The sequence below is a fragment of the Pogona vitticeps genome, chromosome 13 (genome assembly GCF_051106095.1).
Source record: "Pogona vitticeps strain Pit_001003342236 chromosome 13, PviZW2.1, whole genome shotgun sequence".
In the NCBI taxonomy this organism is placed as follows: domain Eukaryota; kingdom Metazoa; phylum Chordata; class Lepidosauria; order Squamata; family Agamidae; genus Pogona; species Pogona vitticeps.
Window position 1 is genome coordinate 11,992,890 of NC_135795.1, and position 56,593 is coordinate 12,049,482.

General features: G+C 43.9%; 1 protein-coding gene across 1 annotated transcript; it reads right to left on the reverse strand.

The window, feature by feature from the left end:
• Positions 1-732: 732 nt before the first annotated feature.
• On the reverse strand, positions 733-55,998 carry VWA3A (von Willebrand factor A domain containing 3A). The gene is made up of 33 exons (XM_072982898.2): positions 55,765-55,998; positions 54,519-54,645; positions 53,315-53,439; positions 53,167-53,241; positions 50,930-50,984; positions 48,687-48,785; positions 46,052-46,158; positions 43,127-43,252; positions 42,463-42,571; positions 40,437-40,502; positions 38,964-39,089; positions 35,858-35,996; positions 35,653-35,756; positions 33,662-33,742; positions 31,210-31,304; positions 30,502-30,621; positions 28,125-28,199; positions 26,124-26,268; positions 24,819-25,014; positions 24,287-24,357; positions 23,200-23,358; positions 21,777-21,867; positions 19,007-19,117; positions 17,348-17,445; positions 17,075-17,227; positions 16,796-16,904; positions 14,665-14,809; positions 13,282-13,426; positions 11,321-11,472; positions 10,726-10,852; positions 9,179-9,276; positions 1,602-1,672; positions 733-1,104 (listed from the first exon to the last, which is right to left on the reverse strand). Coding segments are annotated over exons 1-33 (3,528 nt in total). The 5' UTR covers positions 55,791-55,998; the 3' UTR covers positions 733-1,102.
• Positions 55,999-56,593: the final 595 nt, after the last annotated feature.

Here is a 56,593-nt window from a genome sequence, read left to right on the forward strand (position 1 = left end):
TATCTACTCGCATTCACATGCTTTTGAACTGCTAGGTTGGCAGGAGCTGGAACAAGCAACAGGAGCTCACTCCGTCACATGGATTCGATCTTATGACGGCTGGTCTTCCGACCTTGCAGCACAGAGACTTCTGCGGTTTAACCCGCAGCGCCACCATGTCCCTATACAGACAGTGGCAGTCACCAACACTACGGATTGCAAACCTCTGCCAGAAGCCTTTCTGTTCCCACCATATAGGTCGAATGTGCCCCTAGAGAAGACGAACTAAAGTCACACTTGCTCTAATTCACGGAGGGCAACCCGTCACCCGTTTTGGGTTGCCCCAGCTCCCTTCTCCAAAAAAAAAAAAGGGGGGGTTCCTTAGGAGAAGCTGCTGCTCTTGGAGGGTCCCAGGAGCAGCCTGGCTCCTCTAAAGATGCCTTTTTCTGCACGAGGAACGGACTTTGTCCTATTTAGCCCTGATCACTTTCAATTTTGAAACTGTCCCTTGAAACAGAATGTGTTCTGGTTTGGGTCCACACTACGGGCAGATGACTTCAGATCTTGGTAGAATTCCCTCCGTCAAGGACCTCCGCTAGCCTCTCGTGTCACCCAGCACTTGTGGGGGAGGCACTGATTTCAGCAAAATATCAAAACTCAGTAGTCCCAAGAGTTTTAAAAGTGAATTTCTTTTCATTCTAGGAAATGGAAGAAAGAAGGAATTATTACTGACGACTCAAAAAAAATCTGAAATCCATATTAAGGGCAGTACCTTTATTAAGTCAACTCAAACATCCTTTTTGGTAAACGATTTGTCTAATAATGGTATAGTCCCGACATGGAACATGGCTGTATGTATGACTACCCATTTCTGCTAGTCACTGTAAAGTAACCGATAGAATCTTGGGTTTTCCAGATGACTGCATCATCTCTGATTTGGAGGACTGAATAATCCCAAAGCAGTTACTTCCCCATGTGTATGTATAGGCCAGATATTGAAAGTTTCATCAGCCTGAGCGGTTCTCTTCTCTTGGCAACAGTCACATCTTCCATTCATGTGCTTGCCAAAAAATACTGGCTATTCGTCTAACATTCCACGCAAATCTCTTTTGCCATCCCATTGTTCTGCAAAAAATAAGAGAAGACCACTTATTAGAAAATACTATTTTTCTTTTCAAAGTATATATCTATTTCAGGAGACATGTGGTGCAATGGTTAAACTGCAGCACTGCAGTGAAGACTCTGCTCATGACTTGAATTTGATCCTGGTCTCAGATAGCCGGCTCAAGGTTCACTCAGCCTTCCTTCTTCCGAGGGCAGTAAAAACTGAGCACTCAGCTTGCCGGGTGGCCATGTGAAGCCTGCATAATGAAACTGTAAACTCCCCATAGAGAGCTTTAAGTGCTATGGGGCGGTATATAAGCAGCACACTTTGCTTTATCTAGTCTTTCCAAAGGCGGAGTCCGAGATGGGTTAAAAATCTGAAACCAAACACAAAGATCAGTGCAGGATCAGGTCAATATTTTGATGAAAGAGAAACTGGCCCCTTGCAAGAGAGCTTTGAAAAGTTACTCTTTTCTATATCAGCATTTAGTTTCACAACTAAAACCAAACATACATACATCTTCCGAGGAGGCAGCTGTTTTGGGAGGAATTGTCCTTTTTATCTGAATTCCAGTTTTCCAATAACGATCTAGAATAAGAAAGAAAAACATGGTGCAAAGAATATTGCTAGGGACTGTTTTCCAATCCTGCCACGTTCGTCCGAAGTTCACTGGGTAGACCCATTTTCGTTGTTTCTCTATTTGCATTTAGAAGCATAATAAACAATGATTCTGTTGGTTTGTTTTTGACATCATTAATAGAAGAGACTTATTTCTCAGCCCTCTGTTTTTTCTCTCTCTCTCTCTTTTCAGATTGTTCATGCTACAGTACATTTATTTATTTTTAGTTCTGTTTGGGACAGGGTTGTGGTTTTCTTGTCAGCCACTATAGTTTATTGGTAAAAAAAAAAGAGATTTGCTTCAGAGGACCTCCTTTCCTTGTGTTGAAGGAGGACACAAGAGAGGTTTATAGGTTAGGAAAAAAATGGAAATAAAAATTAATACAAATAAAAGAACACCGCAACAAGTTATTGCCACAGGGTACAACATCAATTGACTTTTTTTTATCAACCCACCATGAACTCTGTATTTTGATCTCTGTATTTTGATGCCCTGTATCAATATTTGCCACCTTATATCTCTTTCACTTATGTCTGAGAGAGTGGACTTCTCCATGAAATCTCACATTAAAAAATGTAACAGTCTTTTAAGGTACCACCATGTTTTTGTCTTTTTAATTTGTTCTTTTATTTTTATTATTTAGTTTTTACCTATAATGCTTGCACAGACTAACATGAGAGGTTGTGGGACTGACTTCAGTTCTTCCTGCTGATGTACCAAATAACTATGGCCCCTTACTGGTTTGGCTGGTATGTGAGGGGGCTTTTCAAGTGAGGGAGCGGCTGGACCAATCAACCCACCTTCATGTGGCATGCACAAACATGAGCACCTTCACACAACAGGTCTGTGTGTATGTCTGCCAAAGGGAGGTTAGTGTTACATACAGCACTGATGTTACCTGTCTGTCATGGGTTTGGAGGGAAAGTTCCATCCTATGGGGAGTGGAAGGCGGGACATCAGGAGGAGGGGCTGTACTGTATATATACGTGGAGCGTGTGTGGTGAAGTTCAGCAGACGCTGGGATGTGAAGAAGCAGCAGCTGGGAAGAAGAAGCTGGTGTGGGAGTCTGTGTGTCAGACAGGGTACTACTGTGTGTCAGAGTACCAACCTGATAGGTTCAGGTGTCTGTTGGTTAGCCAGAACTGATAGGTTCAGGGTCTGTGCTTCAAGTTAAGGGTTCTGTGTGAACCAAACTGTATGCATGTATGAATGAGACTAAGCCACGTTACTATATCTTATTCACCTGATCATTTTATTTTCCCTGTGTGTTGTATTAAATAAACCTTATTCTTTTATTTGTTGAAAATCCATCCCTGGTCTGTGTGACTTCTTATAGGGAATGGTTGGTGGCAGCTTAGTTAACGTGTGGCAGATCCCAGTAGGTCTGGGTTTGTCACATTGATTGGTGTCCAGCGTGTGGGATACGACTGGTCCAGTTGTCCAGTGGTCCAGCAAAGCCTTGGCAAGTGTGCCCAGAGCAAGGGGGGTCTAGTCAGGGACAATCTGAGAGCGCGTAGGTAATCTTCTAGGTGTGCCTCACGGGGGGGTGCACTAGTAGAAGAACGTGTAACCTCAGATTGGGGGCTAGATTAGGGAGCTCTGAGGCAACCTGGTTTTGGCGGGAAAAAAGCTGAGGCAAAACTGTGAAATAGCAGTGAGCTAGCTTGTCTGCTGAGAGGCCCAGCAGAGGGGGGTAGACTCTAGCTCGCAACTGTTGCAAATTAGTGCTGAAGGACAGCAGCAATCTATAGGGAAAGCTGGGTCTGAGGCAAAAAGAAAAAAAAAAGTGGTCGTTTTATTTTGAGGCTTGACTTTTTAAAGCAGCCTGTTCTGGGGGGGAGTATGCCTTTGACTCGAAGCCAAATGGCAGAAATGGGTGAAGTGAAAGACCCCCAGGTTGACCAAGGTTCTGAGGATGAATTTGGCTCAGTGCAGGGTGACAGCACGGGAGAACAGAACCCAGAACTCAAAAGAATGCTCATAGCCCAACAGCATGAACTGAGGATGAGGCAATTTGAAGTGGAGGAAAGGGAAAGGGAAAGGCAAAGACAATTTGAATTGGAATTGCAGAGAGAGAAAATGGCGTTTGAATTAAGAAAACTGGAACTGATGAATCAGAACAATAATAACAATAGGGATTCTGAGGGAGGCCAATTGTCTAAAGCTGACCTGAAGAAATTCCCTGTGTACCACAAGGGAGATTGTCCTGAGGTGTTCTTTTCCCTAGTGGAAAGAGCGTTTGTGGACTTCTCAGTGAGGGAAACTGAGAAGATGACCATCATGCGATCTTTAATCAGTGGTAGCCTGGCCGAAGTTTATTCAGAGATGCCAGAGGAACTGATGAGAGATTTTGCAGAGTTTAAAAAACTGGTGTTTGCAAGACATGGGATAAATGCGGAACAGCTGAGGCAAAGATTCAGGTCCCTCACAAAGAAACCAGAGCAGACTTTTACCCAAGTGGGGGCTCAATTGGTGAGGCTGCTAGAGAAATGGCTATCTCAGGAGGGGACAGAGACCTTTCAGCAGCTCAAAGACTTGATAGCGCTGGAACAGTTCTATTCAGTCCTGCATGGGGAACTGAAATTCCAGGTGAGGGAAAGGAAACCAAAATCTGTGGCAGAAGCAGCCGAGATCGCAGATTTTATTTACCAGATAAGAAAGCCCTTAGGTGAGGAGAAATCTGTGGGGAAACCTAAAGAAACCTACAGCAAGTACTCTCAGGGACCAGGGAAAAGCCAGCAAGGGGGAGGGGCCCATGGTGAAGGGAAGCCCTCAGACATGAAACCAAGACCTCAGATTTTGGAGGGAAAACCAAAACAAGATGAGAGAGAATCAAAATACACCAGAAAATGTTATTTCTGTCAGGGAAAGGGCCATCTAATCTCAGAGTGTGAGAAATTAAAGCAGCTAAAAGGAATTGTGCCTCAGGATTCGAGTGGGACCAAGCCAAAAGCTGTGTTCTGTGTCCAGAAAGAGCAAGGTTCATTGTCACTGAGGGAGCCTGTTGCCATGGCTACTCAATCTGGAACAGCTACATCTGCTGATCAGGCTGAGGAAAATGGTCCTCTTGTGGAGGTAAAGCGCTGCTTGCTCGTGAGAACAGATTCTCAGTTGTTTGAGACAGCAGGGGTGGACGTAGGAATACTTGGCCATCAGTATAGGGGGCTGCGGGACACTTGTTCCCAGGTGACCCTGTGCCATCCAGATATTATTCCTAGGGAGTATGTAATCCCAAATGAGAGCATGAAGGTGGCAGGGATTGAGGGGCAGGTGATCTCTCTGCCAGTCGCGGAGGTACCTGTGAACTTTCAAGGCTGGAGGGGAGTTTGGCGGCTAGCGATTTCATCGACTCTGCCAGCAGCCGTGCTCATGGGAAATGACCTGGCTGAACATGTGAAACGGGTGCTAGTGATTACACGTTCACAAGCCACCACGGGGACAGTTCAGGGGGGTAATGATGAGCCAGAGACGGAAGCAGAGGGGAGTTCAGAAGCTGTGGTGGAAACCTTAACCACAGACAGCAGATTTGGACAAGAGCAAAAGGCAGACGCCACTCTCCAAAAGTGTTTTGAACAGGTGACTGACGCCCAGCTAACACCTGAAACCCCAGTGAGATTTCTAGAGAAAAAGGGGATTTTATATAGAGAGACCCTGAGGAATATCTCAAAAGGGGGAGATGGGATCAGAAGTCAGCTGGTGGTACCTGAAAAGTATCGCCCCATGATCTTACAAAGGGGGCACTCTGACATGTTTGCTGCACACTTAGGGGTGAACAAAACACAGCAGAGAATCACACAGAATTTTTACTGGCCTGACATAGGGAAGCAGATCAGGAAGTTCTGTAAACAATGTGATGTGTGTCAAAGGCAGGGGAATAGCCGCGACAGGACCAAAGCAAAGTTGTGCCCTTTGCCTGTGATTGACACTCCGTTCAAATGCATAGGGGTGGATATTGTGGGACCTTTGCCCAAGGCCACAAAGAGGGGGAACAGGTTCATTCTCACCATTGTGGACCATGCCACAAGGTACCCTGAAGCCATACCCTTGACTAACATTGAAACTAACACAGTGGCAGATGCCTTGGTGGGGTATATGTCCAGGATGGGATTTGCCTCAGAAATAATCACAGATTTGGGCGCATCGTTCACATCAAAGCTCATGAAACGCTTATGGCAAATCTGTGGAATTAAGCACAAGGAAACCACTGCCTATCATCCTGAAAGTAATGGGTTAACTGAGAAGTTCAATGGGACTCTAATGCGCATGATTAGGGCTTACTTGGCAGAGAATCCAAACAATTGGGACCAGAAGCTGCAATCCCTTTTGTTTGCTTATCGATCAGTGCCACAAGCCAGTACCGGGTTCAGTCCATTTGAACTTTTATTTGGGAGAAGGGTGAAAGGGCCCCTTGATTTGATCAAACAAAATTGGGAGCAGATCACCCAGGATGACCCACAAGATGTTGTGACATATATAGACTCTTTAAGGAAAGACCTAAAGAGGAACCTAGAGCTAGCAGCAGAGACCCTGCAAGCTCAAAAGGTCAGAAAGAAAGCTTGGGATGACCAGGAAGGCAGGGAGAGGCACTTTAATCCAGGGGAGGGAGTGCTTTGGCCTAGGCTCTGCAAAGAAAACAAACTGCAGCTGGGTAGCCCAGAAGTAAAGTGCTTGGGTCACATAGTAGGGGGAGGAGTGATAAAACCCCTGGAGGCCAAGATAGAAGCAGTTCGTGATTGGCCTAGACCCAACACCAAGAAAAAAGTCAAATCATTTCTTGGGTTGGTGGGCTACTACAGAAAGTTCATCCCGAGGTTTAGCGAGATTGCGGCTCCGCTGACCGATCTGACGAGGAAGAAGGCTGATGACCGCATCCCGTGGACCAGCGACTGTGAGGAGGCGTTCCAGAGGTTGAAGCAGGCGCTCATCAACTATCCAGTGCTGCGTGCTCCAGACTTCGACCGGGAGTTCATCATCTACACCGATGCGTCTAACAGCGGGGTAGGAGCAGTTCTGTGCCAGGAGGATGAGAATGGTGACCAGCATCCAGTGTCCTACCTGAGTAGGAAACTTCAAAAAGGTGAGAGACATTTGGCAACCGTGGAGAAGGAGTGTTTGGCCATAGTCTACGCGATCCAGAAGGCCAAGCCTTACATCTGGGGGAGACATTTTGTTCTGTGCACTGACCATTCACCACTGCAATGGTTAAAGACAATGAAAACCGACAATAGCAAACTTATGAGGTGGGCTTTAAACCTACAGGACTATGACTTTGAAGTGAAGGTGGTCAGAGGGTCAGTGAACTATGTTGCTGACGCCTTGTCAAGAAGACCTGAAGAATGAAGACGGCGAAAGAACATGGACTATGTATATATATTGATGACAAAAAGTTAAATGTACCTGGGTTTTTTTGAATTTGGTTTGTATGAATAAAGGTAAATTGATGTAATGTATATGGTAAATGTTTAAATGCCTAATTGATATGGTTAACTTAGAATGTAAGTATAAGTAAGTATGATATTGAATGTATAACTGTTTTTGTGTGTTTTATCCAGGTTGTTTTTTGGGAAAAAGCACCTTAGCTTTTCCCCTACAAAACAACTTATAAAGAGGGGAGGTGTTACATACAGCACTGATGTTACCTGTCTGTCATGGGTTTGGAGGGAAAGTTCCATCCTATGGGGAGTGGAAGGCGGGACATCAGGAGGAGGGGCTGTACTGTATATATATGTGGAGCGTGTGTGGTGAAGTTCAGCAGACGCTGGGATGTGAAGAAGCAGCAGCTGGGAAGAAGAAGCTGGTGTGGGAGTCTGTGTGTCAGACAGGGTACTACTGTGTGTCAGAGTACCAACCTGATAGGTTCAGGTGTCTGTTGGTTAGCCAGAACTGATAGGTTCAGGGTCTGTGCTTCAAGTTAAGGGTTCTGTGTGAACCAAACTGTATGCATGTATGAATGAGACTAAGCCACGTTACTATATCTTATTCACCTGATCATTTTATTTTCCCTGTGTGTTGTATTAAATAAACCTTATTCTTTTATTTGTTGAAAATCCATCCCTGGTCTGTGTGACTTCTTATAGGGAATGGTTGGTGGCAGCTTAGTTAACGTGTGGCAGATCCCAGTAGGTCTGGGTTTGTCACAGTTAGAACCAGCCTTGTGGCCCCCTGTGTACATTCTCTCTCTCTCTCTCAGTGTGTGTGTGTGTATGACAGAAGGACTGACTTGATCGTGTGGCCTTGTGGTGCAGAGGTTAAAGCGCAGTATTGCAGTGAAGACTCTACTTATGACCTGAGTTAAATCCTGATTGGGCTAAGGTAGCTGCTTCAAATTTGACTCAGCCTTCCATCTTTCCAAGGTTGGTAACTTGAATACCCAGTTCGGGGTGGGGTGGGGGAGTGTAGCCTGCATAATGAAATCGCAAACCACACAGAAAATGCTTTAAGTGCTACGGGGCAGTATATAAGCAGCATACTTTGCTTTGCTTTAGTTTAGATCCCTTTTGTGCCAGGAAGTGACCTGTGTTCAGGTACCTGCCTACTCAGCCATAAAGGTAATGAAGTAACCTTGGGCCAGTCATTATTGTTTAGGATTTGTCAGGAGGAAATAATGTATTTATTTATGTATTTAAAGTATTTATTTAAAATATTTAGATGCCATCTTTCTCCTAACAGATCCAAGGCGGCTAACAGTATTAAAAAAACCAAAGTTAAAATTGAAGCAATAAATCATTACAATATTTAAAAAGCATTAAAGAGATATCACGTTAAAAACTCACAAATAAGAACACTATTAAAACACAGGTAAAACAACAGAATGAAATGCTCCCTTTAAAAAATTCCCTTGGTCAACCAGTCTGCCTGAAGAGAAAAGTCTTTGTCAGCTACAGAGAGAAGACCCATTATGCCATTTTGAGCTCTTTGGAGGAACGGTGGGATAAACCAGACACTTTCAATCTTTTGCCGACTACGACCATAAATATGAAAAAAATATAGGCTTAATCAGGATTATAAAAGTCAAACAACCAACTTTATAAGGTGGTGTGTGAAGAATTGTTTCAAGTCTCTGGCCCCCTTGAAATGTGCCAGGGGGACCCCATGGGGCCATCTGGCCCCCACTGAGAATGGCTGACCCAAATCAATCATTTGATTGTTTAAAAAAATGATTAAAACTAATGGGTAGTAAAGCTGCGTGGAAATAGTAGTATATAAATCTGAAGGTGAAAAAAAACCACACGCTTTATAGACACTAAACATCCCTTCGTGTCTGTTGCTTTCTGTGACAAAAGGCGGGGACTTTTTGGAGAAAAAAGAAATAGAATAGTAGTTGGTTTGTTTACAAAATGTTAGCCCATGAGATGGCCAGTTGACTTCCCCCTAAGGCCGTGATTCGGGCCAATGAGATATCTAAATGGCATACATTTCAGAATGTCCATGGCATACCTAAACAGAACATTCCTACCAATAGGGAACACACTCACTTGAAGGACCTGGCCTGCACCAAATAGCTTCTGCCTTTTGTGATTTCTTCTGCAAGTTTCCTTAGATCGTCTCCTTCAAATAAAGGAAAAACGGGATCCTGGGGAACAAAAGAAGAAGTTACACAGTTAGATTCACAGTGATTTTTCTTTAAATGCCCCTAAAGAAAATAAACCTGAATCATCTATGTTATTGCCACATTTACAACAGCCTAGGAATCTGAGATGCAGGATGCTTTCCTTGCCCAGTGCTTTTTTTTTTTTTTGGCTCTTACCACTTGGTCTGCTGTCTGCTCATGGCTGATGTGGAGGAAAACCAGAGTTTCATTCAAGGGGAGGAGAGGAGAGCTGGAGGAAGAGGAGGAGAGAGGGAGGGAGGGAGGAACACAAAGGCCCAGGCCCTCAAGAAAAGAGGGTGGGAGATGGAGGGGCAACGGCCAACTGGCAAGAAGGGAAGCAAGCTTGGGTTTGCACCCAACCAGACAATCATAGCCCGCCTTGTTGGCTGAGTCCCCCTAACACTTATTTCTATAAAATGAAATAAGTAAGCAAGAAACAAGGTTTCTTCCCATGGGCCCCATCTTGACTTTGGCAGGTACCATCACCTGGCAGACTTACCCAGAATGGTGGCAACCAACAGCATCATCATCACTGGTACCCTCTGCACGATGCTTGCAGACTGCCTGCCCTAACCCTTGTAGGGTTTCTCCCAGAGCGTGATGGGGCAAACAAACAGTTGTGTTCAGGGATAGCCTAGCCCAGGGTGGTCCATCCTCTGATGCCCACCAAATGCCTTGGACATCAGGGTGGCCATCAGGGCTGGTGGATCCTGCTGGAGACAAAGCAACTGCCTAGGGATTTCGGGTGCTGCGGATGGCCCTGGGGTAAAAAAACCCCCAGGGCTCACAAGATTCTTTCATGTGGAGGACAGCGTTTGGAAGATGGGCAGGCATGGTTTCCAGTCTGGGGAATCAGCCTCCCTTCCTGTGTGGATGTCCTCAACCTATTCTGCAAAACGGGGAGGAGCAGGCTGGGCCACCAGGGATGGGTGAGGAATGGCGAAGGAGGATTGGAACTGCAGTTCAGCAACATCTCGAAGGCCACACATCCCTCATTTGTGGTATACATACGATGTAATGGAAGCATACTGTGGACCGTGACTTCACCTGGGAGAACCATTGCCTAGGTGAACGATTCAAGAGAAACATAGACAATCACCTGGCAGGTATCCTTTTATGTGTTTTGTATTCCCGCATCAAGCATGGGGTTGAAGATCCCCCACTTAGCCTCCCTGACAGGGGCGAGACTCAATGATCCATAGCATTCCTTCCAGCTCTGCAGTTCTAAAATGATGATGATGAGATCATGATGAAGCTCATGTGGTGACTGTGAGCCAGTCACACCTTCTCAACGCGATCTGCTTCACAGGACCCTTTGGGAATAATGTTGGGGGAAAAGAACTACACCCAGGGAAGGAAAGAAGGAGTGCCAGGGCTGCTCATTGATAAATGCAAGTCAATAACACACAAGAGGGTGCCCGTTGAACTTACGTCTTCATCTCTAAAGCCTTCCGAGAGCAGGCGGTGCGCTGCCAACTGACCATCCACACATCCCTGGCACCGATGATACCGCCCACCTGTCTGGAATGCCAATTTCTTAAGAAAATCGTTGGCTCTTCTGTGAGAGACAAAAGGGGGAAGACAAAGGGAACAGGATTGCTCTGAGAGGGTTTTTTTTTAAAAAAAGACAGATGATGTGTGTCATCATCACATCTATAAGACAAGCTGTTTCAAAATGTCTGAAAGGATGCACCACCGTTAGGAAATAATAATCCAGCTTCATGTACAACTGTCAATCCAGTTGTAGGCCTAAGTAGCTGGGGGACCATAGTTAAGAAGTCTTTGTCCCCCATCATAGTAATAGACATGTCTCGATTATGATTTTTAAAATGAATGAACACCTCTGGAACTTGGCAAAAAAAATATATTATGGTGCTTACGCAAGTGTAAAGGGCTATTTGAAAAGAACCCTGGTAATAGGAAAAGATATCTGAGAACGTCTTACGATTTTGGCAATTTCCTACAAACATCACCCCACGACAGCCAAAAATAATACTTAAAACCTTTCCAGCAAAGCCACACATACCGGTCTGAGCAGTTAAATGAAATGGTGTGGATTTTAACTGCCCGCTTCTTCATAAGCGTTCCAATTTCCTTGAGAACCAAACTGCAGCTCGTGTCCGGTTTTCCGTCTGTCAGAACATACAAAGCCTCTACATCTTGAAGAGCAAACGCTCTCTGGAAAAAACAACGTGTCACAGTTACACAGCCATGAGCCTATGCAACTAGGATGCTGGGATAAAATTTAGCTCATCACAAGTATACAGGAAGAAATATGTACAGTAGTCTTGTTACTCTTCATGTTTTGATATTCATTTTATCATAGAATCATAGAATGATAGAATCGTCGAAGGGGTGGAAGGGACCTTGGAGGTCTTCTAGTCCAACCCCCTGCCCTGGACCTCATACCATACCATTGGCTGTCCAATCTTTTCTTGAAAACCTCCAGCAATGGGGCGCCCACAACATCGGAAGTCTGTTCCACTGCTTAATGGTTCTCACCGTCAGGAAATTCCTCCTTATTTCCAGGTCGGATCTCCCTCTGACGGGTTTCCACCTGCTGGTTTTTGTCCTACCCTCAGGCGCAGTGGAGAATAAATTGATGCCCTCTTCCCTGTGGCAACCCTTCAGATATTGGAAGATTGCTATCATGTCTCCCCTCAGTCTTCTCTTCATTAAGCTAAACATACCTAGTTCTTTTAGTCATTCTTTATAGGGTTTAGTCATCATCTTTGTTGCTCTTCTCTGCACCCCTTTGAGGACCTCAGCGTCTTTTTTGTATTGTGGTGACCAGAACTGGACACAGCATTCCAAGTTCAGCCTCACCAGTGTGGTATAGAGTGGTATGATCACTTTCCGTGATCTTGATGCTATCCCCTTGTTGGTGCAGCCTAGGACTGTGTGGGCTTTCTTGGCTGCTGCAGCACACTGCTGACTCATCCTTAGGCGGTGGTCCAACAAGACATCTAAATCCCTCTCACAGGTACTCCTGTCAAGTCAGGTGCCACCTATCCTGTACCTGTGCATCTGGTTTCTCCTGCCTAAGTGCAGGACCTTACTTTTTCCACCACTGAACTGCATCTTATTGGATAGGGCCCAATGTTCAAGTCTATCTAGATCCTCCTGAATGTTGAGTCTATCTTCCAAAGTATTAGCAGTTCTCCCCAGCTTTGTGTCATCGGCAAATTTGATGAGTACTCCTTCAGTCCCCTCATCCAGGTCATTTATGAAGACATTGAAGAGCACTGGGCCCAAGACAGAACCTTGAGGGACCCTACTGCACACTTCCTTCCACGTAGATGTGGTTCCATTGAGGACCACATGCTGGTTTACACGACAATCACATTTGCTTTTGTTATACAGATGCCTCAGCCATTTGTAAACCAAAGTGTGTCTGTGCAAGAATGTATCTCCGGAATGATAAACATCCACCTTGAGAATGTTCTCAACCAGACTTAGGGAATCTCCCACTCTTTCTCTGGAATTCCATTTGCTGTTAGCCTTAGTCAGTTGTGGTCAACTGTGAGACACGATAGGAGAAGTGTTCATGAACACCATCTGAGGGACTAACGGTTCCCCATACCTTGTTCTAGGGAAAGATTGTGGTAGAATGTATTTGCGAAGGCTTTCACAGCTGGGCTCTACTACTCCAGTCCTCTGAAGATGCTGGCCACAGAGGCTGGCGAAACGTTAGGAAGAACAACCTTCAGAACACGTCCAAAGAGCCCGAAAAACCCACAACAACCATTGCGGTAGAATGTTTCACTAGACTAGGGCTGGTAACAAATATATAGCAGAGCTAAGGTGGCAGAAAATCCTATGGGCACCTCTCCCCTTAACAATTTTATGACAAGAAAAATATGCTGCTGGAGGCAGTTCCTTCACTCTGCTTAATAGCAGGGCTGGCCTTGCTCAGCAACAGTGGCTCCTGAACACAGTCTGAAATGCACGGTGTTCACACAAAATCTTCTTTCCTGCTTAACAAACCTGCAAAGCCTTGAGGATGGAAGTATTCCCATGAGCTCGAAACGTGGACAGCCACTGGACAGCATCGTGGCAGGCTTCATTGGTGGCCTCCACAAGGCCCTCTTGCCAAGCCTCAACATCTTCTGCAAAGCTGATCAGGTTGAACCTGGAAAGGAAGAGTCTTCTCTATCAATTAGGACTTTGCACCCAAAAAAATCCTGAACTACTAACAGAGATCCCACCCAATTCAGATCTATTTGTGTAAGGATCAGATTGAAGGGAACGGCTATATTTAGCACTGGAGTGAACGGAAGTGCATTTACAAACTCATTTGTGTCTAAAATGTAAATCAAATCTGATGGGGCACAAGTCACTCCCATCCTTTTTTCTTTTCTTATTTTCTTTTGATAAAAAACCAACTTTAAAGGTGTCTATATACAAACACCTGAGGCTAGCTGTCTGAAATTTTGCAGGTTACCTCCTCTGTTTAGGGTCTACCATGTCTCCAAGCATCATGTGTGGCAATGCAAAAACAAAGTTACAGCTATTTTGCGCCCCAGTGCAAATCAATGGAAGGCTTTATAAATCAGTTTGGGTCTGAGACCGAAATTAAATCAAAGGAGTCACAAATTACGTCAAGCCACGTCAAGATCTATTTGGCAACCTTTGTCTGGTCTTCCAAATCAAATCAGGACACAGCCTTGAAGTCAGTAAGTCGAATCTGGTTAGGCAGCTGATGACGAGAGGGAATTTTTAGCAGAGACGTGGGGTATTAAATACATTTGGTCAAAGGAAATAGGTCTTGCAGCTCTTTGCGATGTGATTTGCCTCCTGGACTTCAGGAAGAAGTGGCCCGGGCAGGCTTTTCAGAGATGGTGAATTCTCAGGGTTGTTCTGCTCTTGGAGCTGGGGTGACTCTTAGGAAAGGTCCAAGATTCATATTCCCGAAACAAGAATAACAAAACTTTGGGGACATGTTTTAGCCATTGTGGGGGGAAACAATCTGGAAGAACCAAGAGAATGGCTGAACAGTCTTATGTCAGGTGTATTCAAACGTGTCAATGGTCCTCTAACATGGATTCTTGCCTTGAGCAGGGGGTTCAACCCAGAGCCCTAAAGGCCCCTTCCGACTCCTTTATTCTATGATCCTAGTCACGGTGTCTAATTAACTCATCACGTAATATCTTAACTGACTAAACACCACTGGAAAAAATAACACAAGATACACTTGAAAACCACAAAAGGGGCTATTTTGGTACATCTTAAGAACGTAAGAAGAGGTGGAGGCCAGAGTCCTCGTGAGGTCAACCAGACACTTGTGGGAAGCCCACCAGCAGGACGTTGAGTGCCATGGCAGCTTCTCATCAGCCCAAAGGCCTACAGATACTCTGGAACCTTTCTTACCTGGTATTATTCTTCCTCAGCTGCTCCCAGATCAGGGAGGCGAGTTCTTTCATGACCTCTTCCAAAGAACGGTCCATGGACCCAGACGTATCAATCAGGAGGCAAACGTTGGCTTCCAAGATGAGACCAAACAATCCCCGGCTTCCTATTTTAAAATAATGGAAAACAAATTGTGAGCATTTAACATCTTGCAACAAACTACTCCCTAGCCAGCACTAGAGCTCATTCTCTTTAGAAATATTATGTCAGAGAAGGTTACAAGTAAAAATATTTATTACTTTTTACCTCCAGAAGCATCTCCTTGAAATCAAGGAACCAGCCCAGAAAGTACCAATGGGAGGAGCTTTGAACTATGGCCTCCTACACAATGCTTTGGGTACCTTTGCTAGAGCGGCCGTCACCACCTGAAACCAGAAGCCTCATCTCTTGGCCTATATTTGGCTCAGAGCAGATGGACGTCCAGTGATCCCAGGTCAGCCCTGCATGAACAGGGTATCCTGTAGGCCCCATCATGCCATACGGATCTCTTAAGTCTAGCTATATTTTTATTACATCATCACTTGGCCCAAATACGTGGCCTGGTGTAGCATTTTGCCCCGTTACAAAGGCTCAGAGCTTGGGAAAGGGATACCTGAGGCTCACAGAATGCCCCCCCAGGGAGGATCGTCAGCCCCTGGTCCTCCTGGGGCTTCCAGAGCAGCAACCCAAAAAGCCCCTTTGCTCTAGACTTTGGTAAGATAAGAACTCCTTTCCTTCTTCCTCTGGGGCTGAAAGGACAATCAGTCAGGGAAGGGGAGACTCTATCTATCCACTTTGTCAAGTATCAATTATTCAAATGATTACAAGGAGGAGAGGAGCAGCAAAATAGTTTTTTTTCTGCATGGAAAACTGTAGGGGGAGAGGTAAGTCTGTATATATGACCCACTTCATCTATGGGCGACAAGTCACATAGGCAGAGATGCAGCTGACCGATAAACCCTAAGACGTCTAACCAACTAGAGATGAGCACAAACCACCCTGTTGGAGGAGGTGAGGGAGGGAAACTGCAGCATCCACAGAACACCTATGCGTCCAAAGAACTGCCGAACTAGCAGTTCACGCCCATCTCTATAGCCAGGGGATAAGTGGTCCCTGATCAAAGGCATGAAAAATGGACAGTTTCTGGCTGAAACCCATATGTGGTCTGCTGCTCTGACTGTGAAATTGGACAGTGTTTTGGTCTGATCCAGCATGGCTTTGCCCAAGAGCTCCAGGCGGTACTTTGCAGCAAGCATGAGTCACCCCAGCACACTTACGTGGGGGCCCTGTTTGTGTCAGGGCGATGCCTGGACGGTGGGAGCCAGCTGCCAGGATTTTCTCCAGCCACCTGTGCCTGCTGCGTACCTGGTTGCCTCATGCCTGGGTGTGGGCCGTGTATGGAGAAGGGGGAGCCAGCCAAAGGGGATTGGGTTGGTTGGCGTGGGAGGGGAGAGGGTCTTCATGAGCAGAGGGGAGAGAGGAGATTTTCCTTTCAGCCTGCTGGGGAATCACGCCTTGTGCTATACCAAAGCTGTTCTGCTGTAACCAATCCAAACCATGGCCTTTCACCCATTTATAATTTTCTATATGGTCTATAATTCTGGTTTCACTTATAACTTCCTGCCTGCTTATAACTCTCTGCAAGAAAGTAATTGTTGCATAGTGGTGGTGTGCCATTGGCTGCCTGGGAAGGAAGCACAGGGCAACATCGCCTGCGTCTGGCAAGTACCCAGAATTATCTTGGGCGATTCATTATCTCTCGGCCACAGCACCTCGTTCATTCCATATCTAGAAGTAATACACTCTCCAGAAGAGAAAAAGACTATATCTTTAGTCTAACACAAGATTGCCTCTATTCTTATTTGGCAAGTCAGCTTGCTTTTGCTTTACAACTAGTCAGCCATGTAGCACTGAAAAAGTTGCATGCCTAGAGGGACAACACTGCAAGAGCAGGAAACTTGGATTTTGCTTGACATGATTCTCCTTCTCACCCTCTAATCTCAGCAATATAAATTATTTCCCAATACAAAATCCCTAACTTTACAGATCAGTGGAGCACTCGAAGGAAACTATGAACGTCACAATGACTTTGGATTCTAGAAGCAACGCACACCTGAAAGAAGCCACTGTAATCTTCGGACATAGCATCGCAACACTTTCTCCATCTGCTCAATGTAATCCTCTAAATCCTTGGACGAAACCTGCAAGTGTTTCACGATACCCTGGAACACAGTTGGAAGAGTTTTGCTAAAGACCCCCATCGTTTGATTACCCGCATGAAGAAATGCCTTCTGAGAAGTGGTAGCCCCACCCATAGAGGACTGGGCCACTGGCAGAGAGGAACAAAAAGAGTTTGCGTGCTTCAAATAAAAGACAAAAATATAGGACTTACGTGCATTTCCACGCGGGGAAAGATGTCACAGTACTTGGCCGACACTTTCTTGCCCAAACATTCCACTTTCTGCTTCTGATGTTTGCTCTCAGGTCCAAAAATCAGACTGGGCAACTCTAACTTCAGTTTCTTTATGCTGAATTTACTCAGCCACTTTCAGAGAGAAAGGATGATGGGTTGTTGAATTGATAATATGGCCATGGTGCACAGCAGCCAATGACCCGAAGACATAGCAATGGCCATAAAGGCACCCCAACATGAAAATCGCTCTACCTCTTTGCTGGAGCATAGTTCCTCTTCATGGGGCAAAAGAATCTTAGGGACCAGCTTCCGTGGACACTTGGGGTTTGAATATTTCTTATAAACAGCACCTAGAAAAAGCACCATCAGGGGACTATCTGGAGCAATAATGTGTTGTTTCACTTTTTTAAAAAGTTCCATCATGGGTTGCTATAGGCATATATGGCTTTCCCTGTCTATTTTCTTCATAAGAACGTAAGGATCTTGCCATTTTAGATCTTGCGGTCCATTGGGCAGAAAATACTGGGGGTCAACGAACAGCAAAGGATTCTTGGAGGGAAATGCTGTGTAGATTATCTTGCATCCCTTACACTAGTCTGTCGTATTCACGTGACACAGAACATACAGGCCCCCTTTGTCAGCATAAAAGTTAAAGTCTAGAATACATGTGAAAAAACTATTCATTCTTTTGGAGTGTTAACTAGTTAACTCCACTAGCCCCTCATTATTGAAAATGGAATTTGGCCTACTAGGCATTATTGCTGAGTTACTTTTCAAATTCCTTCTTAATTCTTTTAAAGACACACTTTATAAGTACAGCAATGGGGGAAGAAATCACTCAGAATGCAAGGTTTAAGAAATTAAAAAGTTAAAACATTACTCATTACACCCAAATAATAGAGTTGCTATCAGTTGTTAAGGTAAAGGTTCCCCTTGACATTTAGTCTAGTCGTGTCCGACTCTAGGGCACGGTGCTCATCCCCATCTCCAAGCCATAGAGCCAGCACTTGTCCATAGACAGTTTCCATGGTCACATGGCCAGCGCGACTAGACACAGAACGCCATTACCTTCCCACCGAGGTGGTACCTATTTATCTATTCGCATGTTTACATGCTTTCGAACTGCTAGGTTGGCAGGAGCTGGGACAAGCGACAGGGGCTCACTCCGTCGTGTGGATTCAATCTTACAATGGCCGGTCTTCCGACCTTGCAGCACAGAGGCTTCTGAGGTTTAACCCACAGCGCCACCAGTTGTTACATTACATTTAAAAACATGACCACACTGATAAAAATCTTTATGAAAAAAGTAACGTGTCATAGGTAACATTGTCACCGCCATTAACTATTCACAAGTTGTGTGGTCAAAGTAAGTTTCAGTTGCCGGTCTAGCTGGCTTTTTTGCATGTAGTAGAATGGACGCCATTTTGTACTTTTCTTTACAGGAGTAAGTGGAACAGTGGAAGATTTTGGCGGTGTGAGGCAAGATTAAAAAATAAACTCTTGGGATATATTCAAGAATTAATAGAAAAAGGGGAGATTGTACACCCTTACAGAAGGATCTGTTGTTTTTTTAAATAAACATCTTTAAACACTTCAAACATGTTACCTTTATGACACTTCAACTGTCACAATGTTCTGGAAGATTCTTGGGAATTATCTCTGAGATTTTTAGATAGTGAAAGTGACGTGGGAGGAGCAGAAAAGAGGAGTTATTGATGGCAGATGTGGCAAGACACACTTTTCCTAACGACCATCATTGTCTTAATCACCATCCAACTCCCACCTAGAGTTATCTGGGTATGATACTATAATAAACTGACAGAGAAAAAGTTGGAGATTCAGAGCACCATATTATTAAGATTTAAAACCATACTGGTTCAGAAGTAAAATGTATTATTGTGGCACACCCACCTACGTTCTTTCCTCTGTCTGTATAAAACAATGACAGTGAAGTCTCTGGATCTCTCTTCGGCTTCATTTTGTGTTTCTTTGTTGCAACGAAAATGTCTGTCATGGACTGTACTGCAACATGGTAGCAATTTTTAAAAATTAATGAATTAACTGATTTTCACTTCAGTGCCATTCTTCTGCCTGAAGACATCCAGAATGGTATACATTACAAGCCAAACAATATTACACATATAGCAGACATAACGATTGGATAATGAAATACTTCACATAAGTGTTTAAAATGTAAACAGAACTTTAAAATAATAATAATCATGCACGATCAAGTCAATTCTGACATCTGGTTTCATGGTTTTCCAATGAGAGAATATTCAAAAGTGTTTTACCCTTCCCTTCCTCTAGGGGGAGCCCTGGGACTGTGCAGTTTGCCCAGGCCCACCCAGGCTGCCTCTTTTACTGGGAGGCTCAGCGGGGAATTTAACTCCTCACCTCTGGATCTGCAGCCAGATACCGTATTTTTCGCTCCATAAGACACACCTTTCCATAAGACGCACCAATTTTTTAGGAGAAGAAAATAGGAAAATATAATCTGTTTTCTTCGCTCCATAAGACGCACAGACTTTCCACCCCCCGTTTTATGGGGAAAAAGTGCGTCTTATGGTGCGAAAAATATAGTACCTAAAACCCTGAGTTAACCAGCCAGCTAACAGAACTTTAGCAAAATCAAACCGCCACCAATTAATTTCATCTTATGTATATTACCACATAATATTTTACCACATCAGCAGCGGTACAGCAATTTAAGAACATCTAAAAGTCGGCAAAACAATTCTGCCTTATATGCCCTCCTGAATTCCTCCAGGGTTGTCAAACTTAGCTTTGTGAATTGTCACTAGAGACGGGCACGAATTAAAAAAATGAATCAACAAAGTCATTTGAAAATCACTTTTTCATCTATTTGTATTTGTACAAATCAATGTTCCCCCAATGAATACAAATCAATGGATTTTTAGCAATTTTTGATTTGTCAGTTTGTTGGGCTATAAAATGCCCCTTCCCCGGTACCCAGAGATACCAAAATTGTAGGGAAGCTTCCTCTGACGCCCCTCTACAATCTCTCCAAGTGAAGAGAGATTGGTGAAGACTGGATTTCAGATTATTCAGGCCCTCCCCAGGAAAGCTCCCTCCAGGCACCTAGAGATACCAAAATCACAGAGAAGCTTCCAATGACGCTCCTCTATAATAGCTTCCAGTTTGGTGAAGACTGGATTTCCCCAAGCCAGCTCCTAAAGGGCACTTTCCTGGGGGCACCCACTTTGTGGGTGTATAACTTGGATGCTTGAAACCCAGTCTTCACCAAACTTGGAGGGATTTTAGAAGAGAGCCGGGGAAGCTTGTCTGTGGTTTAGGTGTCTCTAAGTGCTGGGGGGGGACAGTTTATAGGGTTTTAAAGTCAAAAACGAATTGATGAATTGATTCATCAGGAAAAAAAAAAGATACATTCACAAAACGTGATTTGTCAACCTTGATGAATCGCAAATCAAAACTAATCACCCTTTTTCTGATTTGTGCTCATCTCTAATAAACACCACCACCACCACGGCTACAAATGTTATCATTTCTGTAACTTTTCGAACATTCTTGTTTCCGCTTGACCTGACTGCAGGTGTAGATAAACAGGACAAGGATCCCTTCTGTGTAGGCTCAGAAAAGAGATGGCTGCCGTTTGGCTCACCTCTCCCAGAACTGCTTCCATTTAGATTGGTTATTATCTGTTCAGGAAGGAAGAAACCTCTCACTAACAGCAGGAACCTGTTCAAGCTACCAGGTTATTGATTTGAACAATATGGGAAACCACGGCCAGATTGATCATTAGGTAGGGACGGGTGTTGGCCTAATATAACAGAATGCCTTTGGTCAAGCAGATCTTGAATGTCATGATAATACTGCAAACTTCTGCTTATTTATTATTTTACCTCTGCTGATTGAGATGGGAGGTGTTTTGTGGGATTTGCTGCCTCCGGTGACAAAACAATTGGCTCCTACTTGGGTGCTATGTACAGTGGTGCCCCGCATAGTGACGATAATCCGTGCAGCAAAAATCGTCGCTATACGGATTTGTCGCTATGCGAAATTAAAAACCTCATAGGAATGCATTGAAACCCCTTCAATGTGTTCCTATGGGCTTAAAACTTACCTTTTAAGCGAAAATCCTCCATACGGTGGCCATTTTAGCTGCCTGGTGAGCGAGGAATCCGTCCTTGTTTTACCCGGCGGCCATTTTGGAACCGCCAATCAGCTGGGGAAAAATCATCGCTATGCGAAAATCGGTAAGCAAAACAGCTTACCGATCATCGCAAAGCGATTTCCCCCATAGGAAACATCGTTATGCGATCGCAAAAGCGATTGCAAATTCTTCATCGCTATGCGGATTCGTCGTTAAACGGGGTGCCCGTTATGCGAGGCACCACTGTACTTTGACTGAATTGAGAGGGTGTTTTTCCTTTTCTGCTTCTGTAGCAAGATGCATTGGCAGGGATCCTACTTCTTCTATGAAACAGCCACGTCAGTATCTGGCTCCTGCAACTTAGCAGGTGCTACGAGGCTTAACATGTTTCTGGGTAATCTTGCAAATAAGTTCTAAACTAAACTAACAAGAGCGAGCGAGCGGCTAACACCAATCCTTCCTAGTTGCAAGAACACAAAGATGTGGTCATTCCAGTTCTTCCTTTGCACACACAGTCCTTCACTTGCCAGTTTAACTTACACATACCTGGTGGGATCTCTGCTCTGGAGCTTGGTGGGCGCCACAGGAGGGCTTTCATGGAGCCACTTCGGTCCCCAACATGGTGGTCTCTTAAATTCTAAAAGCAGAGTTGAAGCTTGAGTACAGAAAACTGAAAAAGCTGCCCGGTCCAACGTTGGGGTTGTACAGTGACCAACCAGATGCTTATAGAAAGCCCACGAGTAAACCACGGAGACAGTGACACCCTCCCACCTGTATTCTCCAACAACTGCTATACCAAAGCATATTGCTTCCAATACCGGAGGGGAAAAATACAGTCTTAAGTTGTCTAACCCCATTTAAAGCCACCAACATTGGTAACCACCATGTCTTGTGGGTGTGGCAGTAAATCCCACAGAGTTTGATTGCGGGCTCTTTCAGAAGGCGTCTTTGTCCCCCTAAATATTCAGTTAGCCATTGCTGCTTCCAGACTGTGCAGAAGGAGATCTCTCGTTAATAGGTTAAACTCATGCCTGCCCAGAAAAGAGAGGGGGTGGAAGACTAAGGAGAGCTTTCTGCATGCCTCCTTTAGGTCCTTCCAGTTTTCCTTCCATAGAATTACATGAAAGAAAGGAGAAGTGATAAAAGGCAGGATGGGACCAGGTGGAGAAAATAAGGTGTAAGGGGAAAAATTAAAACAGCCACTGCCCAGGTAGGTCTGGATGTTTCTTCCTCCCCAGAGCCGAACCTCATGTTCTTCACCGCAAATTTCTTGGCATATAGGAAGGACCCATCCAGTAATGGGACGCGTCCAAGATAAATGTACACCTTTAAACAGGTGGCACCTCAGCCTTTCATCAAATGAGGCTACTGCTGAGCAGATTTGACAGTCTGGTAACACTTTGGATGGGTAGAGGTTTCAGCCCACCTCCGTGTCTTGCTGATTTCCTCGAAAGGAGCCACCTGCAGAACACACTGTGGATGGGACAAGATGCCTTGGCAGATGGGCTGCATCTTTTTGGGGAGGCACAAAACCTCACACACCACAACGGCAATATGCCTCAATCCATTTTGCTTTAACAGCTGAAGTGACTTTTCCCCAATGATGTCAGCCGAAACAACAAAGAATGACTCGCATCTCTTGAAAGATGGGAGTATCTTAATATAAATCTTTAGAGGCCCTCCTTCTTAAGCTTAGGCCGTTTCTGCCCTAAAGGGTGAAAGGGATTAGGTAAAGAAGGAGGAAATATCTTCTGGGGCCAATGAAAGAGAGTTTTAGCCTGAGAATGAGCGATCACAGAGCAGGGAGCATCATCTCTGGGCATGGCAGGATTTTTTGGCTCAAGAATCAGCATTAGCAACTGGATCTCTGACAGGGCTGCACGCTGGTAACATATTCCTTCCTTTACGTCTGTGACGGTGGGCACTGATTATGACAGATTTCACCTGCAAATGCCAGAGAGAATCGTACCAGTCTGGCAAGACTGAGGGCTGTTGGTTTTGGAGCTGGTAGCTTTTGCAATCTCTTCTTCTCCTGTTTCTCCAACAGCGTTAGGTCTTCTTCAGCAATCGATCGGCTAGCCAGCTGACTCCCAGCTCGATGCTTTAAGGATTCCACCAGCAAGGCACACTGAAAACAAAAGACGGTCTCGACAGTTTCCTTGCAAGCAAAAGTCCATGGATGAATTAATAGAGGCCTTACCACTTTCTACCAAGACTGAGCTGCAAAGGAAATAACTAACAAGAGTATTATTTTCATCTAATCTGAAGCCGAAGTGAAGTTGCGTACTCCCAAACGCTTGAAGACCTGGGGCAGAAATGAACTTTGTAAATTGATGCCAACAGTTGTCTTTCTCCCTCTCTCTGAGACAGACAGCTATCAAAACACTTGCTTCAACCTGCTCCTTTCTGACTTAGGTATGGGGAAGACATGGCCCTCAAGATAATGTTGAACCACAACTCTCATCAACTCTTATCACAACCCCAACAAGATCTGGAGGATAATAAATTCCACAAAACAAGTTCAGTATGTTGCTCTTAGATTATATTCAGTTGTTCTTGTTTTGACCATTAGTTCCCTTACTAATAGGTCTTGAGGGCTTCCTGCTAATGAATAAGAAAGGAGGGAATAAACATCTGTTTCCCAAGCTCGTATCTACCACAAGTTTAGAAATATCTCTTTCCCTTTCACACTGCATTGATTTCTAACAATGGCATAGCAATCTATTCAGGCTACAAACTCATGGCCTCAAGCGACTGCTATAGATTCCCTTCAGCCTACCTACAGCTCCTCTTCTATTGCCTAGTCACCTGCCCTTTGCAAGCAAATCAGTACCAACGAAGGGAAAACAACAGAGTAACCATCTTTGCCTATCTTGTCCTCTCAACTTGGACAACTGTGGAGATGGGGACCAGAGGGAATGGTCTGACCAGTGTCAAAGACAATGCCTATTGAGGGCATCATGAGCCTGCCAAGGCTGGAGAACATCACTTAAAAGGTGCGCACCATTCAACCTAATAAAAAATGGCAAACATTTTAAGAGGTGCTGAATGTGTACCTTGTGAGAATAGTTGACTGCTTTTTCCATTTCAGAGAGCAGAAGGCTGATATCATTACTTTCATAGATGCCTAGGACAGAGAGAGGGGAGAAAATAGAAAAAGATGGACATCTACCATATGCGCAGAACTTTAAAACATGGCCAGGGAAGGCCAAGAGTAGAGGAATATGACTTTCTAGATGCTGGACTTCAAGGGATATCATCTCTGGACAACTACTGATCATTTTTGGTGGGACTCATGAAAGTTCCACCTCAAGAACATGTAGAAGGCCACAGATTCCCTTGAGAAGACAACACTTTGCTAGGCGAGCTTCAGGAAGCCTCCAATGCAAGACAATTAAATTTGGGAGAGCATTCTTAAGGATGCATGCCTGACGTGCACAAGGAAGCAAAGGCAAAGTGTTGTTTTTAAAGTAAAAGAGTAATTTCACTGGGATGAAGCATGGGATCCATTACAGAAATGCACAGATCCTGAAGTGGAGCCAAAGGGGATAGATTAAAAGCATACAGTACACACCCTCCCCATCACACCTGTTTCTCCAAACCAATGGAAGCGGCCATTGGCAGCCCAAACAATTTCCTTAAAAGCGGCAGCGGTTTCATTTGGACTTGAGTAGCGTGGTGGGACGTTGTCTTCAAGCAGGAGATCGTTGATGCTGAACAGACAGACATGCAGCTGCAAGTCGCACCCTCCGCAGACTTCCGCCATGTAAGAACATATTGCATACTGAAAGGAATATGCACCATTTAAAGAGTGTCATCTCACCTAATTGGGCTAAATCTGTTTGCCCCAACTGGATTCAGGGGGCACTTTAGTTGGCACTGGCAAGTTGGTTCAGCTCACTGAATTTACATGGGTCTCGAAGGTCTTTAAAGTCTTTTTGGATGCTTGGCCAACATCCAGTTGCACAGTCACACTAGCAGAAGGACAATGGCACAGAGGCAAATTGCTCCCAGCTGCAGAGGCAAATTGCTGCTAATTAGCAAAATACGACTTGATTTACCAGTCATGCCCCAACCTGCCAGACCGGCATGCAGTGAGGAACTGGTGACGTGTTAATGTGGTGGCAAGTTGATTCTGACTAATGGCAACTCTTTTCCAGGGCTTCTGAAATTACTTATCATTCCCTTCTTCTGGGGGCACTCTGGAACTGTGTAGATTGCCCAAGAATACGCAACCTGTCTCTTCTCCTACAAGGCACAATGAGGAATCAAACTCTCCCCGCCCCCAGTCCTCAGTTTCAGCTCACCAAGCTCTCCATCTGACTGGTGACTTGTTAATTAGTGGCAATCTGCCACTGTGAGGTACACCATTTCCCTTCCACCAGCGTATCTTATGCAACAGGAGGTTGACAAGAAATGCAGTTGTCCTTAAATCCAGCTTAGAAGTTGAAATCTGTATTAGTATCCTCCAGGACCGTGGTAGGGAGCCTTGCCCCCTCCAAAAGGTGTTTGGGCCTACAACTCCCATCAGCCACACCCAGCACAGCCAATAGAAAGGGCTTGTGGATGTCACAATCCAATTACGTCCAGGGGACCCATTGTGCCTTGTACTACTTCCCACATTCTGCCAGATAATAAACATTTTGAGTTCATCCACCAGTACAAACATTAAGAAAGAAGACATTGCACAGCCCTCACGCAAGATTGTACCACTTGAGAATGCATGTCTGAATGTACTGCCCCATGTCAACCCCCCCCCCCCACAGGTGCCACGCTTGTGTGTGTATGTGTGTGTGTGCGAGAGAGAGATTGTGTGTGTGTATATAAAATAATTCTTGATATGGAGCAAGCAATATGGGATGTAGCATAAGCTGATTATGGAATTACACCCACCATTTCTTGGTCAGGAATGCCAGTTGTGAATAGGTAAAGGCCTTGGGACTCGTGTTTTTCTTTATCTTTAAAGTCCACCTCCACAGCTCTTCGAAGTGCAGCCATTACGTTTCTGGTGCCTTCACAGGGCAGGTTCAGTATCCACCTGGAACAAGAACTTTCCCCATGACCCAAAAGCCCAAGGAGCACTAAAAGCCTCAGGTGGCCTTTCAAGCCGTTGTCACAGCGTGAACTACGCTTCCCATGAGCAGCATCTGATGCTGCCTAGGAGCGAGCCTTTGCTTCCGGATGAGGTTGTTGTGGGAGGGAGGCACAAGCTCGTTTTACCGGCAGGATTTCCCCGTCTCTCCCTATGCTCAGGGCTCACCCAAAAGAGCATCCTCCCACCCCACATTTTCTTCATGCTGATGACAGAGTTCTATTCCCCCTGCCCAGGTGGGTCAAATCGGCACCATCTATGACAAACCGTGACACCATCTCCTGTCAGCGTTTCTCCTTCTTTGGTTGGTTTCTCCCTTCCCCACCCCCACCCCTGCATCCAGAGCTTCTTGGGTTGGAAGCTTTCAGGTTAATCGTTGATCCACTAACAAAACAAAAAGAATCGCCAGGAAACCTAATTTTCAATGAATTTAGTCCAGATTGCTTAAACAGATGCTATTTACAAGTTGCATTTTGAAATGGCAGATATGTTTACTGCCGAGGGCACATCAGGGGAGGTTCAAAATTTAGCAGTGATTCAGGAAGCCAGTAAGGGGGGGGAGGAGGAAGAAATCATGGAATAATGTAGTTGGAAGGAGCCTATTATGTCCAACTCCCTGCTCAATGCAGGAATCAAAATCAAAAGATATCTGCCAGGTGGTTGTCTAATTTTCTCTTGAATGCCTCCAGTGTTGGAGCGCTCACCGCCTTCTGAGATAATTGGTTTCATTATTGGTTTCATTATTGTATCTGGGATGGATGAGAACAGATCCAGCCCTCCTCTGGATTACAATCGTTCAAGTAATTGAAGTCTGCTGTCATAGCTTCCCTCAGTCTTTTTTCCCCTCAAGGCTAAACATGCCCAAGTATTTCAGTAATTCCTCATAGGGCTTGTTTTCCTGTCCCGTGATCATCTTTGTTGCCCTCCTCTGAATTTGCTCGCTTGTTGGCATCCTTCTTAAAGTGAGGTGTCCAAAATGGGACAAAATATTCAAGGTGAGGTCTAACCAGTGCTGAATAGAGGGGACTAGTATTTAATGTGATTTGGAGGCTATAAAGGCAGCCTAAACTAGCATTTGCCCTTTTTTTGTGCAGTTGCTTTGCTTTGCCCAGTTGCCTCATATCCAGCTTGGAGTCTACAATAATTTCAAGATCATTCTTGCATGTAGTATTACTGAGCCATGCATCCCTTACCTTGTAATTGTGCATTGAGTTTTTCCCCCTAGGTGTAGAATTTTGCATTTATCTTTGTTAAATTTAATTCTGTTGTTTTCAGGCCAGTACTCGAGCCTATCAAGAGCTTTCTGAATTTTGTTTTCTGCCTTCCAAAGTATTAGCTATTCCACCCAATTTTGTGTTAAGAGCAAATCTGATAAGCATTTCATGCACTCCCTCATACAAGTCATTGATAGAAATGTTGAAGGGCACTTAGGACTAAGCTTTAGGCTACTTCACTTGTAACCTCTTCCCATTTTGATAATCAGTCTTTGAATACAAATTTGTAATCAACTGTGAAGATCATATCCAGCAAATCATATCATATATAAGTTTTGTTTCATCCCCAACCTCCCCAGATTCTAAAAAAGACAGATGATCTCTGAAGTGGATCAGGGTGGAAGAGCTGCCAAGGAATCCCATGGGACCCTTTCAATATCCATCTATTAAAGTCACTATGTCAGCCTGCAACCAGAAAATGTTGAGTTGAATACAAAGGAAGAAAAGTTATTCATCTAGAACTTTGCCCAGAAAGTTTTAAATAGAAAGTTGAGTGAGGGTGGGTGGGAGAGAATTATATTTACTTACTTCCAGGCACTTTGTAAGTTGTCAGGGTGGAGAGGAACCATTTCAGATTGCCAGGCCTTCACCTCACTTCCAAAGCTGCAAGAGATGTAAATGAAATAACTGAACAGTGGTGGCATTCACAGCTACAGCTCAATCTAAAGATTCAGGCATAATAAGTAGAGATGGGCACGGAGCTAAAAATGAACCAGATTTGTCAAAAATCACTAGTTCGTTGTTTCGGATTGGTTGCGGCTCGTCCAAATGGGAGAATCTGAACTTTCCTAGACCAACACATTCCTGGGTGATTTATGAACCTCCTGGTTCATTGCCCCTCGACAGTCTGCCCCCGGTTTATTCCCGCTGCTCACTGCCCCCTTCCCATCGCCTCCATCGCCCCCCTACTTTTTCCTGCTGTTGTCTCCTCTTCATTGTTGCTGCTGCCAGGCCAGGGGCATGATCTGTGCATGTCCCCGCCTCTCCGCTGGTAAGTGGAGACATGCATAGATGGCTGGCTAATCCGGTTCCGAAGAGAGCTGTGGGTGACATTTTCTGTGGCAACCACCTTGTGATGTACACAATGGGCTGTGACATTAAAAGCGACAATGGAGAAATCCCTGCCTCTATTTTCGTCTTCTCTAACTTTTTTCTTCTTTTACAAAAACATCCCTCACTGATGCAGCACAGTTCTAATATACAGGAGGTGCCGTCCAGTATCTGATTGTATCTGATGCAGTGCTGCTTCATGGGGAGGAAAAATTAATCAAAAAGGGAGCGAGGGGACGTTACCATGGCCCCTGAGCAACAAAATGTGTGGAAAGGGGTGTCACTCATTGGAAAGGGGAGAAATTGGAGCAATCTGTAGTGCTGGCTAGATCCTTGTCATAGACACGTCTCCCATGTGAATGAAAGGATTGCTCAAGTGCGAGACAAAATAGATCATACTGAAGTGAAGAGCCTTTTAAGTGTGAACCAAATCGCTCCAACTCTCTAGTCGTGCTCTCAATTACCTAGCAGGCGTTGCACCCAGGGACATATGGGGAGAGGGCGCAGCCAACAGTGGAAGACTCAAATCGTCAGTATAAAATGCACACACACTCCTCTTTGCCTGCCATCCTCCCCCTACCAGATTAAGATCAAGGGAACAATCAGTTCATTGGTGGATCTCAAAGGAACAGCAGAGAATGCCAGGACTGTAATGACAAAAGAAAGGCCAGCCCATGTCTTGCCAGGGATTGAACCCTTTGAAAGTCTTGTCCACAACCACACGAGAAAGTTACGTGGAAGTCACGTAATAGGCTTCAGTCGGAAGTTGGCAGAATCAAGGTGAATCTAAAAAAACTTCATGCCTACATCAGGATACGCTATGCCCCTAGAAGCCTTGATGTTAGATGCTCTTGGTGTTGGCCAACATTGAGTGAAAATGATCTGATTTACTCATGGATTGTACTGTGGTGCTTCTGATATGGAACAAAAACCAAATCTTGGAGTTGCAGTCCAAGAACTCTTGGGTGACCCAAGGTTGGGAAGCACTGGTGTACGGTCATGTTCTCTCCCTTTGCTCCTCTCTTCATGAAAGCAGAGAAACACTTCAGAAAAAGATATATTTGCATAATACCTGAATGTGGAATAGTGGTTATGTTACAATAAAATATTGACCACTACCTCTTCTTGAACCAGTTATTGACTGATCAGAGAAGTGTCCACCTATGCCTGTCTGGCTCCTAAGCATGCCTCAGGGAAAGGGTTCTTGCCAGTCTGAAAAAACTCTCCTAGCACCTTAAACTAACAGGTTTTATTTGGCAGAAGGTATTCCTGAGCTGCAGCCCCTTTCTTCAGATACGTGGACCTCAGAAAATGTGTATAAATATCTGTCTACCGAAGTTACAAGATACCCACTGTAGTGCAATGGATTGAGTAATGGACTAGGAGTCAAGAGGCCTGGGTTCGAAACCCTGCTCAGCCATAGAAATTCACTGGGGGTGTGGAACTAGTAAGGCCACTCCTTAAATATCTCACTTACCGTGGAAGCCCCATTAGGGTTGTATAAGTTGGTTCTGACTTGACGACACATAATGACAAGAAACTGGGGTAACGCTCCACATGCTTCTGATGAAGTGGGCTATACACAATCCACCAAAGCTTAGACCAAATCAGATTTCTCACTCTTTAAGGTACAACAAGACCCTTTGTTGCTCTTGTGGCATGCATGTTTTTGGGTTTTTTTAAAGGGGTGTCACATCATTCCAGTATTTGCCACTCCCCACCCAATTCTAGGAACTGGTGTTCATGGAAAGGGTGCCTCTTAAGAGAGAAAATTCACTGAGAAATCATACCCAATCTCCACTGATGATCTGTGTGGTCCTTAAAATTCCACCGCATGCATTTGATGGCTACTTACGCAATAATGTTGAAGAACTCCTTGCTCAACATCTGCTCTTCAAGCAAGAGTCGCAGGGAATGTTGGATATGAATGATGTACATGGAGTTGGTCTTGGAGGTATCAATAAGCACAACAACCCTAATCAGAAAAGCCAGCATCAGAAGCATACCTTTTCCACCAGTATTGGTCTTTTCCCATTTTAAATGGTCCAGAGATTCTGAAGAGAGCCAGCATATTGTAGCGGTGAGAATATTAGATTGGGGCATGCAGGTTAAACTATTCTGAACATGCGTTTATCTGTTAAATTTTGTTTCTCAGTGTGGTCATTGCTGTTGCTGCAACAGCCTCCCCAGTGTAGCTGTTTTATACATTTACTGGGTTTTAAAATTATCTTAAGGTATACTGGATAGCTCAGTGGCTGTAGAGCCAGAGGCTGGGAGTTCAATTCCCCCACTGGGCCTCCAGGAAGAATAGCCAGCCTGGGTGGCCTTGGGCAAGCTGCACTGTTCCAGGGTGTCCCTAGAAGGAGGGAATGGCAAATCACTTCTAAGTACTCTCTACCTAGAAAACTCTGAAACAGGTCATATTAAGTCCGAGCTGGCTTGGCAGCACCTGATTATCATTACTCCATCCCAACGCTTTGATGCAGAGATAGACAAAATAGAGAGGAAAGGCGGACATCCTTCCACATACATTTGTGTACATGTAGCAGCAAAAGAAGAATACCTCTTCTCACTCACAGTTCCCCAAATTCTTCTGCTTCCTGCAGAGAGCCAGTCAATGCGTTGCTCGTACATCCTCACTATCCGGCTAAGTCGCTTCTGTTAAGAGAGGTGGCTGATGTTAAAAGGCTAACCATTTCACTAATATTTCAGATAGCCGGTGAGGCAACTACAAAGGATGCCAGGCAGAGACAGGCGAAGTGCTTTGGGGGCTTCCACTTCTGGAGCCTCCCACGAAACATGGGAGTTATAGTCAAATAAGCCATATTTCCAAGACTTTCAGGCTGAAGTCTTCCAAGTCATCTTACTTTCTGGTCCTTTGGACACATGGATGGCAGCTGGGACCTTCTAAACCAGGAATGGGCCCACATCCTCTAAACTTGCTATATCCCTCTAGTTCTCTTCAGGGGGCATTGGAGACGCTTTTTCTATTTGTCCCCCAGACATTTTGTGGCCACAAGGGCCTTTTTCAGTAAATCAGCTTCCTTTTAAAGAAAAGATTTTTAGAGTGGATGTGAGCCACTATCTTTCAAAGATGGGAATATCCGGTCCTCTACCTTGTTCTAAAACATGCGTTCTGACACAGGTCTATGTTCCCGTCTTAAGGCTTAGAATTTCTGAGAATCAGAAGGAATGTGATACTCTTCTAATGCTTTTCGTTGTTTTATGTGTCCTTCTATAACTTGAGATCAGAGAGGAGACATTGAGTACACGAATATCATAAATACTTGTGACACTAAATGCACTGATTTTTACAATAAGCATGGAGAAAACTTGTATAGGAGAGTGGCTTCTGAGTAGCAGGCCAGAGCAGTTGGAAGGAGCAAGGAAATAAGAGCCCTCTGTTTCCTGAAACTGTGAAAGCTGGGCAGTAAAGAAAGCTGAGAGGGGAAAAAATTGATTTGTGTGAAATGGGCTGATGGAGGAGAGCTTTGTGGATATCCTGGACTGCTAAAAAGACAAACAAGTGGGTCCTAGATGAAATCAAGGCTGAACTATCTCTGGAGGCAAAAATAATGAAGCTGAGGCTGCCCTACTTCAGGCCTATCATGAGAAGGCAGGTTTCTCTGGAAAAGACAATAATGCTGGGAAAGGCAGAAGGCAGCAGGAAAAGAGGAAGACCAAATGAAATATGGACCGAGTCCCTCAAGGAAGCCCCAAGCTTGAGTTTACAAGACCTGATCAGGGCCGTTCAGGACAGGACATGTCGGAGATCATTCATTCATAGGGTTGACATGAGTTGGAGGTGACTTGACAGCACATAGCGAACATTTCCTGAAGGCTATGAGACATGGGTATACACAGAGTAACAAACTTGCAATGACATTCACTGCTCTGTTTCTCTTGCTCATAAACATAGACTTATTTGTAAGCGCTTTGAAAACACTATCAGTCGTTTTTCTGCATGTTAACCCTCTGCTGTTGGATACCAGGGCAAAATAATAGGATTAATCTGGAATCCAATTAAATCTTGTGCAAGCAGATCAGTGTCTGTGTCAGTAATGGATTAGATGAGGAAGAATCAAGGGAGCCTTAATCCAGACAAGACAGAAGGTGGTCCTGATACGTCAAAAGGCAGATCCAGGGATGGAGACGCAGCCTGTGCTGGATGGCTTTTCACTCCCTCTGAAAACACAGGTGGGCAGCTGGGGATGCTCCTGGATTCAGCTCTGAACTTGGATGCCCAGGTTTTGGCAGTGGCCTGGAGTGTGTCGTTAAAACGGGTGCACCAGCTGCGCCCGTTCCTGGAGAGGTCCGATCTGCCCACAGCAAGACGTACCTTAGTTACATCCTGGCTGCATTGCTATAATGCGCTCTACGTGGAGTTGTTGTTGGAATGTATTTGGAATGTCAACTGGGGCGCATTATGGGATCCCATATCCCCCCCCCCCCGTTACAGTAGCTCCGATGGTTGCCAATCCATTTTTGGCCATAATCTGAAGTGCTGGTTTTAACAAAGCCTTAAATGGCTTGGGTCCAAGCTATCTCAAGGACTGCGTCTCCCTTTATGAGCCTGCCTGGGTGTTGAGATCATCAGGAGAGGCTTTTCTCTCAGTCCCACCACCTTCATAAGTGAGTCTGGTGGGTACGCGGGAGAGGGCCTTCTGTGCTGCTGCTCCCAGACTCTGGAACTCCCTCCCACAAGAGGCCAGGCTGGCCTCATCTTGGCTGTCCTTCTGCAAGCAGGCAAACATCTTTCTCTTCAGATAAGCTTTCTCTTATTAGCCAGTTATCTGACAGGGGTTCCTCATTGCTTTGAATGTGTTTTGGTGTTGATTTTATTTACCTTTTTTAGTGTGGTGTATGTCTCATTCTTTTTTAATATTTGCACGCTTCCTATTTTTAGCTTTTAGATATTTTCTTTCATGATGTAAGCCTCATTGGGACCTTTTTAAGGAAAAAAAGCAGGGTACAAATATCTTAAATACATAAAAATATATAAGTCTCTCATTTACCTGGTAGTCGTACAGTATTGGTGGATCTACGTGAACATTTTTAATAGTCCCATCATGCCACTCAAACTGCATCATTGCTTTCTGAAAAGAGAAGGGGGGGGAAGCCCACCGCACAATATTAACCCTTCCTTTTTGAAAGTGTAATAACTGGATGTGCCACACAGTTGACATTCAAGCACCACTTCCTGGCTGCGTGCAAGGGGCACACAGGTTACAACGTCCTATACAGTTGTGCCCCACTTAACAATTACCCTGTATAACGACGAATCCGCTTCATGACGATGTTTTTGCGATTGCAATTGTGATTGCAAAACGATGTTTTAAATGGGTTTTTTGGGCTTTGCGAAGATCGGTTCCCTGCCTCGGGAACCGATTCTTTGTATTACCACGATCAAAACAGCTGATTGGCGGGTTTTCAAAATGGCCACCAGGTGCTCAAAATGGCTCCCCGTTGTGTTTTGGGATGGATTCCTCACTCTACAGGCACCGAAAATGGCTGCCCCTATGGAGGATCTTTGCTGGACGGTGAATTTTTCAGCCCATTGGAACACATTGAACGGTTTTCAATGTGTTTCAATGGGCTTTTTTATTTCGCTTTACAACGTTTTTGCTTTACAGCGATTTTGCTGGAATGAATTAACGTCGTTAAGTGAGGCACCACTGTAGGTTGTTCTTTAAGTGGATGGAGAATGGTGGGATGGTGGGAGGCACTCACCCCCAGGAATAATTGTGAAATAGCAAGGAAGGACCTCCTGACTCTCATTGGACAGCTTGGGCGAGATACGCCCCCCCTCCTGCTCTGCTATTGGTCAAGAGCAGGAGGGGCAAAGAGTGGGACTCCGGGGTTGCTTGGGTTGGAAATCCAAACACTCCCTAACATTACCTTAGGTAACTTATAGGAATCTTGAACTTTCTATGGATTTCTACACCAAAACTGATCTATGTACAACTGGTGGGTTCCTTTCCGTTTTTTTAAACTGCACAATGGGAAGAAAGCTGCTGGATGGGAAAGAAGAATGGAGAGGGATTTCCAAATGTACAGTACAAATACTGAAACTGTTTCTGTCTTTCTGTCTGTCTGTCTTTCCTGTTCTTTTCCCCTGTGAACACTCAGAGCAGCTTATGAGAAGGCAAACCGTCCATTAATGCAGCAACATATCAACTGAGAAGAGTGTTTGCCCAGGGAGGATCCACTTTACGCTACCACAGAGCAAACCTTGTCTCTTTTTGGTATTAATGTATTTAAGCCTTTGCAATAAGAGGTGGCGCAGACGGTATGGAAATCGCCGTGACACATCTTAAAGCCTGGCTAAGCTGATACAGCAGCAGCACTTTAACTGAGGCTCAGGGAGCGAAAAGGTAACCAACGAAGCGTCAACAAAATGACTGATTAATCAAAATCCAAAAATCTACTTTGGCATCCAACATCAGCAGAATTGGGGGATTCTCCCTCTCCTTCCATAGTGCCAAAATGCTGACCTTGAGGGCTTTCAAACCTTTCCAGAGCAGGCTTTTATGGCATCCAGGGTGGCTCCATCAAGGATGGGGATCCCACAGTTCTGGGGGGCTGCATCAAGATCCAGAAAAAGAACACTACTAGAACATTGGCCACTGCCCTGACTGGAAACGTCAACTGAAAATCCCTCTGTCGATTCATTATCGTTACTATAATCATTATAACTGCTTAATATTGGTGTCTACCCTGGCTAGTTATCACAGAGCAGAGTCCAATGGAAAGTTAATACACTTCTTGAAAGGAAAAGTAGCTGGCCGGCTCTTTGCTGAAGAGGAGTAAATTTCATTATTTCCTACATCAGCAGATGTGCGGATGCTACTGGACTACAGTCCCATCATTCCTCACCATTGGCCAAGCTGATTAGGGTCAATGGGAGTTGCAGTCCAACAACATATGTTTCCTGTTATCAAGCAGGAGGCTGGAGGAGACGGCTGCACACTCTATGATTCTAAACAGCAGCAGCAGCTTTATTTACCTCATGTAAAGTGGACGACACCGTTTTCCGAAGAACAGGCACATACTCTTCCACTGGTGAAAAAGCGTTTGGTGCCAACACTTGATAAAGGTTCAGTTTCTTGGCTGCAGCAAACAGAAAAAGGCACAGAGCAGGACGATGGGAGAAGCCTTTTCCAGGGTGCCGAGGGACCCCCTTCTCTAGGCCATTTGACCGCTTGGCTTACCTTTCAGGCTGTTCGTTTTCAGCCATTCGGACGAGGTCTTGGCTGAAAAATTGGGGGTTTGTATCACAAGCTGACTCTCATGTTTTGGCGGCTTAGGCAAGGAGCAGGTAGAGGAGACTTTCAGACACTCCACGGAACCCTAAATGCAATATTATATGAGTTTGTCTCTAGAAATCAGTATGTTCTGGTCTCTTCTGAATACTCAATAGCTGTAAACATCCAAATATTAATATAATAGCCTAAATCTTGTGAAGGGATTGGCTACACTGCAGTTTATCCCTCTGTTTGTTTTGGAGCTGGCATGGTTAAAATGAAAATATTTTCTGTTGCTCCATGATGTAAAGCCAATTGCATGGAAGTCTGGCCTTTTTCCAGGGGCATCTGGTGCATTTTGATCAGCCAGCAGAGGCTTCTAATACTTTGCGGCCATTCCGCATGCATTGCTCCTCTTATGCTTCTGACGTGTACAGTTGCTTCTATTAGCCGAGGAGCCGTTGTTTTAATTCAACACCTGTATGGAGAATTAGTGCAGGGAAATCGCCCCAGAGGGAGACCACAGCTGCGATACAAGGACATCTGCAAGCGGTATCTGAAGGCCTTAGGAATGGACCTCAACAGATGGGAAACTCTGACATCTGAGTGTTCAGCCTGGAGGCAAGCGTTGCATCACAGCCTCTCCCAATTTGAAGAGACCCTTGTCCAGCAGGCCGAGGCAAGGAGGAAGTCACAAAAGCAGCAAAACCAGGGAGCTGGACAGGGGACAGACTGGATTTGTCTTCAGTATGGAAGAGATTGTCACTCTCAAACTGGCCTTCTCAGCCATACTAGATGCTGTTCCAAGTCCTCCATAGACGGCACGATATCATAGTCTCTAAAGACTGAAGGATGCCTACCTACAATTCAACACTACATCCCCTCCCCTTTTTTAATTTTTTAAAAAAACCCTCTTCCCCAACTAAGCTGAGGGTGACAAGAGAGATCCCGTCAGAGAGGATGGTGGGATGGCCAAGGGGTTGTTCCGCTTGGTGGCTTTGATTGCCATGCTGCTTACCAAGAAGAGGGGGTGCAAACAGCCCATGTAGTCGTCCCCCCTCCATGAGTATTGCCTTCAGAGGAACCTTAGACACTTCAAAGGGAATAATGGTGAAGGAAGACAAGATGGGGTGTGCAAGTGCCCAAAGGAAAGACTGCAGGAGGGGGCAAGGAGCCAAGCTGGGCACAAAAGGTGACTGAGACGGGACGTCCTGCCTGAATCTGCACCTAAGCAGATTCCAGCCCATTGGAATCCCAACCCCAATGGGGTGGGCTGGGATTCCACATGCTGGTGGGCGATTCACATGGCTGCCCACAAAGTGGCGACTACTGCAACGGACGCAGCTCGATCCTCCCCAGCGCAAATCAACAAAGGCAATCTGCGTGCTTGTAGCCACAATCAGTGGCACAGTCAAGGCATCTTGAAAGGGGAAAAGTTCTTTGTGAGGTCAGACATGCACATGCCTGCAGATACATAAGCAAACATGCTCCAGGAACAGAAATTGCAAGGCGCTGACTATGATCACAGATGCGCACTCTCTCAAGAAAGGGAAGGGTGCACTAGATGGAGCTAAAACTGTGCAAGAACAGGGGAAACATGATACAGGCTGATACAACCTGTCCAAGGCACAGAAGGGGAGGCGAGCTTTTGCTCCTTTCTCAGAATATCAGGCCTGCTCGACAGAGAACAGGGAGCAGAAAGTGCTTGAGCTCATAAGATAAAACTGTTATATTCAGATGATTGCTGGAAAGATGAAGCAATGGGGCATATGATAGACAAATTAATGTACAACAGGTTTATTGAAAGAGGAGAGTGCAAAAATTAGTCTGAAGCTCAACATCAAAAAAACTAAGATCATGGCCACTGGCCCCATCACCTCCTGGCAAACTGAAGGGGAAGATATGGAGGCAGTGACAAATTTCACTTTCTTGGGCTTTGTGATCACTGCAGATGGGGACAGCAGCCACGAAACCAAAAGACGCCTGCTTCTTGGGAGGAAAGCGATGACAAACCTAGACAGCATCTTAAAAAGCACAGACATCACCTTGCTGACAAAGGTCTGCATAGTCAAAGCTATGGTTTTTCCTGTAGCGATGTATGGAAGTGAGAGGTGGATCATAAAGAAGGCTAACTGCTGAAGAATTGTGATGCTGGAGGAGACTCTTGAGAGTCCCCTGGACTGCAAGGAGATCAAACCTATCCATTTTGAAGGAAATCAACCCTGAGTGCTCACTGGAAGGACAGATCCTGAAGCTGAGGCTCCAGTACTTTGGCCATCTCATGAGAAGAGAAGACTCCCTGGAAAAGACCCTGATGCTGGGAAAGTGTGAAGGCAAGAGGAGAAGGGGACGCCAGAGGATGAGATGGCTGAACAGTGTCATCGAAGCAACCAACATAAATTTGACCAAACTGGAAGGCCCTCCTGTCTTCCACTTCCCAAGTGGAAGACAGGAGGGCCTGGCGTGCTCTGGTCCGGGGGTCACGAAGAGTCAGACATGACTTAACGACTAAACAAGAGCAACAGGGTTAAATGGAATTGTCTTAATCACCCTCCTAGCTGATGATACCTAGTTTGGAGGGGAGGGCAATGTGTAGCCTGCATAATTAAACTGTAAGCCACCTTTAAGCACTATGGGCTGGTATATAAGCAGCATATTTTGTTCTGCTTTGCTTTTAGAAATCAAGGTACTGTATCAAGAATCTGACGCCAGCTACAGAATGCAGAAAATGAAACTGATCAGTTTTTAATGCACCAATAACTCTTTGTGGATTTTGCTGCAGAAACTGTCCCTGGAAATAAATAAATTACATGCAGGCACAATTTCTCCATATTTCTGAATATTATTGTTTAATATTCATAGAAATATATATATATTCTACTCTCCTAGTGTTTACTTTCCCCTCAGGACATTTATTTATAAGAATTAAAACCTGTCACAGAACACACAAAAAAAATTCCAAAACCCAGCAGCTAATCATAACAGAGGAAAAGAATTAGATAATTAATCATTTCACTGTTGCTTAAACTTTTAAAGTAAAATACCAAAAAAATTAAATAAACTGAAAACTTACATCTTTCATTAAATTAAAAAGTGAGTCGGCCATCCTGCCCTCATAGATTTCATTTATGATGCTGAGCAATCCCTCAGCTTTTTGGCGTTCGCGAAGAACGAGGCTGATATCGCTGCTGTCACAATTCTAAATACAGAATACTGAATTAATCAGATGAATTTTAAACTACTTCCAGGTGCATTTATTTAATACTAGTCTATTTTTATATAAATATTAATTTTAACATATTACACAATAATACATTATGGATTTCCAGCTTTTATGTGCCTCTTTCTTGATTCGGTCTTCAAATATCAGCTTAAAAACCGCAGCGTACATAATAAACAATCCAAATTAAATTAAATAGCAGAAATATCAAGAGCAAATCAAAACAAAAGGCCGCTGGCTTTTAACACAATGCAGGTCTGGCCATTTACCAGGGAGGTGGCCAAGGTGAGGTGCTCTCAGGATGTTCAGCTGCCAATAATGCCAGCCATCACAATGAACACTGGGTACAAAACAAACAGTATATGGAGTCTTACAAGTGGTTCACCCAAGCTTTGCAAGTAAGTGCTCAGAGCACTTATGTCCAAAGACAATAGCCTGTAATGGGTATAAGATAAGAGGAAAACCATCTCAGAAAATAAGTGGGAGGTGACCCTATGATTCCCATTCATCATTTCCAAACTAATAATTTCTTAGTCTGTGAAATGTGCAAGATAATCCTACATATGCACGGTGTCCTGCCTGCATTATTTTAATTAACATAGGTGAAAATACGTACAAATGTGATCTCGTAAACAAACAAGATAAAAGTCTCACATGAGAGGTGAAAATAGAGGCAAACAGGGGCTCTGAGAGGTTTATGTTTTTGAAGTTGTAACTATTGATTGATTGATTGATTGATTGATTGATTGATTGATTGATTGATTGATTGATTGCCAGAAACCTGAGCCTCAGGTGTGTGAAACTGACATGGGGTTAACCATGTGCTAGAGAGAAGATGGGGGTTGCGGCAGCTATTGATCCCGTAACAACCTCTTGGGAAAAGGAAGATTAAAAAGGTTCCCCTTGACAATTTTTGTCCAGTCGTGTCTGACTCTAGGGGGTGGCACTCATCCCGCTCTTCAAGCCATAGAGCCAGCGTTTGTCCGAAGACAATCTTTCCGTGGTCACGCGGCCAGTGTGATTTAGACACAGAACGCTGTTTACCTTCCCACCGAGGTGGTCCCTATTTGTCTACTTGCATTTGCATTCTTTCGAACCGCTAGGTTGGCGGGAGCTGGGGCAAGCGATGGGCGCTCACTCCGTCGCGTGGATTCGATCTTACGACTGCTTGGTCTTCTGACCCTGCAGCACAGGCTTCTGCGGTTTAGCCTACAGCACCACCACTGTCCATTTTAATCTCCACATGAATAAGCCAGTATGTCACAAACGATGCAACCATGACATTTAAAAACGATTTGCATGGTGTCCCGTTATGGCGTCACCTACTTCACTCTTTGCTGAATAACAGTGGTAACGGCCTCCCACTTCTTCTGCCATGTTCTTTAGGGCAGCCTGCATGAATTGTATCAAAGAAAATGGCTGAGCCTTGAAGAATTTCATAAGATATTACATTCCCAAAACCAGAACTTTATAAAGCACAACAAATATTAATAAAAAGATTTAAAAACACTGAAATACAATCAGGAAACTATTATGAAGATATTGTTTTTAAAACATTTGTAGTTGCTTTTGTACAGCCCAAGATTGTGTATATACACTGTTCTGACACGGGGCTTTCCCTGCTGCAAAAAAAAAAAAAATAATAATCTCTTTTCGATGCAACCTTACATAGAACTTCAGATCCGCTAACTAATGTTGGTAAACAGAATTCTAAAAAATGCCTCAAACTACCAAGAGAAATCTGACCATATTAAACAGTGGGATGAAAGACTCTTGTCAGTTTTTACTCAAGTATCTGAAGAAGTTTGCAAATGCCAGTGTGTTCTTCTAGAGAAAGGAATTCAATGAAATCCCCCACCGGCTAATTTCTACAGATGCAGCTCTTCCAAGACCCCAGAGAGGATAATGTTCTATTCACCTCCTATTGAGGTATTCAAAATGAGGAACCTCTAAGCTAAGGAAAAGCCCCAGTACCACAAATATGGCTGAATATACCAGGATACCTAAGCACAAAAGCCTTCTGCCTGGATGGATGAATCTGCTAGTTTCACTTATTCCTTCATTTGAATTTGCTTTTGAGTCCTTTCCATTCCAAACAAATTTGTTGATTTTTGCTTACAGCTGCAACAGGATCTCACTGTTGCTGTTTTAAAAAACACAATGAGAATACATGCGTTTAAAACGCATCTTAAACAGTTCTGAAGTATATTGCTACCGATGATGTTATAGTTTTGCCCACTTTAATGTTTATTATTGTGATTGTTTTAATAATGTCATTATCTGTTCCTGACTATATTTGTTATCCACCTGGAGCACTGATTCCTCCCGGTGGAAAAACAGTATAATCCCTAATTGACATTCTCATTCCTCCTTAGTTAAATGATCTTTCATTTCTGTAGCAATTGCGTATTAGGCTGCATTTGCCCCTCTCCATCTTACTTCGGTGATGCCATGGTGCATGGTTGCCGCTGGGCCCCCTCCTGTCATGAGTGCATCCGAAGACCTGGAACCCGAAGGGTTAACTGAGGCTGAAGAGAATGCTGAGAGATCAGAAACACCTGAACTGCCTCCAGATTCTCCTTCCACAGCAGACAAGCTTCGGACCAGGCTTCGGGAAAGACAAGAAGATCAGAGGATCGCTCGAAGGCTGTCCACAGAAACCTACGTCCATCTAGTCCTGAGTATTAACAGGATAGAAAGCTTTCCAGCAGCTCAAGGAGCTGTTTTACTATAAAACAGCTCCCAGTGAAGCCAGAAATTCTGTGGAAGCAAAGAGTCAAAACCTTGGCTTGCATCCACGCTTCTTGACCGTGTTCCTGACTCTGAACTCTGGACTCTGCCCCTGGACTACGCCGGTATTGGACTTTGGACTCTGACCCTGGACTACGCTGTGTATCGGACTCTGGACTTTGACACTGGACTTCATTCTGTGAGTTCATTTATGGACATTGGCTTTGCATTCTTGGTATCCTTGACCCTGGACTGGTTTATCGGACTTCGGCTGTTGTAACTCCCGGGAACATGACACCTCCTCGCTGGCCATGGCCTGCAAACTGTGGTGTCTCTCTTGGCCAGCTGCTCATTAGCCAGCCTGGGGGACCCGAGAGGGAAGACCGTCAGGCGAGAAGACCTCAGGAGCACCGTTTTCAATTCGATCCGCTCGCCTGGCATGAAGAGCAGAGCCGGATTCCAGCAGGGGGGAACTCTTCCCATTTTGGCCAGAAAGCCTTCGCGAATACATTCTTCTAATTTTACCCGCTCACCAACTCTTTTCAACGGGAGAAGCTACGGCCTCAGCCTCGGGTTTTCCACATGTCACCCACTTCCACTTCCACCAATTTTCAAGACTCACCGGAGGTACTTGACTGCTACAATCATAGGTAACGGTATGGACCAGGATCGCTCTCCCCACTGTACACTGCTGGACGTAATCGGATAATATTTCTGAAGCCTGGTCTGGGCTGGTTTGGGTGGGAGGGAGAAAGGAAGGAAGGAAAGGCATCACACAGTCATCACATAAGCACGAGAAAGCACCTTGTTAACAAGACAAAATCTGCCTCTCATTGAAGCCCACATCCGAAGGCCCGTTTCAGTTGAATATGGATGATAGCGTGGAAATCAGGAGAAGTGGGAAAGAAGGCAGAGCAAGGCTACTGGACAATAAAAAAACTGGGGGATCCATTCCTTGCAAGGTTTGATCAAGCTACCCAAAAAGTACTTATGGCATCTTTAAGTATGAGCTCTAAATATAACAATGAATTACTCTTTTGTAGAGTATTTTAGGTTTGTTTCATACAAATCTCTGGGAAGCTCAATTACGTCAACAGGTTGGAATTAAAGCCAATCTTTATTCATTATTACATCTATGCCCTGTCTTTCTTGCACACTAGAAGTCAAGGGAAAACAATGTAGGGTCGACTCCCCGGCAATCTCTGATCCAGGACTATCTAAATCCTAAATTACTGAAAATGAAAAACAAAATCCTTGTTGTCCATTGGTCCAGAGGTATGACCTACCAGCTTCCGACAATAATCACAAGTGAATCCAGTTCTTTAACTCCAAGAGCCTTCTTCAGTGCTTTTAGCAAATTGCACCCACCACTGGGTTTCAGCCCTTGCACCCACTGCTTTGCTTCATTTAAACTACAGACAAGGGGAAATGAAAGTGGATTACATTACATGGTAACTTCACTGTAGTTCAAAATGTCCCATTTTGTGTTGAAGGGCCTATTCTGCATCCTGAACTAACCAGGCACCCATAGAAAGATTGTGGTAGAGGCTGCCCTATTGCCAGGGCTGAAGAAAGAGTCAGCTTCTGTACAAAGAACGGGGTATGAGATGGCAGTACGTACATTATCTGTTGCCCTAGGCAGTGAAGTACTGTACTGCAGGTCTGCCCTGTGGCTACCCCAAAAATATGTTGCTTGCCATAGATGTGGAAAGGGGAGTAGGAAAAGTTATGGCGGAGAGGTGTTCTTTCGAGCAGGCTCCACAGAAAATTGACGATTCATTTGAACTATACGACTCCCAGCATCTCCTGGAAGGATGGGAGTTGTAGTACAAACTTTGCCAAATTTACAGAGGCAGCATGTTAGCCAGTCCCTGTTGGAAGCAGAGATGGGCATTTGTTTTTAGAACAAGTAGAAAATTGAGCAAGATTTATTTAGGTTTGGTCAACATGTACAAATTTATTGTTTACCAAAGCTTGGAAATATTTTTGGGTTTGGTTGTTGTTGTTGTTGTTTTTACTACTACTACTACTACTACTACTACTACTACTACTACTACTACTACTACTACTACTACTACAGCCCCAGAACATCCCAGCCAGTATAGCCAGTGTCTGAGCCTATATCTTTTTAAATGTTGTTTCTGTCTTCCAAGGTATTAGCTATTCCATCCATTTTTATTTAATCCATAAATTTCATAAGCATTCCCTGTACTCCCATATCCAATTCATTAAAAAAAGGGGAAGAGCACTAGGCCTAGAACTGACCCTTGTGTAAGCCCATTTATTACCTCCTCCCAGTTTGAGAAGGAGCCACTGATCATCACTCTCTGACTGTTGTTCTACTCACCGCACACTTAGTTAGCTTGATAAACAGAATATCATTGGGTCAAAAACTTTGCTGAAGTCAAGATATTTCACAACAACAGCATTCCCTCTGTCTATCAGGGAGATTACCCAATCAAAAGCTGCATTGTTTTCAAGGTGCTTAGACTGGGTGCTTTATAATTTCCTCCAGAAATTTCTCTGAAATTAACATCAAAACCATAACTGAATAATCCTAATTCACATAATTGTTATTGTTGTTATCCAAAGAAACAGTTCATCTTGTCATAGCTGCATAACATAAACTAGCATCGATGGATTATACGTGCAGGCATAACTAAGTGGCAAACATCATTTTCTAGCAGTTGGCTAAATTTTATAGATTATTCACAAAATTTCCTCCATATTATAAATTCCAGCTATTTTAGTTTTAGAAGACAAAACTTGCTTGGGACCAGGAAGCTTTAAAAAGTTGATTTTTTAAAAAAAATACACCCAGTATTATAATTCTATTAAGCAACAAAGGAAAAAGCATACCTAATAGAAGCAGGAGTTACAAAGACCATCAATTTTAAAGGTACAGAAAGTATAAAAATGGCAAAGTACCCAACATGAAGGCAACAAAGTAAAAGAATATGGAAGCAAGATCAGGTCCTCTTTCTCCCTATACTAATTTCAGAAATGGGAGTCGTTCTAAAATCTCCAGTTTACAATTGAAAACAATTGCCAATAGGGGCTAATTTACTTCCTGAAATTCAAAAATCAGTAATTTTGCAAAGGTGTCATCTCGCCCACAAATTCTTTGGGCTTAATTCCTAATTTTTAGAGCACAATAAATACAGCATAATGAATAAAAGTACACTTCTCCCTTCAACAAGGCTGGGAATTAAGGGTGCCGGACCCCCGTGTAATTAAAAATCGGTGTACTGTATAACTCCTTTGATGCCAAAAATGTAACTACGAAGCATAAACAGTTCTTTCACAAACAAGAACAGCTCTTTCCACAGCACTGACAGTCCTTTTCAAACAGATATTGGATATTCGCATTTGTACACAAATACAAATATTCGAGACCCAGGTGGCTGGGATAACCCCGGGCCTGCCTCACGGCATTTACAAATACGAATATCCCATCTCTATTTTCAAACTGTACTGTATGTAAAGAGCCTTAAATGTCCTTATGACCTCCTGATCAAGAGGCTGAATTAAAGAAGTTGTGTTTGGGGACGAGTATGTTATAGCGGATAGAGCGATGGACTAGGGCTCTGGAGAACAGAGTTCGAATCCCCACTCAGCTATGGAAACTTACTGGGGGAGTGGAACTGGTAAAACCGCTCCTTAAATATATATCCCACTTACCTGGAAAGCCTTATTAGGGTTGCTATAAATCACTTCTGACTTGATAGCGCAGAACACACACACTGACCATGTTGACATCTTCATTGTTGAAATCATGGGGTTCTGGGTGGCCAGGGGAATATTTATTTACTGAACACTAATTGATTGGAATATTTATTTGCTGAAAAAAAAATCAGTGTAAAACCAAGACCAATGATGTTCAGACCCATGCAATTCAAGGGAGAAGTGTACAACCAGACCAGACCAGATGGGCGGAATACAAATCAAATCAAATCAAATCAAATCAAATCAAATCAAATCAAATCAAATCAAATCAAATCAAATCAATCAATCAATCAATCAATCAATCAATCAATTCTTAAAAAGAGGAACATATTGGGTCTTCTTCATAATGTTATGAGCCGCTTTGGGTCCTTTGTTGGGAGAAATGCAGCATATAAATAAAACTACTACTACTAATAATAATAACAGCATACATGAGCAAGTGAGCCAACAACATAAAAACCCAAAGAGCAAGGCAACACACTTACACATTCACACTGATCTCTTGTGGTTTCTCCCAAAGAGACGAAGCCTCGGTACCAAATGAAATTAGGTACAATTTTTTCATGTAGCGCAGCTGCTCATCTATTAGGGACTTATAAACAAAACAAAAGCTTTTTGTCAAAGATGATCAGGGCTGCAGAAGAATTTCTTTGTCTTGTTTTCTCACACACACCCGTCCCACCTCTCTGTCCACCCAGATCAATTTGTGAGGGACCGTTTCTTATCATTCAATTGAAAAATGAAAATTTTTAGCCCTATCTTTTTTTACTCTGATTCTTGGAATAAAGAAAATTAAGACTGTATTTCTGGATATTTACAAATACTGCCACTCTTATGTTCATGACTTGCTTGTGGAACTAGCTCATATGAAATGAGCGAATGTATATCAGACTGAAAAATCAGAACCACCAAATGCCCAAGAAGGAATTACATCTGATAAATTGTAGTAATAAGATGCAGTGCATTCCTGATGCCCAGAAATACATTGCATATGAGAAGCTAATGAACAACGAGAAGAAACACGTCTGATACAAATGGAGAAACAGCAGGATAACAGCAGGATCCTGATATCCCTGGGGGATCGGTTCTAAGCCTCTGCTCCACAAATACTGAAAAACGTGGATAATAGCAAACACTATTTTAATAGCAAACATTATACATAACATGCTCTCTGGCTCCCTTTAGTGGCCAGTTCTGGTAATGACATCATACAAATATATTTTGCTAGCAAACATTATACGTGTGTAGCATAGTCTCTGGCTCCTTCTAGTGACCATTTCTGGCAACACCTTTAGAAATATATAGTTCTAGGATTTTACTTTTAATATTTTGGTATTTTCAGACATGGATATGTGAAGCAGGAGATACTGATCCCCTGGATATGGAGGTCCTTACTGTATTTAAAATAAGGCTAAATATAAGGAGCTGATGATCATCTCTATGAAACATTTTCCCCATTTTTTACAATGGGGATATAATTGCTTTACAGTTTGCTTTCATCAAGGATAAAGGGTTTCACTTCCTAGTACTCACACTCCTAATGCCAATCCCCAGGAAATGCATCAGCAAAAGAGAAATCTGGTCGTTCCCATCTAATGCAATAATAATTTTTAAAAGGTATGCAAAAGTCCTGCTTTTATGTAAAACATCCAGTGTTGACTCGGACATCTTGGCATTTTAAGGGCTGAGTGTTGAGTTGCATTTCACGATGAAGACCTCACTAGGAGGGCTTTAAAAACTGATAATATGAAATACAGTGGTGCCTCGCATAATGAGCGCACCGTTTAACAATGAATCTGCATAGCGATGCGGATTTTGCGATCGCTAATGCAATCGCATACCGATGCTTCCAATGGACAAAAATCGCTTTGCGACGATCGGTAAGTGAAACGCTTACCGATTTTCGCATAGCGATTTTTTAAAACAGCTGATCGGCGGTTCCAAAATGGCCGCCGGACGCCCAAAATGGCCACGCGCAGCGTTTTCGCACCCTGCCCTCGCTTACCGAGGGCGCGAAAATGGCGGCGCTATGGAGAAACTTCGCTGAACGGTGAGTTTGGACCCCACTGGAACGCATTAAACTTTGTTTAATGCGTTCCAGTGGGGTCCAAACTTTGTTTAATGCGTTCCAATGGGTTTTTACTTTCCGTATAGAGATGTTCCCCCATAGCAACAGTTAATCCGGAACGGATTAACCTCGCTATGCGGGGCACCACTGTAGTTGCTAGTGGCCACTACTTTGTTAGTCCACTGCAACACAAATAACAAAGAGCACCTTGAAGATCAGAAAGTTTTATTTGCCACAAGCTTTTGAAGCACTGATGAAGAAGTTATTTACATGGATAAAAGCAAATTTCCATCCCTCTGTATGTTTCTTACTGTGAAACAATCAGATAGATTTTCACCAGATTTGCTAAGTGGGTTGGATGGACGTCATGCCATTGTTGTACAGTGGCAGGTTCCTACGCTGACCTCTTGCAGCTGAAATTTATGTCGATAAAATTATGCCAACAGGCTTAGGTACGTAACAGGATCCTGGCTGTTTTGGCTGGATTTCTCCAAATTTGGAGGTTATATAGGCTATGTGGCATACACAAAAATAACTCCAAGGATTCTCAGGGTCACACCCATGTTTTGTTCTTGTTGTTGCCTTCAGAACCTTGAGGCATATCATTTTACACATTTCGACAAACTGAAAGAAAAAGGTGTATAGAGAAGAGAGAGGGCAGGGAGGTGAAAGTGGCACTGATGGGATTTTGATCTGGGCAAAACTGAGTCAGATAAAATGGGTTAGTCTTTCAGGTACTGTAACTGTTGTTTTTAGTGTCCAACAGACTAAAAGAAAGAAATTGCTTAGTGTTCAAAGAAGTTAGTCTGTTTTAGTATGAATATCTCTTAAAATACCCAACAAAGTCTTGTGCTGGATTATAATGAAAATCCTCATGTTAAAATAAACTTGCTAGAGCCAGAAGACATTGATTTTGCTTTCTGTTATACATGAACTTGCCCAAGACACAAGGCAGTGGAGATCTGTAGCCAGACTGCAAAAATTCTAGCCCAACATCACATCCAGCATCCCATTTTTAACTTTAAAACAGGTGCAATTTTGGTAATATTTACCACAAGGTCCCTCTGAAAGTCATGTAGCCTTGGTCCATAACTTACGTCAGACACATCAACCAGCACTCCAGTTTGGCTGCCTTCAACAATACCAAAGATCTGGGGGTGGAGAGGAAGAAAACAAGGAGGAGCTATTACGATGTTTTGTCCTACTCTACTTTGCATTATGTGAAGGCAAGAGGAGAAGGAGACGACAGAAATAGTTGGACAGTGTCATTGAAGCTACCAACATGAATTTGACCCAACTCCGGGAGGCAGTGGAAGACAGGAGGACCTGGTGTGCTCTGGTCCATGGGGGTCATGAAGAGTTGGACACGACTTAACGACTAAACAGCAACAAATTTGTAATGACTAAACAACAACAAATTTGCATCGTCATGGAATTTCACTGTAAACATTCCTTGTCTCCTTTGGATTCAACCCCCAAATTTTCAGTTTATTGGCAAAAACTGTGTTAGTGCTAGTAACTCAGAGAAGGAGCTCCTTTAATGGCCATTTCCAACATCTGCAGCTGTTTTCAAAACGGGAAATGGTCAATACGTAAAGGAGAGAGTGTGCCCCTTTGTGCCAGTGCTGGGTAACCACGGCTATTACCTAGTGGAATATATAGAACCCAACCTCCCATTCCCACCCCAAATACATCCAAAGGCTGGGCAAAACTGTTGTGCTCACTTCTCTTTTTAACATGTGTCTTAGATTGTTTTACAGCAAGGATGGGGAGGCCATCCAACCTGGCCAATGGGCAAGGATGATGGGGGATCATGTCCTATACCACTGCAGGGTCTGCCATGTAAAAGATTCGTGCAGCTTCTTTTGACTTAAGATTAACTTTGATCGATTGAGGCATTACATATACTTGACATGTCCCTTGATTAGGCATCCTTCAGTCTCGAGAGACTATGGTAATGGGCTCTGAATAGAGGCCTTGGAACAACATCTAGTGTGGCTGAGAAGGCCAATTTGAGAGTGACCATCCCTTCCACAGTGAAGACAAATACTGTACAATTTGTCACCTGTCAAGCTCCTTGATTTTGCTGGTTTCGGGACTGCCTCTTTGCCTCAGCCTGCTGGACAAGGGTCTCTTCCCTATTTATCAAGGAAACTGCTCAGATTCTAGGAGCCTCATGGCACAGTGGCTAAACTGCAGCGAAGACTCTGCTTTACAACCTTAGTTTGATTCCAGGCTCAAGACTGACTCAGTCTTCCATCCTTCCAAGGTTGGTGAATTGAGTACCCAACTCTTTGGGTGGATGGGGGCAATGTGTACCCTGCACGATTGAATTGTAGACTGTCCAGACATTGCTTTAAACACTGTGGGGAGGTATATAAGCAGAACGTTTTGCTTTTTGCTACCTGGCCAGTAAAGGTAACGGCTATGGCAGAGCCATCAGCAACAAACAGTGGAGATGTCGCACAGGGAATAGGGCTGCCCAAAGACATTTTGCTGTCTGAGATGAAAGTCAAGTTGGGATCACTTCCCCTTCCATGTGCAAAAGCCAATAAGATGAAAAATTGAATCTTTCTTTACACCGAGCCTTGGTACAAGAAGAGGCACATTGCAAATATTCCCCTATTTTCATCTCGGCATGTTGGCAGATAAGGCCATTAAGTATTCCTATATCAGCTGAGTTATCTACATACAAGAAACTCAGTCCCTTCTGCAAAGTAGGTCTGTTTCTCAAAAACTTAATAAATGACTAGAGTGCAATCACGGCTAAGAAAATAGTGTCTGGATTGGAATCTGGCATTGAAAATGCATATTGATGCTATTGGCTGTCAAGTCACTGGTGAGTCACGGTGACCCAATGATTTAAGGACCTCCAAAATATCTCAGCTGTTCAAAGCTCTGTGCTGAGGTTTCCTTTACAATAAACCTTTTAAGTATCACAAGACTCTTGGCTGAAAATGTGCCGCTTGATTAAGAGTCCTGCAGGACTCAAAAGATTGCTGGTTCGTGGGATTCTGGTGGTAGAACAAAGGAATTTTCCATAGTTCTGCATCAGACAGACAGACAGTAAACAGGTAGAGACTGGAGGCAACAGCAAGCAAGGTGTGAGGTCACACCCACTTGCAGAAGGACAAGATATGAAACTTAGTTCAATAATAATATTTCTTTTACCAAAAGCTTGCTGCTTACCAAAGCCTGCTACTATTTGACTCTCTGTGTTGTTTCGTTTAAGAGAATATATTTTTCAGTATTTATTTTTTATGATTCATATAAATGAATAAACTGTACACATTACCTTTCTGCTGCCATGTAAGAGCCATTGAATCCGTTCATTGAAATGATCAATAGCTCTAGGGTTAAGAGGAGAGAGAAAAACCCAGAGAAAATATGGATAATGCCATATGTTGCCATGGTGAAAGAGACAAGTTTATACTTCACTTGCTCTGTGTCACAATAGGACTGAATTAGAGACGCCAAAGAATTAATTCGAGGGGCATCCTCATGCAAGCCATGTCTTCCACCAGTGCGCTATGCGTGTGCATGCACTTTAATGAACAACTATTTGGAAATACTGCACAGCGGACATAAAGATGGAGGATGAGCTGCAAATCAAACCAGGTCATTTTGCTCAATTTATTCACTAGTGATTCAAGTATTCTCACCTTGGTAGCATCTTTTTTATTTGAAAAAAATAAAAGATGGATCAACTCTAAAGGAATAACAGGGACTTTTGACACCAGCCAAGCAGTACTGCATGCTGAAGAAAACATTCACCAAGTAATCTCACCGTGATTTGTCTAAAATTGGCCTTTCCTGGTGGTTTATTTATTTACTTAATTTGTACCCCGCCTATCTAGTTAATATGACCATTCTAGGCAGCTTCCAGGCATATAAAATACAGTGACGTATACATATAACAAATTAAAAATTTAAAAAAAAATCAATAATATACTATAAACACTAAACAATAGGCAGCAAACAATAAACATATTCTTCAAGATGGCAATATCACAAAACTAAAGTAAAGAAGGAAAGATTAAGTGTTATCTGGAGGGAAAGCCTGCTTAAACATCCAAGTTTTTAGATGGGTCTTAAAAATACCCAGCGACTAAATTGTAGTTCAAGTCCACGGCCGGAGGCCTGCCATGTGGCTAGGTTGCCTTTTTTTTGGCCCATCCAAATAGAAACCTTGTATTTCTAAAGAAGGCAAATGGGGGGGGGGCACAGAGGGGCTGCAGATTGCTTGCCAATTGTTTGAAGAGACCCGAAATGCTGTTTTCAGGAGGAGTTTCTCGCCAGCCACCCCTCCCAATCTGTTTGCACGCTGCTCAATTCACCTACGAAAATTTGCCTGGCATGAACAACAGCCATGCCATGAAACTTTGAGACTCTTAATTTTTTTTTGAACTATACACAAGCTCTTGGTGCACAGTCTGATGAAGATAAATTATCATGAGAGGTGGTTAAGAACTGCTGGTTTGGTGGTTTGGTGGTGCCAGTTCGTTTAATGGTTGAAGGGGCAGCCCCACCTCCTCTGGTGGGTGCCGCGCCCACTCAGGCAGCACCACTGCCCAGCCTCCTCTGAGCACTGCCTCTGAATGGGCGCCTGCTGGAGGAGGCAGGGCCGAACACATCACCGAACACTTCTTTGGCTGGTAAATGAACCGGCACGAATCACTGAACCAGCAGTTCATGCTCATCTCTAATGATCATCAAAAACTACTTGCGTTTTTTGGTGGTCCAATAAAAGTATTACCTGCTTCTGAATTTGTACAGTGGGGTCTTGACTTGAGAACTTAATCCGTATTGGAAGGCGGTTCTCAAGTCAAAAAGTCTGTAGGTCAAGTCTCCATTGACCTACAGTGCATTGAAAACCGATTAATCCCGTAACAGGCTGTTTTTGTTCCATTTCGGTTTTTCTCTGGTCTGTAAGTCAATTCTCAGGCTCCAAGGCAAACCTAAATTTTGCGGCCAGAGAAGTCTGTGACTCAAAAAGTCTGTAAGTCAAGCCGTCTGTAAGTCAAGGGTCCACTGTATTGCATTTTTGGGTGGGGTGGGGGACGACACACAGCCCTTTTCTGATTCTTTTCAGATCCCAAACTGTATTAGGGATCTTTAATTATGATCATCAGACACAAAGTGTTTGAAGCATTTTATATGGCATAAGACTGCAGGAACATAAACATTCACCTGATGCAATAATTACCAACTGCAGATTTGCAGGCTAATTGCAGTGCTCAAAGAAAAGTCATCTGGCCTACCGACCAGTAATGGGGAAACAGCTGTAGGCATCGGTAGCTGCCTTATTGTGTTTGTGCATTTAGCCCACTCTTGTTTGTCAGAGCAATTCTGGCTTTCAGAAAGAACGTTCTCATGACCTGCTATAGGATTCTTTTACCGGGCGATGCCAGGGATGGAACACACAGTCTTCAATGTGCCAGTTAGTCAGTGTAGGCAACACTGGGCTAGGTGGAAATAACAGCTTGACTTGCAGATGGGAACTGCAGAAGCAGCGCGTTGCAGGGTACTTACGCATGCAGCTGGGACTCAAAATCACGAATGGCTTCCTTTGTAAATTCAATATGTTCAGTTCCATCGCCTGCATCTCTAAAAGGAAATATCAAGAGATGAATGAAAAGGCACATGCGAAAAAACTAAAAAGAGGCGGCTTTGTACTTACAGGATGATATTGCCTTTCTTGGTTAGATCCTCCAATGTGAGATGTTTGCTTTCTAAACCATAGACTTGAACCCAGTTATCAGTGGCCTTTAACCCAACAAACAGCTTGGATGTATTTTTAAGTCTCTGTTGACAAAAGGAAAAAAAAACACCCTGATGCCAAGAATAAGAAAAAGTCCTTTTTAATGCTATTTAACTTAAGGCAGAAAATCATATACTTTGTTATTAGGATATATGGACAAGAAGCATCTTGACTCAGCTGTCCACGGTATGCAAACCTAACCATGGTTTGCAAGACCTAGCCATGGTTTGCTGTGATGTCTGGGCCAGCTTTCTAGAACCCGATCTACAGAAATAACTGGGAAATTAAATGCAAGAGCCCAAATTCCAACCTAACAAAGCATCCCCTAGAAGAATACTACAATTGGCTTGCAGTTTTAAGTAATTAATATTTTGACAGTCCCAGCTCTGTGTTAACAAGGCACTTTCGCTTCATCACTTCTCAACAAGTCGTGGTGACCTCCAGCGCAATGGGGATATGTACAAACACAGAAGGCAGTTCCCAAACCAGGCTGGTCATGAAAAGGACCCAGACGATCAGTTTCATCCAGGAAAACTTGGTGTTTGGCCACTACCTTCTTAAGCACCTTGTCCAACTATATCAATATCCATTATATTCTGGTTATTGATATTCCCCATTCACTGGAATATCAATAACCAGAATATAATTTTTCAGCCTAGAGAAATCTAAAAAACAAATCTTCAAAAAGGCCCACGCAAAAGCTTTCTTTCATGCAAATTGGTGCTTCCCAACCTTGGGTCCCTAGATGTTGTTAGCCGTGGCCATCACAGCTAGTGGTGAAGACTTCTAGGAGTTTTAATCCAAGAACATCTGGGGAACTGGAGTTGGGAACCAGTGATGTAGATGGAACACCACCTTTCTTCCTAGACACATTGGCAATCTCCAGCATCTAACTGGGAAACTGCACCCTGGCAGATTTGACCAGCTGGGAATGCTGGTGAAATCAGGGCATGGCTTTAGTAGGCATTTGGGAAATCCTCACTCGTCCGAGAACCAGAAACGTTCAGCACATTAATGGAAGTAATTTCTAAAGTTTCACCTCCACATTCTCAGCTTGCGCCAACTGCAATGTTTGGCATCTTCTTAGTTGCTTTAGTTCCATTAAATATCAGTACTGACATACCATCAAATCCCAGGTCTGGTTGATATTGGTAACTAATAGTCCATTATCATCTTCAACATCTGTTATGCAGATATTCTGCCAAGATCTGTGCCCTTTCGAGGAAGTAGCATTTGATCCTGAAGTTACACTGTAAAAAGAGGGAGCTTATAATACGGCAGCATAACTGTTATGATAATTCCTCCTCCCCCCAATACATTATATACAGCTGTTAACATTTAAGGAACAGTATCTTTCTAGCATATGCTCTTCTTTCAGTGCAAACAACATAAACAAACTGTAAGCATGCAGTTAGCATGCTTATTTTAACATGCCTCAATGTGCATAGATATAAATGTGTCCAACTGAAAAAAAGCTAAAGCTTTTATTTCAGATTCACATATATTGCATACTTTGAATTATGCAATTTGAATCATTGCAAATCAGTTTTCTGGAACAGTGCATTTCTAGAAACATAAAATCTTCAGTGGAAAGATAACGTAACGGAAAATTATCCTCTGCACACTACATTTTTACTGATGTAACCCTGTAGAGCTGAAGGGGGAAATAGGAAGATTGTTACCCCTTCAGACCGTGGCAGGGCCAAAGTTATTGGACTGTGGAGACCAACGTTCAAAGCATTCTGGAGCATCACGGGGAGAATGCAACTATCAAAACATGCAGATTATCAAGGGCGCAGATTCTATGGAGGTGATTGTACAAGAAAACGTTTGCCTTTTAAAACAGACCCATCGGCCTTCCTGTTTCTGAGGGAACAGACAAAAGCAGTGCAGAAAAGAAGCCAGGTCCACATTTCAATTTGTAAATATGACCTTACATACTCCTGACAGATAATTGTGCTGTATTTTGGGGGGTGTGTGTGTGTTGAGGTTGTCTCTGCCTTCCAAGGTTGGCAAAATTGAAGACCGAGCATGCCGGGCGAGGGCGCAATGTGCAGCCTGCACAATTAAATTGTACTGTAAAGCGCCGAGAGCATGCTTTAAGCACTTAGGGAGCAGTATAAATGCCCCACATTTTGCTTTTCCCCCAGTAGGTACGAGCAGCCGTTCCTTCACCACCCGGCATCCAGATGATGGAAGGCAGGAGAACTCTGCACGTGTTCAGGAACATGCCTCACTCCTCTTCCGTGTGCTCACCCCAGCCCACTATTCGGATTCAGCTCGCGGGCTTCCCTCTGCTACAACGGCCCTCCCTCTTCTTCCTGAAGAGGATCATCAATCCTTGTCATGGAGGAATGGTCGGGACTCACCGGCAATTTCTCATTTTTTTTTTCATGCACCCCCACCTTCGTCTTGCGCCTGCAGATGCCAGACCTTGGCAGGGCTGCTGAACCTAACTGTGTTTCCGTCACCAATGGCAACGGGAGCAACCATTCTCGGCAGGAGAGGGAGGGATTGAGCAGAGCAGCAGGATGAGATCTCCAAAGCGGGAAGGCCAGACGTAGCAGCTCAGGCGGCCAGGAGCTCAAGACACAGGCCTGATGGGGGAAAGGGTGTGTGGTGGCACAATGATGGCACTTTCTTTAGTGCTAGACACTCCCCATTCACCTTTCCGGCGACGGAGAAGATGTAACACGGCTTTTGACATTTAAAACGCATCCCTTGCATCTTCCACCAGCCTCAGGGTCTAGCTAATGGGGATGGATTTTGGGAACGGCAATCCCAACCATATGGACTTTGCTGATACCGGCTCTGAAGTTAATGCAGCCCAAGAAGGCCATGTTACGACCTCCGTCCCAACACTGAGCGCTTATGCTTTTAATGAATATGCAATTACAGATGGCCTTTATTCTATTTTTCCTTTTATGACTCTTCTTGGTGATGTGAAGCAATACACAAACACCACAAAACTAAACTGAGCCAAGCCCAGAAACAGGTTTTCTACCTTGTGTATAAATCAGACATTGTTCTGCGACAGCATTACTAAATTCACAGTGCAAACCAAATGGATGATGAACCTAAATGGCAGACGTTTAGTGTGGCAGTGAGTAATATCTGGCCTTCCACATGTTGTTGGACCGCAATTTCCATCGCCCTGACTCTTGGCTGGGGCTCATGGGTCCAGCAACATCTGGAGAA

Bases quoted from the DNA above. Each gene is read 5' to 3' on its own strand.
- VWA3A (XM_072982898.2), bottom strand. From the start codon at position 55,790: ATGAAAAAAAAAATGAGAAATTGCCG. The intron at 19,118-21,776 runs GTATGTGTAAGT...ACCATGTTGCAG, and splicing joins CAGAGCAGAGATCCCACCAG to TACAGTCCATGACAGACATT. The intron at 1,673-9,178 runs GTGAGTGTGTTC...TTCTTATTCTAG, and splicing joins GTGCAGGCCAGGTCCTTCAA to ATCGTTATTGGAAAACTGGA.